Source organism: Pleurodeles waltl, chromosome 2_2 (genome assembly GCF_031143425.1).
Source record: "Pleurodeles waltl isolate 20211129_DDA chromosome 2_2, aPleWal1.hap1.20221129, whole genome shotgun sequence".
Lineage (NCBI taxonomy): Eukaryota > Metazoa > Chordata > Amphibia > Caudata > Salamandridae > Pleurodeles > Pleurodeles waltl.
In genome coordinates, this window is record NC_090439.1 from 729,026,598 (window position 1) to 729,098,686 (window position 72,089).

General features: G+C 44.1%; 1 protein-coding gene across 1 annotated transcript; it reads right to left on the reverse strand.

Moving 5' to 3' along the window:
* Nucleotides 1–27,329: 27,329 nt before the first annotated feature.
* PRDM14 (PR/SET domain 14) lies at nucleotides 27,330–54,011 on the reverse strand. Its single transcript, XM_069220307.1, has 8 exons — nucleotides 53,348–54,011; nucleotides 47,292–47,972; nucleotides 44,687–44,740; nucleotides 44,404–44,561; nucleotides 41,642–41,912; nucleotides 38,465–38,667; nucleotides 31,431–31,532; nucleotides 27,330–29,655 (listed from the first exon to the last, which is right to left on the reverse strand). The coding sequence occupies exons 2-8, from the start codon at nucleotides 47,878–47,880 to the stop codon at nucleotides 29,428–29,430; spliced, it is 1,605 nt and encodes a 534-aa protein (XP_069076408.1). The 5' UTR covers nucleotides 47,881–47,972; nucleotides 53,348–54,011; the 3' UTR covers nucleotides 27,330–29,427.
* Between the last annotated feature and the right edge of the window lie 18,078 nt (nucleotides 54,012–72,089).

Below are 72,089 nucleotides of genomic sequence, written 5' to 3' on the forward strand. Positions count from 1 at the left end.
AAGCTCCACAGCTAGACCCTAACAACTAGGAATTAGTATGAAATACTAACACCCCTATTTGTTTTTAAGAAGCCCTTGCTTTGGGGCCAACTCCTAAACCGCTGGGTTCCAATAGCTCAAGGCTCCGTGCAGTGCACTGTCCCTCCTCCTCCACCACCTGCCTGCTGCTCTCAGTTTAAGCAGAGCACAGCAAATGACCCCCTGCACTAGACAATCCCAAATAGGCACAATTTCCTCCAGAGAACAGGCCCTCCTCCTCACCTGCAGCGCCAGGGCCCCCACTGGAGCCGTCACTAAGCAAAACTCAGGTCAGGTGAGCTAGGCTCAAACCTGTGCGGCTCCGGGTAAGGTGTTCTGGGCTGCTGTTGCGTGTCTGGTACTGCCCAATGCATGGCGTGTGCCAAGTGTGCTCTCTGATGTCCCTCTTTTAAACCTGCAAAGAAACAAAAGAGAAACAAAAAAAACACAGGAGAAACAGAAAAACTACTCGCAGATCGGAGGAGCAGCACAAGTCCTGGTGTGGTTGGCGGGGAGGAGCGACAGACCCACTCACTGACAGCGGCTCCCTTTTAAGGGGGGGGGGGCATCCATCATCATCTGTGCGCGAGGCCGGAAGCACCTTCCGGCTCGCACAGAACACCTCCACGAATGGCTGAAGCCCTCGCTAAGGGGTCGGAGGTGCGTCGCTCCCAAAGCGAGGTGCTCCCGGCACAGCATCGTCAACATATGTGGGCTCCCCCCGCCCCCCAAGGGGGGGCCCATACGGGAACATTAGACCTGCTAAAGATATCTGGGAATTCATATTGTATACGATGCTACAGCCTGAAAACCTTATTGAGGGTCACATTCATAACAAAACATATCTTCTTCCATTATTATCCCAACTTAGATGTCCGGAAATAATGTGTTCAAAGTAGACCAAACCATGGGCGACAAAATTATGTAGTAACGAAAGGCAAATTGTATGACATAGAATGCAAATAAAGGTGTTATGTAATATGTTCCTTTGTATGATCACCCAGCCACTGTGCCATTTTAGCTCACAATTACGTAAAATGGATACCAACACTACAAAACAAATGGTTTCTCAAGAAAGAAAACTGTACACATCCAGCAAATTCTACTCAAAATATTATTCACTAGTAATTAATAATTTTGTTTTAAATGAAGGTACATGAATGCCATTTTTAACACTGCCCTTTCTACCTCACATTGTAAAATATACTTTGTAACACATACAGTGTTGCATTCAACAGAATACAAGTCCCCAAGCACACACAGCTTGTGAAAAAAGGTGTGCATTTATTTGGCACATTGCAGTTACATTTTAAAACCTCTCTTCATTTTCAGGTCTACCCTATATTTGGTCTATAGGGGATATAGAACCACCTCTTTCAATTAAATAGCCAGTTTGTATCTCCTCAGGAGCTTCTGTAAGTTTCAAGAGCAGCGCCTATAACTTAAACTTTATTTTATGTAAAAGAGTGAAACAAGGCATTTTCATCATAAAGAAGGAATCTTTTTTCCACCCTACGTATATTTCTTTATTTATATTTGTCTGTATCCTGCTGCAGACAAGAGCCCTTCCACCAGTACATCAATGAAGGATGTGTACACTTTTCGGATAGAATTGTGTCATATCAAGTTTTTTATGAAGTAGCAGGGGCTTTGATGCAATCTGAAAGCACCAGTTGTATTATTGTTAGATCAGTTTGAACTGAAAATAGTTTTGTTGACACATGCAGTGCACATGGATTGTGTGACAAGTGTGGCAAAATTGTATTTACATAGAAAATGCTGCCTCAGTGAAATTATGTACAAAGCACTTCCTTAAAATTTACAATGTCCTTGCTTATGACAAACATCCATACTTTACTGTGCAGTACACGGTTTCATAATTGCAGCGATGAAGGTCCTTGTGCTGGTAGGAAAGCTGGGCCATCCTGCTCCTGTTTCATTTTTCCTGACTTGTCCCATGAATTTTCCATCAGTGAGTTAGAGAATCAGCAAGTCAACTCAGGGTGATCCATGTTTAGCAATATTCCAAAAACAGAAGGCCCTGTTGGCAAGGGGATGTAACTAATGTGTACCCTCAACTAAACTGGAGCATTTATATTGCCCCTCATAAGCAGGGCTTCCAGTGGGATGAAAAAAGAGCTGGGTCTCTAAAAGGGGCGCATGGCCTATGTAAGTAAGGGCACGGCTTACACATGTCTACTAAATTTCTGTGATTCCTGTACTATGCCACCCAACTGTTCTTTTGGCTCCTCTGTGATTTCTGTTATAGCATCCAGATATATCACACAACAACTGACATACACCTAAGCCCATCCAGGACTATTGGCTTTGTCAATGTCTGTTAAGCGGGTCAAGATAAATGAGTAACAGTAATGATTTTGATGTAAATAATGCTGAGAATGTTTTAATTCTGAAATTGTGAGATTATGAATTATATATTACTAAGGTGGGGATAGTGGTCTTCAAAGTGTCTCAATCACTCCTGTTATGCTCACTCTATTTTAGACATGTACACCCTTCTTCTCCCCACATCTCGTCCATCTGTGTATTCTACACCTCATCTCTTTCCTATTCTGAACCCTTGTTTCAATCTCTCCTGAATGAACTCCTTGCATCTCTTTCAATTTGCCACCCCCCCCACCCAAAGACACAGCCTACCCACTCACCTGTAAGCACTGTATTTTTGTTTACTTTCACCTTGTCAGTATTTTGGCATGTGTACTTCCTTCACACACATTTGTATGGAATCACAATTGCAACTGACCATTGCTGTTTGCACTCTACAGAGAGGTCAAGAACTGGATGACCATGTACTCTGTACACCTTTATGACACACTGAGACAAATTGTGAGACAATCGTACTGCCTTTAACATCAATTCCAGAGCACTTGGTCGTGGCCTGATATATACATCTAGGGCAACTCAGTTCAAAATATGCACTATACAAGAGAAATATGCTACACAAAAAAGTACAGAGACGCAACATCCTGGAAATAGCTAACAAACACTGTTTGGGAAAGCAAGTTTAAGTAAAATGTGAAATATACATAGCAACTAAATTGATGACATGGATGGCCTTAATGTTTTTTATATTCCTTGTTCAGAAATCAATCAACTTTTTTGCAGTAAGGGTGAGGTTGTTGATATAGGGCCTGATAGGAACCCATTTCAATGTCTGTTTTCAATTACTACCAGGTCTGAGACTGACCTGGCCCACTTAAACCCTTCTGATAAGGTACTGAAAGACTGATGGTAGGTTGTAGTTGAGATTATATTGCAGGATAAGGGACTTCTTTCATTAGCACCTATGGGACTAAGATACTGATCCCTCTGTTCAAAATCTGTTCAGTCTGCAATAACCAGGACCATCATATTTCCCTGCATGTATTTGCTGAGTGCTGCAATTTTGCATGTAGGTCATGCCTGTGTACAGTTTCTATATAGGGCTGTATTCCTAACATGTATGTGATCTTGAATGAAGTACACACTGAATTATTGTGTGGATGGGCCTATTGCCCATGACAAAACACAAGTGGTGCAGCATTTTTCTCAGCACAAGTGGGGTAACACTGAGTGGTAGCAATTTTGTGGATCCCTGAGGATTCCAGAAATTTACACAGAAAGAAAAATGTTTGATTTCTCTGTAAAGTTTGAAGTTTTCAGGGCATCGTGGGGAAGAAAACCTTGTGAGATCCATGCAAGGCATGCCCCCCTAGAATTTCCTGGTTGTCTAGTTTTCAAAAATGTCTGTGGTTTATATTTTTGCATGGGTAATGCCTCAAAACTGCCCCAAGTACTGCAGCTACCTCTATTGCTTATCTTTCAACCTAACGCTTTAATGCCTTTTGTGTCATGGTCTCTTGGTCCACCCACAGAAGTGGGGGACAATTCTTATTGGGAAACATGTGGGTTCTCAGGGTGGAAGGAAATGTGTGGCTCCTCACAGATTTCAGAACTTTCCTAACAGAAATGTGTAGAAAATGTGTGTTTGTAGTCAAAGTTTGAGGTTTGCAAAGGCTTCTGGGTAAATTTACCTGGTGAGAGCCAAGCAGGCCATACACTCCTAGATCCCTGTGGTTATCTAGTTTTTTTTAAAGTGCAGGTTTTGGTTGTTTTCCTTACATGCCGGCTGAGCTAGGGCCAGAAATATATAGCAAATCACATTTCTAAAAAAGGGTCATTTTTCAGTGGATAAATGTAATGTGTCCACGTTGTGTTTTGGGCCGTTTTCTGTCACGGGCCCTAGGCCTTCCCACACAAGTGAGGTATCATTTTTAAGATGAAACTTGTGGGAATGCTAGGTGGTAAGAAATGTGTGGCTCTTTGCAGATTCCAAAACTCCCCACCACAGAAATATTAGTAAAATGTGTGTTTTAGTCAAAGTTTGAGGTTTGCAAGGGATTCAGGCAGGAAAACCTGGTGAGAGTCATCCAAACCACTGTGATGATATTAATTGTGTTTGACCAATGAGTTTGTGTTTCACCACTGCGCATATTAGTTGCTCAATGTTCACCAGTAGCACATTATATGTTTTGTACAGTTTAGCTGCCTATTGGCTTTGACATGGCGTTAGCCATTACATTTTGTATTCAGTTTAGCTGCCTATTGGCTTTGACATGGCATTAGCCATTACATTCTGTATTCAGTTTAGCTGCCTATTGGCTTTGACATGACATTAGACTTTACATCTGATATTTAGGTTAGCTGCCTATTGGCTTTAACGTGGGGTTAGACATTGCAGATGAGCTGTGTTTTTCCAAGCTGTGTTTTTCCACAAGATGGGCCGAGCTGTTTTCTTCACACCAGACCTTAGCTGATAAGAGCACGTAGATTTTGTGTTTACCTCGCAATCCAGTCTGAGAGCGAGTGAGCTCGGGAGAATTGGCCAATCTCCAGGGCTCTTCGGCTCTCACACCGAGTTTGCTTTTAAGGATGACTCTGGGCTACAGCAGGGGAGATGGAATCTGCTTTGACTTCAGACAGGAACTAGACGTCAGTTGCCTGTCTCCCGTTTGGGTAGAGAATCTCTTTCTTGCAGTTGACCGGAGTCATCAACTTGCAAACCCCAGAAAGATGAAGCTGGATATAGGCCCTACCGCCTTGCCCATACGGTGATGAATTTTGTCTTTTATGCTTTGCTTTGAAGTTATGCTATAATATAATCACCTATATTTGCTGTGTACATTGCAACTGAGAAGTACTTTGATATATTTTGCTTTCATTGCTGCAACTACTTTTGAACGTGTGCTTCCAATCTACTAATTTCGTCTCTTAGGAACCTCGTGGTGGGGAATGAATAGCAATAAATGTCTTCTTTAAACTCAGAAGTGCATTCCAGAGATGTTCTGTAAGCTTGGTTATGAGATAAGAGGGAAAGCAGAACAACCACCCCACCCTGGATTTCCCCGGGTGTCTAGTTTTAAAAAATGTGCAAGTTTGCTTGCTTTCCCTAGGTTCGGGCTGACCTTGGGTCAAAAACCTACAGCTACTCACTTTGCAAAAAAAGGGGTCAGTTTTCTGTGGGAAAATGTGGTACATTTTGGGCCCTTTCCTGTCACAGTTGCTCGGTCTACCCACACAAGTGAGGTACCATTTTTATCAGAAGACATGTGGGACTATAGAATAGTAGAACATTTGTTATTACAAATTGCAATTCACTGCATTTGTGCCTTCCAAATTTATGCCAGTGTGTAAGAAATGAGATATTTTGACAAATGCCATCTAATTCATATGCTAGAGTGGGTATCCACAATTCAGATATGTACAAATAACCACTGCTCTAAACTCCTTATCTTGTGCATATTTCAGAAATAGATAGGGTTCCTTGATACCCACTCTTCACTCTACCTATTTCACCATATGAATTGGCCTATACCTGATACACAATAAAAAAATCATTGTATGGTGCAGTTCAGTTGTTGGCTCTAGATTCCGGGGTTATTGGAGAACCTATGAACCTTATATATAGATGGGTCTAGTGGATATAAGGGTATATTGCTTTTGTGAATCAGCTATTGTGACAAAAAGTTACAAATGGAGATGTTGTCTCATATGGCCATTCTTGTAGGAGAAAGTCTTGAGGGATCAACACAGATGACCCTTTGCTGAGTTCAGAATTTTTGTCTTTTTTTCAGAAATCTATACGTTTCCTGCATCACGCATGCGTTTCACTCTGGTTTCCACGACAAACTGGAAGCGTGTTGAAAGCACAAAAATTAGCTACCTCTGAAAAATACCCAAACTGTGATTTAAAAAAAAACATTTTTGATTCAGCTCTACATGTTCCTGAAAGCAGGTAAAATGGTGACTTTAGCATAGGAAACCTTTCATTGATGCTGTTGTTCGAGATACAAAATACACTTTTTTGTGGCGCACCTTTTTCCTATTTTTCCAACAAAAATCAAAATGTAGCTATGTTTTGCCTTTTTTCACAGTCCCCTCTAGGAGAATCCACGAAACCGGGGTACTTTAAGAAAATCCCCAGGATGTTGGAAAAAGGAATGCAAATTTTATCATGAATTCCTTATGTGGACAAAAATTTATGAAGGTCTAAGAATGAACTACCCCAAATAGCCAAAAAAAAGGTCAGCACTAGAGGTGGGGGGGGGGGGTGAGAAATTAGAGGGTTAAGCACTGCCCAAATACAATCTTCCAGTTATTTTCTAATCTAATCAGTGGCTCCACTGGTTACACTGAATGACTTTGGTCCCCTTACAGGATCAGTAGCTTATAACCATTTTTACTGATTTTCCCCCTCAAGGTGCCCTATATGTATTTCATTTTACCAAACTCAGTGGGCCCATAATTTCAGGGATAATACATACACCAGTTCCAATACTTCTACAAGATCTGTTGTTTTAAATGACATTATTGAATTAAAATGTGCCTGCATTCCAAGGCTACCTTTGCCTCCCATATGGCACCTTGACTGCTCGGCCTACTTAGGCTTTGAGTGTCAAACGAACAAAGGAAGTAGTTGGGTTAGCCAAATGGAGTTCTGTAATCCCAGAGGCCCTGGGGCACCAGTGCTAAATGTCAATATCCATCATAGATACTTTCCAGAAACCATGGACTGACCTCAGACTCTGAAAAGGGGCTTCTCACTACTGCCTTATAAATACTGCCTTGTAAATACATATAAAAATTAATAAAACGAGACGGCCCTGTTCATATACAGAACTGAAAGGGTCATAATTGGACAAATTGCATCTTCAATGGAACACATCTTTTTTATACCCCTCTCACAGTTTTGTGTGACTCTAAAGCTGCACATATGTGTTTTCCAATTGCCCAACTAAATGTTGCGAATTGTTTTATCTCAAAACTGTAGAGCATGAAGCTCTCTCGTTTCGTGACTCTGTGATTAAGTAGCACATGGAGCCCAGGATTGTTCAGGGTGGATATTATCCAACTCTGAATTTATTATGGGACAAACGGAAACGAAAGTACTAGAATGAAGAAAAAAAACATAAGGTGGACTGGATAAACTTCTCGACTATGAAAACACGAGACGCATGTGATAGGCTGTGTTGGAAGACATGGGTACAAATGTTCGAAAGGCAGGTTTGAGCTCTAATTTCTTCAGGAGATGCGTTAATCTACCGAGTTATTGTGGTGGCTAATTGTCTAATTAAATAAACGTACTTCCTTAAAAAAAAGTAATCAGCTACATTGCTCTAAACGACCTTTGTATTTCTGTCTCTGTTTTCTGTTGTGATTGAAACCTGTTAATAACTTACTGCGCATACACAAAAATGATTTATCGTGGTTAAACAGTTACAGAACATTTAAAGCAAGCAGGTTGGTCTGAAGTGACCTAACAGCTGGGTAGAATCCCAGTAGGATAATAGGCACTCGCCGGTGGGTACCTCATGAATATTCCGTCTTAAATAAGTAAATAGCGCTCCTTCTGCCTGTAATGTAAGTGTTTTCCAAATTTACAGTAATCCTTCTGGGAGCGTGCCAGATGAAAGCTGTCAAGGATTCCCACCCACCCCCAATCCCATCCTGGTTTACGTCCCCAAACACACGAAATCCCATTGACAAGCAATCCAATCAGAGCCTGCCTGACCAGTGCACTTTCAGACCCGAAGAAAACACCAGCAGCATTTCAACAGAATGTTCATACACCCTGCAACAATGGCAACCCCCGCAAGAAAAGGAGGCCCCGCTCCCAAAACACACAGCCTGGGTTCGAATCCTCTGCCCCGTCCAGTGCGTACTCTGCAATGCAAATGAGATAAAACGGCAGATCACCCAGGCTCCCCCGGCGCACACTGCACGAGCCCCCAAGCACAAGACGAAGTGGGACACTGTGACGTCCCCTCCGGGTTCCGCCAGGCGCTGCTGCCTGTATTTTACTACATTCTTCAAACTGACTCTGTTTTGTCTGTCCTCAGCGTAGGCGACACCCTAGAAACTATCGCTGCCCCCTGTGCTTTCACCTTCCCTGGTTTTGCTAATGACGCCCAGGCCTTTATTCCCCGCGTCATTAACATCACAGTTTACGCTGGTTTATGGTATCTAGAGATCATTTGTTGACCTCATAGGTTTATTGTGGTAAGATTATCGTATCCCAATACCATTCAATTGTTCTATATCAGAACAAACTTGCAATCCTGTTTTAAATGATACAATAATGCTACTTAATCTGTGGGATATATATCAAGTTTTCATCGGGACAATACCTTCCTCGTCACATACCCTAATCCTCAAAGAAATCTAAAATGCAGCCACCGTAGTTTGTTGTTTTTAACTCATGATGCTTCTTCTTCCCTTCCTGTCCTTAAGTCGTGCATATTTGGCTACCATAGTAGGAGAACGCGCCTTTATGGCACATGCCCTTATCGTCTTTCAACAAAAATGTCGGCCTTGCTTCCAAACTGAGCCCTATTCTTTCTCTGTGGCTGGCTCTCTGGTGATGTCAGCCGCCACTTCCCTTTCCTTGTTGCTCTTTGTTCTTCTTTCAAGACCTATTGGTTTTGGCTGGCGTTTCCACTACTGCACTCCTTCATCGATCCTTCCCAGTGGCGTTTTTACTACTTTTAGTGACTAGGCTAATAATGTGTAAATGATCTCATGTGGCCTGGAAGAGCAAGAAATGTATAGAACATCCCAGTTTAGGTGCAAAAAAAATAATGCGCCACGGCAAAGTCTACACGTTCACTGAAGCACCATTCTATGTGCAGCACAGGAAGGTGTCATTACAAACGTGATGGATATTCTCACTTGGGGAAAACTGTTCTTCACACATAATTTAGGTCTGATGTGAGTAAAGACATATATATATATATGTAGCAGGGAACTGCGATTAAAAGCAGCTTCCTGCCTGGGGAAGTAACCCCAGCTCCCGCAAATCGTGGGGAGCCAGCTAGTACCATGGGGGCCTCAGGCTCCCCCCGCGGTCCTGTCACTCTCTCTCTCTTCCATCCCATAATGGGATGGAAGAGAGAGATTGTCATTGCAATGGTCTCTCCATGCAATGACTTTAAAGAGTAAGACTAGCAAGATGTTTGGGACGGATGTACGAATGACACTTATGCACCCACTCACAGACCCACTCAGACACTCACACACCCACTCACAGACCCACTGAAACACTTATGCACCCACTCACAGACCTGCTCAGACACTGACACACCCACTAAGACACTGATGCAAGCACTCACACGTAGACAGAGACTCACCCCCAGAGACATCTCTCACACCTATTTTCACACCCAGGGAGACAGGCTGCGGCCAACTCCCGCTGCCAAAGGGCAGGTTAGCAGTTAGAGGGGTTGGCCGCAGGGTCTGGCTGCAGGCCAGGCCTTAAGGGCATACCCTGCCACGCATGGGTGAAGGTCGTGCACAGCACAAGGTTGGGTGCTTATAGGGGGTTGGCCTCAGGGCCTGGCCACAGTTATCTCAAGTAACTATAATTTGCGCCATAGGTTAACTATAACTCGCGCCCTCGCCATGTACTGCAAATTACAGCACTCATGACATATTTGATAACATCACTGATAATATCAATGTAATATTTGCAGTAAATAATTTTATGAAAAAACTGTGCATGGCGAGGGCACAAGTTATAATTACCTTAGGGCACAAGTTATATTTACTTGAGATAACTCAAACTATAACAGGGGAACTTTTATGGTTTTGTACGTTTAAAATGGGAGCCTAACTGTAACGTGTTTTTTTAAGTGAATATAGATATGATATATATATGTAAAAATGTCCTTTAAAAAAAATTGTTTAACTAAAAAAACACTGAAATTCACCAGTTACAGTTAACTGTTGAGTAGCAATAACTTGAGCATTTGCCAAGCATAGTGATGGCATTAATGATTTCATTTTGGATATCATCATTGATGTTATCAATGATACTATAGAACATGTTGTGAGGGATGTAATGTGTGAGGTCATAAGCAGTGCATGGAAAGTGCACAAGTTATAGTTACTTCAGTTAACTATGACCGGTGATTTTCATTATTTCTTTGAGTTTAAAATAGTATTTTTTTTAACTGACATTTTTACCTAACTATAACGTCACTTTAATCTTTGTTTTGTTCAGGGAATTTCTTTTTGTAAAATGTAAATTAAGGCGTTACTGTGCCTAACTTATTATGCCACTTTATTTATTCAGTAAATTTTGAGGGCTTTTTAAAAACTCAAGTAAGATTTTATTATCATACCTACCTATTTGGACCCCCCATAGCACCCAATTACTCACAGGTGCCCAACCCCAGACGTATGGCCTTCTGTCACGCATGGTGACAGGTTAGGTGCAGGGCTTTGTCTGTGGCGAAGCCCTGAGCCCAGCATGCTACAGTCGGCCAACCCCTATTGCTAACAAACACCCCAAGGTCGCGCAACACCATTGAACACCAACCCAATTTAAATGACTTTTAATTTTTTTGGTCCCACAGTAATCGTGCAGTAATTTCACTGTCTTTCTGCATATTTTCACAGAAGGGTGTCACAGTGAGTACCTCGAGTACACAGAGATGCAATATATATATTTTTTTATAACTTTGAACCCCACAATGGGCAGGGAGCCAGGATACTCCTACCCTCCCACTTATATGTTGTTTTATTTTAATGTTCAAGGCATGGGAACCGAGTCTCTGAGTCCTAATATGGCAGCCACAACATTTCTCTTCATGTTGCAGCCAGCCAATCACTACACATTGTCTAGCTGGGCTGGTCCCAGTACTTCTGGGACCAGCCAATCAGAAGGCCTAATTTGTCTTTTTTCCCTCCGTACTCCCTTGGTACTACCTCAAGAGTACCATGAGTCCACAGCACTGCAAACAATGTTTTGCACTTTGACCCAGGTTGGTCACTCTAAGATCCCCTCAGTATGGCCACAGAGTCAGAGTACCCCTACACTACCCCATTATATGTTGTTTTATTTTCATTTTCATATGCAAGGCATGGGGACTAAATTCTCAGGCCCTAAAATGGTGGCAGCAGCATTTCTGTTAATTTTGTGGCCAGTCAATCACAGCGCTCAATCTCCTGCATCTGGTCCCAGTCCCATGGGAACAGGTAATCAGAATGATTCATTTGTATTTTTTTCTGACAGTAGTACCTCTTTCAGTACTGCCTCTGTAGTATCGCAGTGCTAAACCTCTATACATTTTAAAGTTTAATTTCTCTAAAACGGCTGAACCGATTTTCACTAAATCACAAAAAGCATGCTCTCAGGCTAAAGATGTAGCTTTATTCCAAATTTGATGTAATTTCATTCAGCCACTTAGACTGTAGTTCTGTTAAATTTTCCTGTGGGAAATTGCATGAGGAAATTAGGATTGGACCCCTCTTTTTTCTCTGCTCCTGCTTGATGGATCATCCCGAAACCTTTCATTAAGGAGCTGAGTTGACTTAATTGGGAATTTCAGCACAATTTGTGTTCTCTGTGCGAAACTATATTATGTACAATGGATGTTAAGTAATTTGTGTTTGTTGCTTGTAGGGAGATTGGTGGTTTTAAAATATGTTGGAATCCTAATCAAGTATCTGAGCAAGAAATATAAATGCATATTAACTGTCCTGAGGAAAGTGGTCTCAATAATTCCATCCAGCGAAACGTGTTCACAAGCAAAATAGGAGTGTTACTTTAGGAGTGTTACTTGCTACATTGGCATTTCGGAAGTCTTATTAATACATGCAGATCCAATCTCTGATGATGTGTGACATAAAATGGCAATAATTTATTAATTTATTTAGATTTTAAATTGTATAGGAGTTTTAGTTGTGGGTATTGTTACTGTTGTATTTTATGATGTTTGTATACATTTTGTTTTAATGTGCGTTCATAATTTTTATTACTTTCTATAACTATATTTAATAAATTTTATATTTTTGTATATTGGTTTGCTGTGTTCCAGCCAGGAGTCCACTTGGCTCCACCAGCCTGCCTCCGTGCGCCTGACCCCGCCGTCTGCCGCCACGAAAAGATTGAGGTCCTCCACCACCCGCAGGCACCCGCCTGTGCCTCATCCCTGGTGCCTAATGGTAGGCATATCAAGTTGTGCTCTGCTTTTTGTTATTTATAAATAATTTTTCGTTTTCTGCACTGTTTTAAGTTGCTCCTGTGCACTTTTTGAATTCCTTTTTGTTTTACCCATGTTGTTTGCACCGCCCGTTTCCCAGCCGGCTCTTGCCGGTCTCCCGATCCCTGTCGCTGCGTCTCCTGTGGCCCGCCCCCCTCATACCCCCATTGGCCCTTCCCTCCCGCCTCCCAGCTGCTCCTTCCTCCCACCTCCCCTTCTTAATGGCGGCCGCTGCGCGGAGCCCTGTGTGACCCCCTGACCTGGTTCTGGCCAGGAGTCCACTTGGCTCCACCAGGCTGCCTCCGTGCCCCTGACCCCGCCGTCTGCCACCAGGCAGTGTTCGAGGCCCTCCACCACCCGGAGGCACCCGCCTGTGCCTTATCCCTGGTGCCTAGTGGTAGGCATGTCAAGTTGTGCTCTGCTTTTTGTATTGCGTGTATTTCGTTATTTGTAAATAATTTTTCGTTTTCTGCACTGTTTTAAATTGCTTCTGTGCCCTTTTTGAATTCCTTTTAGTTTCACCCTCATTGTTTGCACTGCTCGTTTCCCAGCCAGTTCTTGCCGGTCTCCCGATCCCTGCTGCTGCGTCCCCTGCGGCCCTGCCCCCCTCGTGCCTCCATTGGCCCTTCCCTCCCACCTCCCAGCTGCTCCTCCCTCCTATCTCCCCTTCTTAATGGCGGCGCTGGCGCGTCAGAGGCAAGCCCATCTGCGCCCGTCCACGCCTGGACTGCGCCTAGCACCGGTCCCCCTGCCCCTCGCTGCTCCGACCCCCGAGGCAGCACTACTCCTCCACCAAACTCCACGCCCTCAACCCAGGACAGCACCCCGCCTGCGTCCATGCCAACCCGAAGCACACACATGGACCATTCACATGCCACTCATGCCGTTTTTCCTGCACTCACACAAACTCCAACAACACCAACACGCACCACAACAACAACAACCCCCGCAACCACCTTAACTGCATACTCCTTAACACCCGCTCCGTCCACAAGTATGCCATCGAGCTCTGGGACCTGATCATAACATACTCCCCTGACATCGCCTTCCTCACGGAAACATAGATGAACTCCTCCTCAGAACCCGACCTAGCCATAGCCATCCCTGAAGGCTACAAAATCTCCCGTAGAGACCGCATAAAAAAGCCACGAGAAGGTATCACCATCATACACAAAAACACCACCAAAATCTCCACCAACAACACCCTAGACAGCGCAGAATACCTACACTTTTTAATTCACATCAACGCCAACACCACCCTTAGAGGAACCCTCATTTTGCCACGCCATCATTGATACTATCAGCTCCCACGCCCTCACCTCCACAGACTACATACTCCTTGGTGACCTCAACTTTCACCTGGAAAGCACCCACGACCACAATTCCACAACCCTGCTAGACGACCTCACGAACCTCAGACTCAAGCAACTGGTCACCTCACCCACTCACTCAGCAGGACACACGCTTGATGCAATTTTCACCTCCAGCAACCATGTCACCTTTACCCACACCACTGAACTCCACTGGACTGGCCACCACTGCGTCCACTTCTCCTTCATGAAACACCTGAGCGCCAAACTCACACAAGCTCCACCCCATCACCAACGACCCCAACATTGAGCGCCAACCTCACACAATGGTTAACAACTTGCACAGACTCCTTCGCCCCATTGAAAAGAAACAACAACATCCGCACCATCAAGACCGCCCCCTGGTTCACCACACAACTCTAAGCCTCCAAACGTGAATGCCGCAAAATTGAGAAAGCATGGCGCCAAGAACCCTCAATGAGTAATTTCTACACCCTCAAAACAACTATACACAAACACCACCAACTCATCCCGACCACCAAACGGTCATTCTACAAAGAACGCATAGGCAATAACTCACACAACAGCAAGGAACTCTTTGCCATTGTCAAAGAGCTCACCAAACCCAAATCCAGCACCATCGACCCCCCTCACACCCAAAACCTTTGCAGCTCCCTATCCAACTACTTTCACCTCAAAATCATAGACATACACAACAGTTTCACAGCATCAGCACCCACTGCCACCACCACCGACACGACCAACAGCACAACGTCCCCCCACACCAACCAACTACACACCTGGTCCCCAAACAACGACGAAGAAACCAAAAAAACATGAACTCCATCCACTCAGGCTCCCCACAGACCCCTGCCCCCACCACATATTCAACAAGACCAGCCAAATCATCGCTCCCCAGCTCCACACCGTAATCAACAGCTCCTTCGATACCGCAACCTTACCAGACATCTGGAAGCACGCCAAAGTCAACGCGCTCATCAAAAAAACCAAAGCAAACCCGGAAGACCTCACAAACTACCGTCCCATCTCCCTTTTCCCCTTCCCCGCCAAGGTCGCTGAGAAGCTAGTGAACGCCCAACTGTCTCACTTCCTAGAGGAAAATAACACACTCAACGCCTCCCAGTCTGGATTCCGCAAGAACCACAGCACTGAAACCGCCCTCATAGCCTGCACAGACGACATCAGAACCAGACTGGACAAGGGCGAGTCTGTCGCTCTCATCCTTTTGGACCTCTCCGCAGCGTTCGACACTGTATGCCACCAGACCCTCCACGCACGCCTTTTTGACGCAGGAATCCGACATAAGGCCCTAGACTGGCTCACCTCCTTCCTCGCCGAAAGAACCCAAAGAGTTCACCTCCCTCCCTTCTGGTCTCCAGCCACCAAGATCATCTGCAGGGTACCCCAAGGATCCTCCCTCAGCCCCACCCTCTTCAACATAAACATGGCCCCCCTCACCAACATCCTCTGCCCCCACGGAATCACCATCATCTCTTACGCAGAAGACACCCAGCTCATCATCTCCCTCACCAGGAACCCTTCCACCGCCAAGACAAACCTGCATGCCAGACTCCTCGACATCGCCAAATGGATGACAGTAAGCCACCTCAAACTTAACTGCTATGAAACAGAAATTATCATCTTCGGCCACAACAAGACAGTATGGGACGACTCCTGGTGGCACACTGCCCTCGGACCACACCCAAAACCCACCACCCATGCACGAACCTTGGCATCGTTCTAGACTCATCTCTCTCCATGACCCAGCAAATCAACAACATATCGTCCTCCTGCTTCAACACCCTTCACATGCTACGGAAGACTTTCCAATGGATTCCCTTAGAAACAAGAAAAACGGTCCCCATGCCCTCATCAGCAGCAGACTGGACTACGACAATGCCCTCTACAATGGTACCACAGCCAAGCTTCAGAAAAAACTCCAGCGAATCCAGAACGCAGCCGCACGTCTCATCTTTAACCCCCCCCGAACACATCTCCATTCACCTCAGATCCCTACACTGGCTGCCCATCAGCAAAAGGATCATCTTCAAAGTCCTTATCCATGCTCACAAAACCCTCCACAACACTGGACCATCCTACCTTAATGAACGAGTAAACTTCCACACAACTACTCGACTTCTCCGCTCCCCTGACCTCGCCCTTGCCACAGTCCCCCGCATCCAACGCACCACCTCAGGCAGCAGATCCTTCTCCCAGGTCACCGCCAAGACCTGGAACTCCCTCCCCACCAACCTACACAAGACCCAGGACCTCCTAACTTTCAGAAAGCACTTCAAGACATGGCTTTTTGAGCAGTAAACGGCAACCCTCTCCACCATCAGCGCCTTGAGACCCTAACGGGTGAGTAGTGCGCTTAATACATTTTTTGATTGATTGATTGTAAATGTTTCTGCACAGTTCGCACTTTTAGGGATTTGTGGGGAATTGTTATTGTTTTGATGAGTTGGCTTAAACTTTTTTGTGGAAAGTTTCATGTAGTTTGAAAGTTTATTTTTATTGACACAGTTAATTAAAACCATTGCAATTCCAAAATACATAGTGACATAACACTTTGCCTTCTCATTTTGTTAATGGAGACCCGCAAAAACATAAAAGCTTAAAACTAAAACATGGAATGATAAAGAGTTGAGCATAACTAAAATGTTCTCCACTGGTTCCAAAACTTGGTCTTAAACTTAACTTTAGGACTTTCTTGCTCCCTCGCGAACACTATAATAGTAGATGAGTGAAGCTGAGCGAGCATCTTAAGTAGTACCTAGGGCTGTTTCCTGGCTGGAACAAAGCTTTCAGAGCTTTACTAATCAAAAAATGATGGCCCTTGCACACTCAGCTTCAACTTTGTTCACTAATTCTTTCTGGGCCTGTACCATGAATTTAGTCCCTAAACAAGAAAACAGGATTGAAAGTCCACTGAGACAGCTAATAATGGCCGGTCTACATCAGCGTAAGTTCAGTGTCTTAAAAATGTTTTTCAGATAAAAGGTCCTGTGGTTTTACAAAGCCGGGCACACACAAAAAATATGTTCTAATGACTCTTTACTGTACCCACACAGTCGACAGGAGTGTGTCAGGTCCTGCTGTTTCCATGAAGGGACCATATCCTTCGTTTCCATCAACCCAAAGCGGAAAAGCATGAACTGATGTTTCAGCGACTGGTTGAAGGTTGCTGCTAGATATTCCTGTGCCCATAAAGTTTTGTATAATGTTATTATAGTCCAGGCGTGTTGTCTACATGCCAGTTTTTGTTTGTCAGAATTTAAAGATTTCTTCTTAGTGACAGCGTTTGCCTTTTGAAAAAACTCCTTTTTGTCCGAGTTCAGGTCCCAGGCTTCTAGCAAACCTAGTGCTAAAATGCAGTTATTTAAGTGATGACCCCAGGTGCTTTTATCATTATGACGCTGTTGCTCCTCAATTTCCATCCCACATAGGTTGTTTAGTGTACCAGTCTCAGCTGCACGCATCCTCCAGCATAGTTTAATGAAGGCACATCTACTCTGAAATTCATAGTTTTTCAGCCCCAATTCTAAACGAACCTGAGCTGGAGATACTGGTCGTGCTATACGAAAAACTGTTTTGTAAGCCTTCGTCTGGACTCGATTGATAAAAACTGCCTCCTTCCCCAGCATGATTTTGGCGCCATAAGTGATGGTGGGCATTAGCCGTGCTGCCATGACAGAAAGCAGGTGAGTGTATGAGGGGCAGTTCAGTTTTTGTTTTAGAACTTTAAACCCATAGGTCAATAAGAGAGCTTTTGCTTGAGCGACAGCAAGCTGCGGCTTGAAAGACAAGAGACGGTCCATAGTGAATCCCAAGTACTTATATGTGGGTGCAACCTCCACCCGGGATCCATTTATGAACCATGAAGCAGATTTAAACTTCCTGTCAACTAGGCGGACAACCTTAGTTTTACTCAAATTCAATTCTAGGCCTTGTATTGTTATGTAAGAATAAAATGCATCAATGCTATGCTGTAGCCCAACAGATGTTTGGCTGAGTGGAACTATGTAATCTGCGTACTGTAGCCAAGCGATTCCTTTCTTGGCCAACACTGGCGGATGGCTATTTACGGGAGTTAGAGCCTCGGCTAGGTCTGCAAGATATAAGTTGAACAGCGTGGGAGCTAATACACACCCCTGTTTAAGTCCTTCTGCTGTTAATGTTCTGTTGGTGAGGTGGCTGCCCTCTCTGATTTTTACTTGCGCCCAAGTACCTGTGTACAAGTCCATCATTGCACCAAGAAGGCTGCATGGTAGGCCCCAACCTTTCAATTTTTCCCATAGGCGGGTTCTTGGTACGCAATCAAAAGCTGCCTTTAGATCAATAAAGCATGCAAGTAACCTTTTTTTCTTAAGCCTGGCTTTGTTTCCCAGCAGAGCCAGGGTTGCCAGGTTGGTGGAAGCACCCATACCAGCTCTGAAACCTGTCTGGCATTGTGGAATTAGTTGTCTGTCATGAATCCATTCTGCTAGTTGTTGCAGTAGACAGGATGTGTCGAGTTTTGCTTCCACATCTATCAATTCAATTAGCCTATAGTTTGAAGGATTTGCGGGGTTACCTGCTTTGTATATAGGGCAGATAATGCTGCCTTTCCATGCATCTGGAAGACCTGTTGAGCCTCGGAGATCGTTAAAAAGCAACGCCAAATATTGCACCCAGAATGAAGGGTCTCCTCTAAACAAGGCGTTCAGAATACCGTTCTGACCAGCTGCCCCTTCCATTTTTAGTTTCTTGATAAGGTTTATCAGCGTTTCTATGTCAATGGCCATTAATGTGTGCTTTCCTTCGTTTCCGTTTGGAGATGAGTCTGTTTGCATTGTTATTCTGAGGCCAAAATTAATCTTACTTAAGTCGTTGGCTATCTGTGTGGCCTCCTCCTTCACGTGGTGCTCTGGAAGTGAGAACATTGTCTGTACGTGGGCTTCCCATGTGGCTGCATCAATACCTGCATTCGTGTGTCGATTTTTTCCGTTAGTGAGTCCATTTATTAGTTCCCAGAACTTTTTGTTATTTTTCTGTTTGTTGGACATAAGGAGCTTGGTCCACAGATCCTCGTGATAACTCTGTTTTGCCATCCAGCAGTTTTTCTTATATTTGGCTCTTAGTTCAGAAAGCCTTGTGTCATCAGATTTCCTCCCCCAGTGTACGTCCTTTAGGACTTTTTTTAATTCTCTAGAGACTTTATTTTTCTGATTGCGCAATGTCCTGTTGAACCATGGCTTTTCTTCTGTGCGACTCATGTAGATTTGTCAAACGGTGACAAATATTACCAAATGGTCCTAACTACAACTACACAGTAGTGTGTGGTTTTTTTTCGGCCCCAAGGGTGGCCCGTGGGAGCCCACCCCTGGGACTGAAATTTAGGAAAATGGGGAGGAAGCAGCGGGCCCACCTCGTAGAGCCTCAAAAGGCACCGGGCAGCCCACCACTGATTACTTGAAGGGACAGAGGGCCCCACATCCCTCCCCCTCCCTATGTCACTAATGGCCCTGAGGACCCCATCCCCGGGCCCGGCTCATATGCTATATCCTAGGAAGCCCACCCCGGGGCTTAGCAGATTCCCTGCCCACAGCAGCGAAGTCAGGGAAGCCTGTTATTGCTGTCATCAGGCGGGAGCATCAGCTGAGACCGGACTTCAGATCTGTTTCCCTGCCCGCACTGAAGCAAGCAGGGAAACGGATCTAAATATTGCTCCCGCCTCGAGGAAGCAGCATTAGGAGCCACTCCCTGCAGGCTGGAGCAACGCCAGCTTCCGCTGTATGAGGGGCGCTGTCTGGAACTGTGGGGGTCTTGGGGATTCACCAAAGCAAACAAAGAAACCTTAAAGTAACATTATAGTTAGGAGAAAATGTAGCATTTTAAAAGCAAAAAAAATTGAAATTTGCGTGTTGTAGTTTACTGAGCTAACTATAATTTGCACCACTACCATGCCCTACTTATGACCTAACATATCACAAAGACTGTCTGGAGCTCAGGCTTTGAAACTTGTGTCTGGTTAATTGCCAAATGAGTTCAGCTATCCATAAAATGCTCTTTACCGGCAAAGGCTGAGTACAGGAGGACCTTGGTTCACCTAAGAGAACCTGTGTGAGAATGTTAATTTATGGTCTACATGATTCTGCACCATTTGGTACTTAATTATGTCTCTGAAAAACTGTACTGTCATAAACATTTTTTTTATGTAAAGTTAGACACTGTTACCATACATAGCTATAATGGCAACTCCACAGTGCTTTTTTAATGCAGAGTACGATCTTATTACCATATTACCTGTGGCCAGGCCCCAAGGCCAACCCAGCAAGCCCTACCATGCACGGTCTTCAGTCTGCAATCCTTATTTTCTTTTTTTATAAATTTTTTAGGTCCCACAGAAGTCCCATAGGACCATGCGGGGGCTGTGCTGGTGCCACGGGACTCCTGCCAGACTATGACAAACACTCCGCCCAATTTTGTTCCTGTCACCGGGATACTCTCGCACACACATTTGAATACCTGCACACATGCACCCACATACTCCCACACAGAAACACACCCTCACTCACCTACTCACTTGCATCATACATCCCCCTTCACACTAATATACATACATACACATACACCGCACTCAGGCACGCATTCACTCTCCCCCTCCAGCGCATACATACATTCACACAGCCCTTCCCCTTTTCCAGCACATACATACATTCAAACCCCCTCCCCCTGCACCACATACACAGACTCGCCGACTGTCCCTGTCCACTGACACACACGCACCCGCTCTCCCCGCTCACTCACACAAACACGCACCCCCTCCCCATCTACTTACATACACATGCATGTGCATACACACACTCACCCCTTCCATCACCCCTCAATCACACTCACGCACTCAATCGCTCACATCCGCACATGCACTCACCCCTCCCCAGCCACACTCACACCCCCTACCCCGGTCCACTTACACACACACCCCCACCCCAATCCACAAACACTCACACACCCCCTTACCCTTTCTACACTCACACATGCAGACATGCACCCACAAATACCCCCCTGCAATTATGACATTCACAGATGCACCCACCTCCATCCGCTGTCAGACGATCCACTTACCTCGTACGTTAAAGAGATCGTCCAGAAGGGGATGGGTCCCGGTGCGTCCAACACCGGCAGCGCCCCACCATCAGGACACTGTCACACCGTGGCAGTGCTGGTGGTGGAACCTCCTCTTCCCCACCGACCACCAGCACAACTGGTGTCGGAATTTCACCCGATTTTGCACAGAATTCCAAAATCAGTCTTACGAAAAGCCCGCCAAAGTTGTAATGAGAGCCATAGTCCCCAAAACCTGCATGGTGCCTGCAACATTTTCCTTCATGTTGCAGCTGTCAATCTTAGTGCTTGGTCCCACACGCCTGACCAATCAAAATTCTTTTTTTGTCATTTGTTTTTTGCTGAAGTCCCACACCAACCGAAATCTATACATTTCTCACCTTAATTTTTCTAAAATGGCTGAACAGAATTACACAAAATCACAAAAGCACTTTTTCTGAGTAAAGATCATGTTTTCTGCCAAATTTGGTGTAATTCTGGTCAGTGTTTTAATTTATTTTTGTCTCATTTTCCCTATATGAAAGATGATGGGAGGAATGATTGCAATTTTTCTAACCACTGACAATTGCTCAGGGTAGCCTCCCCACCCCTCTGTCTTTTTCTCACCATTCCACCTCAGTTAGGACCAGCCATATGCAAATCAGCCTTGACCCTGCTCCTCAGGGGAACAGTTCAGCCTATACTCCCCAGCCTGGACCTCATTGAACCGTAACACATTCAACAAAGGAGTGGTTTTCTCCTTGATGAGGGCTCACCAGCCGCTATAGCTTGGTTCCAGTGGCACACTGAACACAGGACCCTCATCTTGGCTTACTCTTGCCACCTCAATTTGGACCTAGCCATGTGCAAATCAGTCTTGACCGTGTTCCTCTTGGGGTCCTGTGCTCACTGTGTGTATTTTAGAAAGCTAGTGATATTTTTAATGAAAAGTTTCTGTACACTAAGCACTTGGGTGCGATTATACACCCAAACTGAAGGAAGTAGGCATGCATCAAAGACCTGGGATAAAAGTGAGCTGATCAGGAGTTCAGCAAATAGGGCCTCTTTACAACCCTGGCGGTCAAAGACCACCAGGGCTGTTTTGGAGATTGTACCGCCAATAGGCTGGCGGTACAATCTTGCGGATTACGACTGCGGTGGAAGCGCCGCGGTTGCACCGCTGGGATTGGCGGTTTACCGCCATGGTTGTACCGGCGGTTTTAATCCGCCAGGGCAGGGCTGCTTGCAGCGCTTCCCAAGGGATTACGAGTCCCCTTCCCGCCAGCCTGTCCATGGCGGTAGAGACCACCATGAAAAAGCTGGCGGGAAGGGGAGTCGCGGGCCCCTGGGGGCCCCACCCTGCTTTTCACTGTCTGCACAGCAGACAGTGAAAAGCGCGACGGGTGCAGCTGCACCCATCGCACGGCTGCATCACTGCCAGCTCCATTAGGCGCCGGCTCCCATGTTGCTGCCCAGCGGGGATGTCAAAATGGGGCCGGCGGGAGTGTGGCCGCATTGGCGGCCGCACGCCGGTTAAACCTTGGCGGGTGGCGGTGGCAGCCCGCCAAGGTTGTAATGAGGCCCATAATATTTAGCAGAGTGTTCTTAACATCAAGAGCACCTATATTGCGAACTGCCTTACAACCCATGGATATTATTTACAATATGATTTTGCATGTGATCAGTTATTTGTGGTGCATTAATATCCATCAGGAAGTTTTACTTGCAATCTCTTGATGCTCTTTAAATTCATGAAAGGATCTTTGAATGAATCCGCATGGAACACTGCAGTTGTAAATACACATAACTGCCCAGGGTCCTAGGAGTACCGGGTTTGCCCCCGTGATGTCTTGTCATTCGCTTCACCACTGTCAGTGTGTTGGGGGAAAACACACTGTACTTGCACCTACTGGTACCTGCGCTTCACATGTATGCACTCTTACCAGCGCTAGCACCAGTATCTGGTAACAAATTACCCCTGCCTTCATCTGCAGCCATTCCTACCACCATTGGTACCGGTAACCGTACTAAATGACACCCCCACGTCATCTGTGTCTACTTCTACCAAGTTTTGACCTTTTGCCTATAATTCTCAGTAGGTTGTACTGGAGTTTCAGGCCAGAGGAAAGAGAATTCAAAAATTTTGAGTCTCAAAATATGAGAGCCTGAAGTAAATCCATAAGAAAAATACCAATTCAAAAAGTAGAACACTTGTTTATTTGTTCAAGTCCTGAATAATGAAAGACCCCAGCCGCTCCTGCTCAGCTCCTTCTTTAACTGCCTCCAATCACCACATTCCAGGCAGTACCATTCTACGAGCAGGGAGAGCAGGAAGATACCATTTCACATAACATAAATAAACGAAGCGTAAAGGGGCAAGATATAATTACCTGAACCTTGAATTACAATTTGCATACATAAATGTTTCCCCAACAAACAGAATACCACAGAGCCCTTCTGCCTCAAAGAGTCGTACTGAATTTATGGATGAATAATAAATTGAGATCTGCAGCGATGCAGATGGAGTTATTTAAATACTGTGCCCAAAAGAAAGGTTTGAGGAGATGCAAAAATGAAAAATATTATTATTCTTTGAGTAGAGATTCAAAATTAATCCTCTCACTGTCTGGGAGCCAAAATAGCTCCCCTAATACTATTGGGTATGTGCTTATAACTTTTGGACAAAAGGTGTTCTACTAGAGCCATTTTCAAAAGGCTGAATGTTTTTTTTCTCTTGAGGTACTCGAACGGCCTAAATAGATTTAGATCCGGTAGTCAGTATGAGCTTGAACAATAGCATTCAGAGCTACAAATTTATGCTAAAAACAGAAGAAATCTACAAAGAACTCTCAGTTGAAGAAACACGCTTTCACAACCTAGAGATGAATCAGTGGTTATTCGGGATCAAAGACATCTGGAAATCCATATTGTCTGATGCAAGCAGCAATTGTGTGTCAATAAGAAGGAACTCTACATTTGAAGTAGAACATCTAGATATCTACATAACATAATAGATAACTCTTCTATGCACTTATTTCTCGTGTTAAAAATCTTTCTGTTGCCATTCTGTCACACCAAGTACAAGCAAGAATTCTGTGATGAGTTAGCTTTGTTATCAGAACTTTTATCATGCAATAAGAGACACCTACATTATCCTTTGTTGATTTATGCTGGTCCTCTTTGTATGGCATGTAGAAAAGAGGTGTCAGAATCAGTGCTTAATTGGTGTAAAAAATAAAAATAAAATAAGTGCCTATAGCCTGCATCAGGAGTCCACTGTAGCTATCACCAACTATTGACCCTACCACCACTACCAATTACAGTATCAACAAAACTACTAACCATCAGGCTCCTAAACGTTTAATATTTCAGACTATTCCAGCCCTCAAAGCTATGAGAATGACTTGGGAAGCAGGTATTAGTTGTTTTAAATGAACATTGAATTAATAAACAACTGTTGTTGAGCTTGTTAGACAGCAAACCCTATTAATAAAAATGTGTCACTAAAACATAATGTGAAATAACGTGTATTAAAAGGCCTAACTGAAAAATGTGTGTTAAAAAAATAAACATGCAGCTGATATGGTGGACACCATGAACAGCGTGCATCATATGGAATAGTAATGTCTAATGAAAATGTATTTTGTTTTATCATAACTGAATGTACTGATAAGATGATTATTAATATGTACTAAAAGATTGATGGTTTAATTTTCCAGAAACACGGGCCCTGATTTATACTTTTATTGCGCCGCATTAGCGTCATTTTTTGACGCAAAAGCGGCGTATAAATCAGGGCCACAGTGTTTAAATGTTGTGCTAACTTTGCAAAATAATGTTTCTTCAAACATCCTGTGTGACTTGCACAGTGGAAAATTCTATCTTACTCATGTTGCATATTTTGTTCTTGCTCAAGCTAATAGTTGAATCATTTAACAATGAGTTTAAATTTTTGGCAGGAAGCACATGTCATGTTTCCACGTTGCTTATATTAAATTTTTGTACGGAAGCTGTTGACCAGAGACAAGAGAGGTGTGACAGCGTAAATTAATCCTGGGTGCAGACTAAACCACTATAACACAAGAAGAGAATATTGGGAGTGTATCAACCCCACTCAAACTCCCTTATCCAAGGAACTATAGCACAAGGAGTGTGGGGGATATCAAGGACAGGGCTCTTGTGGTCTGTTTAGGCTAAGAGTAAGACGCCGGTTAGGCGATCTCCTTCATGGACATGGGAAACTAAAGTGGCAGTTAAGTGTATGAGGGAGTTCTCTTTACGGGATAGGTGGTCTCACACACATTATATTGTCATGCTTCATCATATGACCACCTAGCCCCACCCAGATAAAGTGACACTACCTGGGCGGACTCGACCTCGTTTTTAAATGAACTCTGAGGGAGTGCTGAAATGTTATCTTCCTGGATAAGTCAAGGGATCCAGTTGAAAAGTGAAATAGATATTAAAATTACCTCACAAATCACCTATTAGATATAATGCTTTAATGGAGGTGTTTGTTGGTAAGATTAAAAGAACAATAGGTACAAATTTGAATATAATGATTTAAAATGTCTAATAAAAAATTAGGACTACCATGTTTCTTCCCTCTCTAAGAGCCGGAACGGTCTGGGGCATTCTTCAGGGTCAAGGATCCCTAATGTATAAGGGGCTTGATAGGTATGCTAGACAGTGAGCAGATACTTTAAAATGCACACAGGGCCTACCTGTTTAGACTGTTGAGGCGGGGCCCTAACCGTTTGCAGATTGAATACTGTAACAACCTTTATCTCAGTCCTTCCGAAAACAACATTGTCAGAAGGTTCTTAGCTAGGAAAGCAGATGCTCTGATGAAGTTTGATCAGGTCTCAGACTATGGAAAAAACACAATTTGTTAACTGTAACACAGACAATAAGTTTAAAGACCCTGCACGTTATGCATAGCAGTGATCTTTTCTGGCTCTGAGAAAGATTCTCAGGATAGACTCCTGTAAGGTTGTCCTTTTAAATGCGCATCTGTTGCTGCGTGTCCTAAATGTCAGCCTCTCAGATGCCTAGGCTTTTCATTACGGAATTCCTCGCCCATCTGTCTGCAAAGGATACAGGATTATCTTTCCATAGGAAAGCACTTAAGACTTGTCTGTTTTTTAACCAGATTTTCAGCCTTACTGCTTTTCTGCACTTGTGCTTAGGTCCTGCTGATGGCATTTGAATTTTTAGAACCAAGCCATTGTCTGAAGAGAATATGCACTCGATATAATATTAAAATGTATATTAGTTCAGTTAGAATCCAACATAGGGCCACAAAACCACCTTCACCACATTAGGCAGGGCTGGACTCCCAGGTTAAACATCTCTGCCCTTGCGGTAGTCATTTTTCAACTGAAACAGCTATCACGAACCTGCTTCAGAAGAAAACTAATCAAGAGCGGCAAATCCACCATGTTGTTTCTGTATGCCCTGTCTGTCGTCACTCATGTTACTCCCAAATTGGAGGGGTTAGAGGGTGTCATTTCAATGAATAGCATAACTAATGCACTTTGTGCCATGAAAGTTTTCTCCCAGCACGTGAGGAACAGTGAAAGGTTTTTCCGTCTCAGACCGCTCGGACAGAAAGGATGGAATTCTCCCTGGTGCAGTGTATTAAAAAAACGAGCCTCTGGTGGCAGAAATGTGGCAGCTCTGCCATCAGAACTACCAACTACCACTGCATAATAAATGAGGCAGAGAAGCATAGTGGTGAGCAATCAAGACATTTGTCAAATTTTTACAAACATTTTGTTACCACCGTACTGTAAATAAGGCGCTTACAGCACCTTTTAAAGATAGTGGCCTGGATGCTGGATCTCCATTTACATCTACCGTGGAGGTACCGCCTAAATGGTCATACCAACCTTCATTGCTACATTTTGCATCTGAAGCAGTTTTTCCATACATGGTGGGAGCAGCATCTGGTGAAAAATGTTTGGTGACAGTAATTATAATATGCCATGCCAGCATGTCAGGCTCAAGCGCATTGAGGGTCTCCTAGATGACTGTGCCAGTGGTGGCCTTCCCCAGTTCTCCAAGTGAAGTCAGGGGAGTACAAGGGGCAGGGGTGTTCAAAAAACCTTGAATGGCCTAAAATTATGCAATTTTATCACAGAACTTCCAAAGGTCAGGTCAGTGGGCTTCTAATCTAAGCAAGCCGTATGCCCAGTTCATAACTCAACATGACAATTTCTGAGCCACTCGAGCTAGGGCTTCATCACCTACAGAGGGGAATCTCAATAATATGAAAACTGGCCCGCCAACCCACTATGGTGGTTCCCACATCAAAATATAAAGATGAAAGACTCCACTTCCACTGAGATAGAATTTTATTAAAGGATCACTGAAATTTCACTCTAGTTCAGTACTGAGTTCCCAAAAGCACACATTAATAGATGCATGCTCATGGATTCAAATAAACACCAAAGTACAGCACACATGACCACTTCCTCCAAGTATTCACAAACATTTGGAAAAGTCATGCCTCTCAGCTTAGCTTTAAATATTCAATAATAGTTGTTATATCTGTATTCTAAAAGTACTATTGATAAAACAGATGTCCATAAGTGAACGCTGTGGTATAGTCATTTTATACATATCTGTTTCAGGTGCTTGGAGTCTGGTGGAAGTTTGAGACTGTTCAACTTATTTTTCATCCACCACAGAAAAGCAGTAGGGACAGCCAGTCAGTTAAGAATAGTATCATCATCATCCCCAAACCGATTGTGGAAAGAACCCGCCCCTTGCATCAATCCTTAACTCAGCGTCTCGCCCAGCATCAGTCAGGCTACTGCAGAGATCTTGGGCTTTCAATTTTCCAACTTTGAATGTGATATTCAATGCATCAGCAGAAGCCAACAGATATTACCCACAGTACTCTTCTTTTTTACTTTTCAGTTTCACTCCTTCCTCTCAAATACTGATCTGAGAAAATATGCAATGTCGTTGAACTAAATGGCAAGCAGTAGGTCCAGCAACTAAATCAACTGTTAACTCTTCAAGTATATTTTTGATATTCCTCCATGATGCAGCTCATAAGATCCATCAAATTTCACTGGTCATGAAATATATGAGACTAGATTTGGTTTATGTTCAAGCTAGGCGCAGGTGCAAAAATGATATTTCTTGTTTGAAACGGTGTCCCTTTGTCACTGAACGTGCAACATTGACAATAAAAAACTAATCGCTGTAGAAAAAAAAAAACTGTTCAAAACATCACTTTTGTGCAACAATACATATAAACATTAGTGCAAATTAGACAGGACGGACAACAAAATCTTGCAATTGAAAATACAATAAAACAGAAAAGTCAATACAGCTGTAATTTCCCACAATTCTGACATCATCTGCAAATGTGCGGTCAACAAATTGCATCCCCAAATGCTGCAACTCAGTCATAATTGTGTTGATCGCCGTGTTTTTATTTTCAGACTAATACATTGTTTGGGACTAGCAGGTAAGATCGACTTTGTTGTCTCTTGTCAATAGGTTGAATTAACGTATAAAAGCTGGCTGCCAGCAGTTAGCCGGTCCCTCCCCCCTAAATAAAATAATAAAGTGCACGTGCTTCTTGTGAGGATGAGGAGAGCTGTGACTGATCTGTTCAACTCATCCCACAAAAAAAGAGTGCAAGTCAACTGAATCTACTGTAAGCATGTCAATCCACGCCTTAGATTGCTTCATCTACCTTAGATAGCCATCCGTTAATTAGTTTAAATAAATTAGTCGGTTCGGAGTTGGAATGCCAGCAAACCACACTCCCCCTTAACTGTAAATGCAGCACCTTTCAAGAGGCTCAAAAGTCAAATCTCTTCCCCATGAACGTGGAGAAGGGACTTCCTCCAGCCCACAACCCTTGGTTCCAGTCCATGACAAATAGGGTTGAGTCACTAATGATATGACTGGATGATAAAACCTCTCACTCCCGTGTTGCAAATTTCTGTTTGATTAAATTGAGACATATAAATGCAAGGTTTTCTAATGCTTGCTCGCAGACATAAATAAAAAGGACTTTTGACGTGTACACCACCTCTAACATTATGGGTGCACAGTGCAAAGACACAAACCACAACAAAAGAGTATGCGCTTTTTAAGCTAGACATATTTGTTCAATGATATTTACAATTAAAATAAATATTTGACTTGCCTAAAAAAAAAAAAAGCACTGACATATATTTTTATAAAATATTAAAACATATGGTTAACACGGATATATATTTTCCGACAGAGAACATCAGTTCCACTGATTTAGTATGTTTTGAACGGTATAGTACATAGTCTTGAAAAATCCTGAATATGTATTATTTACAGCATTTAAATATTTTTGACAACATACATCACTGTGAGCACAAGTTTGATAAATATACCACTGGAAAAAATTGCATTCTTAAGTCCATGTGCTGGCAACTATTCACAATAGGCTAGAGGCCTGCGTGGAATCGCATGTGATATCTTAGCTCCTCCAGGGCCAGAAAGGGCTTCCCGCACACAGTGCAAGCACACCCTTTGTCCTTGTTGTGCGTGCGCCTGACATGGCTGTCATGAGCTGCATGGGAGGCAAAGGCTTTGCCACAGTGTTTGCACTTAAATGGCTTCTCCCCGGAATGTTGGCGGATGTGTGTGCGCAGGATGCTTGATGCGGTGAAGGCCTGTAGCAAAAACAGAAATATAATAGGGTGGTTAAACAATGGAAAACGTGTCTATGTGAACAATAAGGCCCATATTTATACTTTTGTAGCGCCGCATTTGCATAATTTTTTGACGCAATACACTTGTATTTTGTACGTTTGCGCTGCTTTTGGGTCAAAAAGCGGTGCATATGCAGTGCTAAAAAAGAATAAATATGGGCCCTAATTTGTATTTTGAAAGTTTGCGCCAATTCCACGTCAAAAAATTACGCAAATGCAGCACTAAAAGTATAAATATGGGCCTAAGTTTGGAGAACAGCTCCAGCAGGAACTTCTATGTATTCTATCCAAAACAGGTTATTTGGATTCAGTCATTAATAGTGTCTTCTGTGCAGAAGGCCACTTGCATGTTATGGCTAGTGCTCCAGATACAAAATGTATCTTATGCATGTTTGTGGCACTCTGTAACATTTGGCCAGGAATCAAAGGTTAATTCTTGAGATGTAGCGCTTCCCATGAACATTATTTCAGATTCAACATCCCTAAATCCTCTGCCCATCAAGGTCAAAAGATAAAGTAACTCAAGAAGGATGAAATGACATAACATACAATAGCAGGCTGCTGATCATCTGGGGCACTATTTTCATAGTCTACATCTTTTTAAAAAAACATGTGTTGAACCATACCCAAGAGGTACCATCAATAATACATATGGGCTTGCTTCACCATTTCCATGAGTTTTGCATCATCTTTCAATGATAATCATGATAACAACTGAAAATTGCAGATATTTTGTAAAAGCAGCCCTCTGCACGGGAGGGAGTGACATTAGGCCAAGGATGAAAGTGGATTCCTACTACTCCTCTGCTCTCATGACTTTGACCAGCAGGGCTAGGAGGTTGGTAGGCATGAGGGAAGCTGTTCCTTCATATTCCACATAAGAATCACTTTCTAGCACCGTGGGGGTACGAATATAGGAAGAGTGGTCCAAGAGTGGTTTCATCATGTTATGGTTGGGATCAAAGGAGGTCCCCCACACCCCTTTTAAAGACAAGCTACCTTAACACCGGAAGATGGTTGTGCTTTATGGGCTCAGAGGCCAGACTGCAGCCTCTTATTTTAACAAGGGTGTGCGCAAGCTTTCAAAGCACTATGGTGCATCTTTTGCAGTCTTCCACAATATATAATGCTTTAGGTGTGTACTTGCATATTAAACCACAATTTTATATTCTGAATTAATCATGAATGGTCAGTAAATGTAATTAACACTTTAATGACACTAAAATAGTTATCTTATTTTGCAGCCTAGATGTATGTGCCTACATAAGACATTGTGAATGTGCATGTGACAAAATGTATCTTCTGGTACTCATGAGGCCAACAGACATGAGGACAGTTAAGTAGAAAGAAACCCTGTTTCTCGCGACTGTCCCTACAGCTGACCTTTTAGTAGATACAACCAAGGTCAGGAGTTCTTTGTGAAATACATTTGGTCATGTACACTCACATTGGTGTAAAACACCTTTGTGGTAATAAAACATTAAAAATTGTGCACAATTATAACAGTTGTTTCTACCCCGATCTAAAATATTTCAGATTTTTAAATTGAACCTATAAATTTAGAGTTATTTATAGTCACTCGCACTATGTACACATAAAAGACCAGCCCAGATACTTTCTCCCAGTAGTCAAACAAACAAAAAAACGCAGATGAGCACTCTTTTAGGTGCTGTGGCGAGTGAAGGGCAATACACAAAAAAGAGATCCACTAATCCACTGCCTTCCATGAAGATTACCTTGTTGCAATAGACGCATTTGTAAGGCCGTTCACCAGAATGCACTCTCATGTGCTTGTTCAGACTGGAGGACTGCGAGAAACTCTTTTCACAGATAGAACACTACAAAATAAGCATGGAGATCAGACTTATTACAATTGACATATATTCAGAAAAAACATAAATTTACTACAGTAAAGGTAGGCATGATATTTTGTTGGTCACAATTAAAAAATGTTCTGATGTTAGAGTTGAAGAAAGTGCCTACATGTATGTTGTAGGTGGAACTGATGCAGTCTGCACTTAAAGGGTGCTGCACCAGGGAGCACACGAGGGCTCTTCCCATGACTTCATGAACATTCACTGATAGCCTTCTCGTTCCAAAGGAAACCCATTAGACTCATGTTGGTCCACCCTTAGATCAACTCAGTTATTCACTGTTCTAAATGGATATCAACAATACCTATATTGCTTGTGAAACCTCCATTTTGAAGCATTCACTCTTGACCTGTATCATTTCGTGTTATCTTCAGGATACCCTCTAAGAACTCTCCAGCCATTCTGATTCATTAAGCACCATTGTTCATCACCTCATAACTGAATTCAGTGCTTTGAACCAACTCTACACCTTCACTACTTTGAAGCTTAGTTGTCTGCTATGGACCACTCACACCATCTCGAAAGTAAACATTAGCAAAACTGATACTCTCTGTAACCTGAGGAGAAGCAGTACCTCAGATACACTTGAAATGGACCTACATTCTGACACCCGTCTGCACTTAGGTTTGCCATATCCTCCTACTTTCAATCACATACCTCGTGGCCTCAAAACCACTGTCCCAAACACTCTCCGTGCTCTTATCCATGACTCATGGACTATCATTTGAAGTTGCCTTATTGCTGAGGACTTCACAAATGTATTCTGTATCAAAACCAGACCATCAAACTACCCATCTGTGTTCTATTCACACTTCATTCCACTCAGTACACCTCCTCCCCACTTGCTCCCTCTCCACCCTGTGCTCAAATTCACTAAGGAAAGCAGCCCCCATTGTAAACTTTTCCCTTTTGCCATCTGAATGATGTGTCCAATAAATTAATAAAACCCTCTAACCCAGGTACCCTATGTCTTTATTTTCATTTTTCCCAAGCCTTCAAAATTACGAGGACCATCCCCATAATCATAAAATACACTCTGATCAAACACCACTCAATGCCTTTGTTTTGCATCTCAAATACATTTGAATGTGTGGTCCTCAGATGACTCGTCCATTACATCCCCAAAAAGGATCTCTACTGCTACCTTAATATGGCTTTCTAGATTAACTCTGCTAAATCTAATGTTTTGTGCAAATGCTTACAATCAACAGTAACATACTACTTGAACACGAGGGGAGACAAACCCAGGTAACACAGTAATACATCTCCTTTCAACTCAATTCACCTGCCCTATGTCATCTTAAGAGTTAGATAATGAGCTCATCTATATCCTACAACTGGAACACCATCGCCTAGATTTTCATGCCACTGCCACCAGCCTCAGCTCCTTCATATAAACTCCGCAGTAACAATGTGTTCAATACTTTAGCTTGACAGGTGACAGGAACCCACCACAGATCCCACCACACACAGCAAGGTCTATCAGGAAAACCTCTGCGGAGTTTTGCTCTTGTGGTTAATGATTGTTTCGCAGATTGTCTCACTCCTAGACCTCTCGATCAATGGTTAAATTCTAGAATGTTGTAATCTTATTTTGAAGAGTTCTTGTAGAGCATGTGCTTACCACAGACATTCTATGTTGAAGCGAAGTCATTTCTTGTACAAATTAGACAAACTGATCAGTGCAATTGTTATAGAAGTGTGGAAAACTCAAGTTCTTAATGCTTTTCAACTACAGAGGTGGCCTGATTGCCTGAGAATGTACAATGCTGGGACTATCAAAGGTTTTGATGCCTGAGATGAAGAGGCAGGAAAAGTATTTCTGAGCATCTATAACAGTAAACAAGAAGCAGACCTTATTTAGCCACCAGTAATTGTGTGTCAGGAAAAGAAGGTCATCGGAGTGAAAAGGCACATTGTACAGTGAAAGGGCTTTGATTGGACTTTAGATGCCACTAGTCATAGGACTAGTAACCAATGAAAGATATGCAAAGTGAGTGTAACGTCAATGTTGCTGATTTGGGCTGTTTGTGATTTCAAAGGAAAGTATTTAATAAAATACTGTTTCTAAGTACCAATTTTACACAAACTTGCAATGGAAATTTTCAGATGTATGATATTTGCTATTTAACGGAAAAGAATTTCGAGTCACTAATCTTAAAATAAGTCCTCTGTGTTAGTTTTTCTGAAAACTCTGCATAGATATGTTTTTCCTCTTGCATTCCCATGTCCTGTATCTAGATAACGACTCACTTTTTTAAACAGTTGTTTTAGATGAGTTGGGAGGTTTGTACCTCAAATCCCACTTGCCAACATCTTTCCTTCCATGTTTCTTCTTTTATCGTCATTATTCTCCTTCCTCTTCCCATTATGTATTTTCTGGGTAGTGCCCACGTTTCCTTCCTTCGCCCTTTGTTTACAATTTATTTCCCCTTCTCCCACGTGCTCCCCCTTCTTTCCTCTTGTTTGTAGTGGGTCCCTTCTTAATTTCATTCCTCTTAATCCTTTTACTACCCTGTTTCACTTTACCTTTGTTCCCTTACCTCTGTTTTTTCTGTTTTAGTATTAATATTGTTAGCATGATGTACAAAAGATTTCTGTAGTAGCAAACAAAATCCAAGGTTTGCGACCCCAAAAATGTTTTGAGATGTCTGAAGTCCCTTTTGCAATTCATTCTTAATGACAATTACTAGGGGACCTGAAAGTGGCGTTCCCTCCTAACCGCAAGTGTTAATGTCATTTATCATTGGTTTGTGACCACAAGTATAGCCAGAAACCACTGATGAGATACCAGAACCAGAGTTGCGTGGGACTGCTTTCCATTTCTAAGTCATGTTAGGTAGCCTTTTGGTGAGCAGGCAGGTCAGGGGGAGTCCTGCACGTTCTCTCCAATGTGGCTCCAATGTGTCCCCTAAATTAGATCATGTCACTTTAAGAGAGAGTGGCTATTGTCTGCTTTAAAAAATATTTTCCATTACGGTATGCAAACACAGGAACGGAGGGCACTTATCCCTTGCAGTCACCATTCCTTGTTTCGTAGCCAGTTGCAGGGTGTTGCAAATAGTAGTCTGTCTAATTAAGATTTGTTAGGCAGAATATTTTGCAACATCCTGTGAATGGGCCATTTGTGATCTCTTAGTACAGTGGTTCCCAACCTTTTGGGTTCTGTGGACCCCCACTTCATCATTATTTGAATCTGGGGACCCCCTCTTAATCCTTATTGGAATCTGGAGACCCCCACTGAGTCATTACTGAAAGCTGGGGACCTAATCTGTTAATATTGTTTAGTTTTCTAAGCAGTCACGGAACCCCTGAGGAGGCTTTGTGGACCTCCAGTGGAAAACAGGTAAATATATTTATCAGGCCTTACGTTCTCTACTACCTATCATTTGCTATGGGGTCCAGAATTTTTCTTTTAAAAAGTATATATAAAGCATTTCCATCTCCTTGTAGGTAAGGAATAAACATTAGCCACCCCATATAATTGATTGTTTCTTTGATTTTATTATTCATTTTATCCACGACAGAGAACCTGAAGCGTTTCTAAGGAATGGATATAAAATTAGGTTTATCTTTGAATTTACAGACTAATTGATATGCATTACCACAACACTTTATACTAAAACTTTGACAGACTGATTAGCAAAAATGGGAAATTTGCGTCAGTAGGATAACTTCTAAGCTTGAAGTACATTTCTGACATGCCACATACTGACAATGAATCCATGTAGTACTCTTGAAAACCTGCTGCTCTAGCTGTGAGTGAATTCACATATATAAAAAATGTGTGCATACAGAATGTTCAGCAGGTGGAAATCTGCCACTATTGACCAATGGTACTGGGGGTGGGGGCAATCAGTGCTTTAAATGGGCTGGCACTGTCTGATACTGAGTACTGGCACTTTTTTTTATCTTGCGAGGGAGAGTACCTGCACTTCTCAAGAAAAACGTGATACTTTTAATTGGAGAGTGCTGGCACTTCTCAGAAACAAGCAGCTACTCCGATACAGAGTACCTGCACTTCTGGTTTTCCATTTCAGGCACTGGGCGTAATAGTTAGTGAGGGAACCAACCATTCCTGTGGCAGTTAAGGAGTCATGTTTCGACCACAAAACAGGTTGCTAACGAGGGGCACCACTGCTCTAAGCGCGGGGGCAGGGGTGCCATGATCCCTAGTAAAGGGGCTGGTGACATCCACTGCTGCAATTGGCCATAGCCCTAAAGGTACTCCGTTATATGGCCTTTGGGATGTGTGGGGGTTGGTGGCTGTGTCAGGGGACCAAGGTATGGCCCAGTGTCGAGGTTTATCTCCCTGATTGGGTGCCAGGGGGTTTTCCTTTATTGGGTTGCTCTGGCATGATTCTTTTGGAGGGGCCAGCTGCTTTTCTGGCCCATGCTCCTTAACATTGAGTGTGCAGAGAGTTAGCCTTATAAATGACAATCTGTTGAGGGACCCAAAATTACCCGGTCCGAAATCAATTGAATTATGTGATGCCCCTAGGAACGGAGGTATGGTCAATCAGGGCTCTTAATGGAATGTGAAAATATGTTGGTAGGAGATTGTTCTACTGAGTCAAAAGATGGTATATTTTTTTTTCTTTATTAGGAAAATCATTTAACATGAAGATAACTGCTAAATTTTGATGTTTTGTTTATTAAGTGTAATAAATACGGCCAGAGAATGTGGACATTCTCTAATGCATGAATGGTGGCTCTTACTGCTTTATTGGGTGGATTACCGCTTTGCTTTGTTTGGGGAGGGGGGGCAATTTTAGTCTTCTTTCCCAACCCACAGGTCCCTCACCTGTGGACTTACTCGTGCTCTTGGCCGAAGGAAATTTGCAAGCTTCTTTAAGATAGCAAATTCCTGCAAGAAGTTTATGAATATCCCCAAAAATACACGTTTTCTGGTGTTCAGCTGCTATCACTGGTAGGACTAAGCATAAATATCTACAAACTTACCCCTAAATCTAAATGTTTAGATGTCAAAATTCCACAAATCTGGCAAAATTTCCACATGATTAAATCGTATTCCCAAGATTTACACTCCAACAATCCTATTTCTGTGAATCAGGGTAGAGTTTGTGCTTCTCTCAAATAAGAATGCTGTACACTTGAGTTGTACTTATATGTGCAAAAAGATTTAAAAAGAGCCAGTGTCGAATTCTGGATCTAACAGAGATGCATAATAATTAGACACCAAACACAAATAGTATACCCCTGAGTATTGTTCTGTGAAGTACATCATTGTTTTCAGAAAATAAGTAAAAACGTGTAATTAATGCTAACAGTTCCTAACTGAAAAACGCTTTAAACAAGACAGTTGTGAAATTATTATTGTTATGTTTTAATCTTAACCCAAACATATTAAAATTGTACCCTTTGTGATTCTAAAGCAACTACATTGGCACAAGAAAAACGGATTCATTTGAAGGTTGTTTGGCAGGAGGCTTGCAGTCATCATAACTACCCCAGTGGCCACAAACCACATGCTGAATATGTTGTGGGACATATTTTTTAAACAAAAAGAAAGACTGAGGAGTTCATTCTCTCATCTCTCCCAGCTCACTACACCAGATATTTTTCTTTATGTGATTTTATCTCTCACTTTTGTAGACTCTGCACCAAAGGACAATGTAACCTTCCTTCAAATGCTGTATTCATTTGAAAAAGCGAGTTTATGAGTAAGATACCTGCTACTTCTGTATATAGAATCGATTCATATAATGAGCAACTATTTCTATGTGAAGACTACATGGTAAACATTTGTATCAATATAGATTTAAACTCATTCATTCGGTAGGAGACTCTTCGGAAAGCAAGAAGTCAGAAACAAATATGGAAGAATAATCTCCAGACTTACAAAAACACTTGACTGAGTACCATCGGGAGAAAACAACAAAAAAAGCTGAAAAAGTGCAAACATTTTTGGACAAACCAAACTCAGTTCCTGAACTTCAACCTGGTCAAGATCTGCAAAATGGAAGGGGTGAAATGTTCAAGATTTACAACCCATAAGATGCTCGGAGGGAAACTAAGGGCAACTGCCAATGAAAAGCAGCAGAGCAACGAATAGATGGGGGTAAGTAGATTCTAAATATTATTGAAAAAAATAAGAATGCTGGCATAAACTTTTTTTGCTTAGCAAAAAAACGAATGAGAATAGAAGACTGTAAAATAATGTTCTTTTTATTTTATGTCTGTATTGTTAGACATGAGTTAACCATGGTCAGCAGCTGTCTCTACCCTATGACTACCACAGAATAAGTACTGGTATCCCATTTGTGCCTATTTACAAGAATGGGTTCAGCTGTTCACCTTTACAAATGTGCACCTTATTATGTGATGCCATAAACACTTTGAGACGCCTTACAAACCCTGTGGTCTGTTACGCACCTCAGAATTAAACATAACATAGCAATAGCTCGTGTTTTGCTCAATTCTTAGTTGTCATAACTTTGAATGTTGTAGTCTCCCCACAGAAAAATTCTGTCCGTTTTTATCGGGGCCAAATTGTGCAAGGAAAACATGTGGGATCGGCAATCGTGAATTGGGTGCAAACTTCTATATGCACCTGCTGAACACATTATGAGCCCCTTAGGTTTCATATGCGTGAATTATTGAACAGAAGTAATGTTTTACATGTTTAAAGTAGCGCTGTCAAAGTAATATTTTAAAGGAATATATATATATATATATATATATATATATATATAGGTCGTTTGGTGCAGATTCCGAAAATTAAAGGATATATGAGCTCAAAAACCATGCCTGGTGTCTAAACACCCAAGAAGAATGGAGGTGCCCCCCTTGACAGTTACCAATCACAGTGCCTCCCCCACATCCAGTCAAAAGCTGGAAATAAAGACACGTTTCAGGGCGGTGAGGAGGCTCACCTTGTGAGGCCGGTGCTTCTCGTGCACGTGCAGGATGTGGATCCGCAGCCGGTCCCGCTTCTCGAAGGACCTGTTGCAGAGGGTGCACGGGAACTTCCGGTCCCCCTGGTCGACGCAGCGCGTGTACTTGAGGTGCTTGTCCCGGTAGTACTTGTAGGCGAACACCTTCCCGCACCTCTCGCAGGTGAAGCCCCCTCCGGTCTCTAAAGAAACACAAACGCACAGTCAGCCGGGTCCGGGGAGGGTGCGCATGTGAACAACATCAGGTAATAAAACACCCCGAAAATGGTGCAAAGAAGTAACGAATTCTAGGGAAGGTACACGCTGAACACGCAGTAAAATTATTTAGAATGAAGTATAGAACATGGCCAATCGAGAAATGAGCGAACGGAAAGGCAGATTCTGTGGAAATATGCACCGTAGAAGAGTCTGCTCGTAGAGAATTATATTAAAAAGAAAAAAAACTCGATAGACGTGGAATGTCGTCTAAATAGGACTAACAAGCCGTAAAAAACGGTCTGTAAAATTTCAAACCACCCAAACTCTAAGCCAAAAAACACTCAACAAATCCTAGTTATAAAACGTATATCCTTAGTGAGTCATCTTTTCATAAATTGGGAAAAAAATATTTATCAATCAGAAATTAAAATATTATTAGTCGTATTAACGAATTTTGGCATCGCCGTGCTATAAGCTAGCTGACATAAAGAGCTGTTAATGATACCGCTTAAATACGGCAGTAGCACGGTATTTGGGACTACATAAAAGCACAAGCTTTTATGATATCAGTGCTTGTCCTGTAAATTTTCTGAAAACCCTGGAAATTAAAGGTTTGCGTATCGCGCATGACATTTTTATCCAGCAATAAAACACTTAAATTATTGTTCATATGGGTTGTAGATTTATGATAAACACACACCTAAACATGTCAAACTTGTTTCTATGAATAAAACAAGTATACTTCAAAAAGAAGCATAAGTGTATGTGGCTCTGAAACGATGATTTTGTAAAGGGATGGTCCTGAAATGTTAATGTTTTGTAGATTGTTTAAAACAGAAGCCTACTTCCAGAGCGAAAAACTAGGACACATTTGAATTTGAAGAGACATGAGAAATTAGTTACTCGGGATTTTGTTAGGATATTAAAGGAAATTGGATTTTGACGGGCAGGTTTCGATGTTACTTTTTTATTAGATAGTTTATTCAAATGTTACTCCAGAACACATACGTATAGAGTATATAATATATTTGTGTTAGACTCGATGCAATAAATAGTTTTATTGCCCAATTTAAGTCTTAAATAAATAATGTTAATTCGAGTTACAGCATCGTAGGGAACAGAGGCGCTTAATGCCATTTAACAATCGATACGGAAGCATTTACATTTCCTACAAAAAACCTTCAATAATTCTAAATCTGTCCTTCGAAGGTAAGCTGACAAGGGCTTGAGAAATGTACACAATTTATTGCCCCCTCTGGCTTGCCATCAAGTAATATTACAGAGACGAAAATATGTATTATTTCGGAAAATGTACACAATTTATTCTTCTCTCTGGTTTGCAGTCAAGTAGTATTGCATAGACGAAATTATCTATTATTTCAGGAAATTAAGAACTGCATCACAAGTTGTGTGTGAACTACCAACAAATAAATAATTACTAAAGCCACCCCGGTGGTAGGAATATATTTAAATATGTATAAACAAGGGATTGGGTTTAACATTACATACAAATTCATCGATATTTAGCTGCAGTCAACGAGCGATTGAAATTTATCGAATAAATAACCAAAAAAAAGGCACGTCTACTAAAACTCTTTAAAAAAAAAAGCGCAGAGAACGAGAACATTAAAAATCAAATCAGACAAGTGTTACTGGGTTATGAATCCTTGTCTTCACTTTAGCGCTTAGTACGAAGGCGGCGAACCTTCTCCGTCTTGCCTCTTTGTGTTATTTATCGCATCTGGCCTTTGCGTGCTCCTGCGTTTTCCACCGGGTATCTTATTAAGGTTAGCGGTGGGCAGAATCTTTCCTTCCTGTAAAGTCTTCATAGTATTGTAATTAGCGTCTTAATTTGTGTTTGGGCATAAAACATCTGCTGGGACAGTAGGGCGGAAATAACAGATTATCAGGGGTGGTGCTCAGCGCCTCTCTCGGGTCTGTGGCACCCTGGCCTAGCCACAGCGCACGATTAGTGGGGCTCTGCAGGCGCTTTGCTTTGGAGGCCCTGAACACAGACCGGGGCAGTACTTCTGGGCGGTGCCCTAGGGGCGTAATGCAAGCTTCTACCTAGGGTGCGGGGGCAACATTTGGGGGGAGGGGAGTTGTCTTTCAGGGGGTTTCCAGTCAGTTGAAGACCAATTAATATCTGTAAAATATGAAGCACTCAACCCCCCCCCTTGTAATTTGTAGGGGCCCCTATCATTTGCCACTGCGGTGCCCCCACCCCGTTCCTAACATGCGTCCTGTTGCCACATCCATAACACAACGGGGAAGGTGTACACAGGCAGGGTCAGTGGCCTCGCGCTAACTACACGCCCGGGCGTTTCCCACCACCGCCCACTGTGCGGACCTACCTAACAATTTTAGCAACGTGTCCCACCCACGACAGTCGACGGGGGAGGCTTTGTAGAGGCCCAGTGCTGCCACGGTGCCCTCTGACAGCATCAGAACGATACCACACTGCGCTGGTCTAGCACCCCCAGGTGGAGCCGAGAGCTCCCTTGCCCCCGCCACCCCTGTCTTTAACACACCGGGCGGCGTCCCCTCCCCACATCACCACCGTCACTAGCGCGGGCATTGCTTCCTTCACACCCACCGGTCGGGGCCCCCTAACTAGGGTGACCTGGCTTCCCGGATTGGCCGTGACAGCCCCGTTTTTTCCTGTTGTTCTGCCAGATTTAAGTAAATTTCGCTTGTGTCAGACGGGCCAAGTGAAAACAGTGGGTGACAACTTTCATGTGTTCCAAGGCAAAACTAGTTAGCAGCTGTTGCAAGAAAGCAACTTAATAAGCAGGTACCTCGTTCTCTGTGTCATCATGTGAATGGGCGCTGTTATTCTGTGCCCCTTGGATGAAGTAAAATTGTGGCCCTTCGATTTGTTTTAAAAATCATGTCATCCGACCCCAGACTCCCCCGTCCCTAACTCCCCCTGGGCTGCGGTCGCCGCGCAAGCCTCACCTTCCTCCTGCTCCCGCGGGCCGCGGCCCTCCGCCATGCCCTTCAGGCTGACCGGGATGCCCATGAACTGCAGGTAACAGTCCCCGTACCAGACGAGCAGCTCCTGCCGGGGGCGCACCTCCTTGCAGCTCTCGTAGTAGATGCGCCCGTCGCTCTGCACCGCCGTCAGGTTCTGCTCCTCGGGGAAGCGGGCGCACTTCACCAGCGCCATCCAGTTCCCGGCCGCCCCCCGGCCGTCCACAAAGTGCCGCAGCCCTCCGTCCTCGAAGATCTGCGGAGAGGGAGAAGGGGACAAGAAGTCAGCCGGGAGAAGGCAAACACCCCGGGTGCACAGACAGGAGAGGTGCACCTAATAGTAGGAGCCTCAGCATCCGAGTGCCACCCCTGAACATCACCTCTGGAAACCAAAGGAAGCGTGTTCGACGAGCAAAAGTCACATACAGCAGGTAAATGGCCAGGCAAAGTCCCACAAACCATGTACACGGTTTGGAAAATCAGTGTGTCCCACCAGTGCGAAAAATCACTTCTGCAGAGGAAAGAAAGTCTTCAAGCCAATGCTATATATACCAGGTCACTCACCTATATACAGCAGGGACAGGCCTACAGCCCGGCAAATCCATGCAACCCCACATACTCAAGCTGGAATATCGGTGCCTCCGAGCACTGTGAGAATCACTTCCACAGAGCGAGAAAGTGACGTCAACTAGCAAAATCACGTGACCATGACCCAGGCAAACACACAGGCCACCCACAAATCTTACAGGATACTCGAAATAAATAAATGCAGACAGGGAGCATCAATCTGTTCTGCTGCTGTAGAAATCATTTCTATAGAAAAGGAATTTCGTTTAACAAGTAGAATCCAGAGAAAGCCGAAAATAAGACATAAAGTGTTCACAAGTAAATGTCCAAACTTATACGAGCAGGAAGCATGGTGCAGCCAAGAACGAACTATGTAAAACATACCTAAAACAAACATTCATGGAATGCAAGGATGTAGTCTGGTTACAGATAGGTATTATATAAAATATCAACCTAAATCCAACTACTTGGCTTCCACTTAACTTTGTGCCTTGGTGACAATTCCAGTTCCTAATATTGTCTTAAAGATCCATTAGCTGCCATATGGATTGCTACACTGACCTGTAGGAAACTCCAGTTGCACCAGAGAACTGATTCTTCATACCTAAAGAGAGCTGTTATTTAAAATCATATTTGTATTGTGTAGCTAACAGCTTCTTGTATCGCTAAACATTTGTATTGGTCAGAGATTACAACTCTATGTTCTGGGCTATTGCAATTATGTGGCAGGGGAACAACAAATTATGTGGCAGGGGTGACTAAATTGTGAGACAACAAAATTTAAATTATGTGGCATAACGCAGCACAGTATGTGTTATTAACTCATTATTTTGCCATTTTTACACACGTTAACACTTTCTTGGCTAAGGTTTTACCTTATTAGTACCATTTTGACACCCATATATATAAATGAGCAAAAGAAAATTGACCATTCGGTCGTTGCAAAGGGACTTCCACTGCACAGCAACACCTTACAGTTCTAGTAACCTTTGATCAGTTTAAGCCAGAAACATTTTTCTTCTTTCTGAAATTTTCAGATTATGCAGCAGATGATGGCTTATGTGGCAAATCCATGATTATGTATAATAGCCGACTAATAATGTATACATACATTTAAAAAAATGCAAAATCACGCATTTTGAAAGGCTGATAATGTGAAGGCATTTGACATTAATTGAAGGTTAAAATGTAGTTGGTAAATCTCAATAAGGGAGAAGCACACAAATAGATATGATATAAAATTAATTGATGCTGCCAGTCAGAATAGCAAGCGTTACAGTGCTATGTCACTACAGCCCTGATGAAGTCCAGTGGAAGGGATGAAACATGTTGACTGGGCTGGCAATTTGGGTACTATTGCTAGATGGAAAAATGAAGAATTCACAGATTATTTAATTTTACTTGCTAAATGGTCTTCTTGAATTAAATGATTACCAAATGGAAATCACTGTGCTGTCTTCACAGCAAGAACAAACTAAATTGGAGTGTTGGACGTAGCTTGAAGTGAAAGTTGACAAAATACATATTTGAGTTCTTCGCCGTAAAGAAATTTCGGAATTTGTGTTATATAGGGGATTGTTAGGTAGCTGGATCTCAGGGAGTAAGCACCTAAAGTCGTTGAAAATGTGGACCTATGCAGTGAAACATGATCATTACTTCCAAATGTGTTGTTTAAAAAGTTGTTATCATTATCTTGATTTGTAGGAGCAGTATAAGTAAAACAAACAAAATATATGAGGAATGATTGGTGGCCTCAATTGAAGCCCTGGTATGCACAAAAAAAAGAGCTGCATGAGACAAGAAGATAACGTTTTTGTTAGAGTTTACCATATCACTCCACCCTTTAGAAATAAAAGTTTATTTTGAAAAGCTCCAAACTTTCCATTACAATTAAAATGTTGATGTTAGTATTTTTATGGTTGTGAAATAAATAGAGTATTTCATAATGTTTGTACTAGTTTGATGTGTTTTTGTATTTGTGTGTACTGTTTAGGGTTCAGGTCATAGCAACAGTTTAGGCTGGGTCTGCAGTTTCAGGAGTGGTAAAGTGAAGGTCCACAGGCGTCAAAAGGTTTAGAACTTCTAGTCTGCCTACATGCAATATCACAAACACATTTTCATTAAAAATAATCAGTGGTTACATTAAGAGCTCCACTGCAACAGAATGCTCGTTGCCTTACCTCCCACATTAAGGAATTATCATCGTACGTCTTAATCTCACTGGTGTTCACCACCTTGCCCTGAAAGGGTCCAAATTTCACACCTTTAGGGATGACACCGGTTGAAAAAACGCCCGTCTGTGGAACACCTCCATACACCGTTTGCTGAATGCACAAACCTGCAGAATGAAAACATAATGCACGTCAGGCTACCTGACCTGTGCACTGTATGACAGAAAGTCGTACAACCTTCCTTATTAGTGGGAGACGTGCTCACAGCAGCCACACAGTAAACATTACATACCTTCAGGTAACTTCAGGGTCTCCCTGTCCAGCAAATGAGCCACAGAATCGGGCCCTGTAAAAAAGACCGCAATATATTCAGTGTGTGCTCTCTACACAAAGATTAACAGTTAGTAAACATACATATTAAGTATATCCTTTAAATTCACACGTTGCCTTGTATGCAGAGTTCCTCAATTCCCAGGCATACGTCGATAGTACTCATTGGGTAGGCATAAATATATTTAAATTATAACTGCATTGTATTGTTTTCTAGGTTTGTTACTGGTTTCTGGGGCAGATAAACCTATCTTTGTGCCTTTTGCTTAACATTAGGCATGCCCATCTACAGAGGAGTCTCTATCGGGGAGGTTTAACACTGGCTAGATTTCAGAATGTGACAAAATGGCAGGCATTACTCATTGTTTCTTCACCGGTAGGTGACCACAATAATGCCACTGGTAGTTGTAGGAACTCAAGGCCCAAGCCAGGGGCTTTTTTTCCCCTCAACTGAAATAGCAAGAATTGACCTGAACAACCACATTTTGCATTGAAGAAAAAAACGTTCTCTGGCTGTATTTATTACCTAACAGACGTGCATTAAGAACATAATTTCAATTACCACAACAGATTGTACATATTGTTTTTTACATTTAAGATGGAAAGAGTTGGAGGACTGCTATACATTGGAATCACCTAACCATCATTGTTAGAGTCATGTTTGGTTACTGCGCTGGCTTTTACAGCACTAGCTAATTAACCTGGGAGCCTGAGTGCAAGCCACTGGCTCCTGCATATCATCTTCACAAGGCAAACTCCCCTACCCCCTCACAAGGAGAGGAACCGAGGCCTGTAAGGCAGCTGTGCCCTTACACATCCGTGCCAGAGCAACTCAGCGGGATACGCCTGGCTTCCTTAGGGAGATGGGCCTGGGCAAATGGGCAGCGTCTTAATCCCCTGGTGCAAGCGCCAACCCCCAACAATCCCAGGGCAGTGCAACAGATTACCCGGCGAGCCAAGGACACTCACTGTAGTGCACACGTGTGGCCCTGCCTTACAGACTGTAGTACCTCTGTCTCAACGTGATCAAATGTTCAAAGCCAGGTGTATACAGAATTCACCTGCCTTCTTGTTTGAGATGCCAAGGTGTCTACTAGCTTTATGGCCAAAGTTGACTCTGTCTCTAAATCAAATACAGCAAATCATGAGAACATGCTTGACAGACACAGAATTGTAGAAACAAATCGACCATGCAAAATAACAATTCACATTTGCCTCCATCAAATCAATTAAGGGATGGGTTCAAGGATATGGTGTGTCCTGGGACAGTAGAGTTTGTCGACGGCCAGAAGGGGCACAGCAAATCAGGGAGCGATGTAGGTCTTTGAAAAAAAAACTCAGGCTTAAATGCCCCTTCCTGTGCCTCTGGTGGCCACCCAGGGGACCCGCTGATACCTGCCTGCCAAAAGCTGCCAAGCACAGCCTCCGAGTGTCCCAGGAAAGCCAGCAACATTTCAAAGTGCACACCGGGGATGCCAGGGGTGCGCCCTTCCCCCTCATTCCAGGTGTCGACTCCACCTGTGGCTTGAGCTCACCATTATGGCCATCGCTCTTCTGATCAAAAGGGCTAGATCTGGACTAGAAAACTGTGAGGCATGTTAGAGTATTATAGACGAATGTGCTAGTAGTGCAGAGTGGACACCCGGTCCTTGGCAGTGCCAGGAAGTCTTTATAAAGGACCCACGCTGATAAAAGAGCATTACCTTAAAGCCAGCCTGCACATTTTCCATTCTGCCACAGTAGTAGGGCATACAGAGAGCAAACTAAATATTGTAGATTTCCTTTATACACGCATCTTACTTTTAAGAACTGAGAAAATGTTACAGATAATCACAATGTGTAGGATAAAGTCCATACATAAAATGTGTTAATTTTTCTGTGTACTCAGCCCTATGTGTAAATACTCAGAAAATATAAACTACTTGTAGAAACTAGAGTGTGTAGGTAGAAGGGAAATTAATTCAACTTGATCATATTGGAGAGATTACTGTAACTGTTAAGCCTCCTCAAAATGCATTCATTAAACTCATGCCCAGTGAATAAAAACCCCTCGCAGTGGAGAAAGTTTACTAACTTAATGTAAATAGTGAAGATTATAAATGATTTGCACATTCCAGGGTATGTTCACATGACTTGTAGTTACAAGCAGTGGTATACATGGTACGGGTATTACATACCAGATGGTACACAATATATCTGCCCACACTACTAGAGTAGGGCAAAACAGAGTAAAACGTGTCACTGATTGCATGCACTATGGAGGAAAATAATCAAAATACATGGAGAAATATACAGTGTGTGTACTTATTAGAGAGACTGCACACAGTTTGCTTATACCCAGGTAAGTACAGATTATAGAAAGGAAGCACTACTTTACGCTCTGTGGGGAGTGTAGCCTAGGGGACAAAGCTGATGCATAGTGACCTGGCGAATACACTACATGTACATACCAAGGCCGCAAACGCTAGCACCGTTTCTTACCCAGGGTGGGTCAACCAGTCAATCACTTGTCCCTCATGCACTGACATTGAAGGCTACAAATGGGGGCGGTGGTCATGGTTCATTACCTTGCATGCTAGGTGGCACCTGGAGTCCAGAGATGGCATGGTTGGCAGCCTGGCTGCTGTCGGTGCTGGGCACGTACCCGTACAGCACGGTGTGGAGGTCCTCCTCTGTGAAGTGGTACCTGCGGACAGGTGGACCCTCGGGGCTGGGGAGGGTCAGGGTGGATCTGCACTTCCGGGGGGAGCTGAAGAGCTTGCTCTGTGCCGGGCCGCTGGAGTGGGGCTCCAGGGAGAAAGGCTGCTGGCCCAGGTGCTCAGGGCTGGAGAAGGTGGCGGGAGTCTGTGCCTTGCTGTAAAGATTAAAGTTCCCCCCTGGGAAGAGGCCATAGAGCGGCTCTGTCGATGTCTGGTTCATGAAGGGGGACATGGCGTTTAAGTTGAATGCCCCGATGGGTGGAGACCTGGTGACCAACCTGCCCAGAGATTTCAAGGGGTGGAATATGTCCAGGGAGCCCCCAAAGGCCTCCAAGTACTGTCCATGGGAGAAGAGGGGAGGGTAGCAGCCGGAGAGCCTGGCAGGACTTGTAGTCAAGGGATCCAAAGGGAAGGCCTTGGCTTTAGAGATGGGATCACCTGCCACCGACACAGCCATCTGCAGCCAGGAGCCCAAGACTGCAGGAAAGGGAACTTGCCACAAGTTGGCCCAGCAGCGTCGGCCTCGCAATTTCAGTTCCACACAAGAACCTGGGAGAGGAACACAAAGGAATTTTGTTAGAAAATACATTCACAATTCATTTAAAAAGTGCGAAGTGAATGGACAGGTCAGATACATATACTGCTTGAATCTCTTGTCCAACCTATTACAAATTATTCTCAGTCGGGAACATAAAGTACCTTGCATGCTGGGTGGCAGGTGCAATCCAGCATGCAAGGAACTGAAGTCAACTGAGATAAATAACATAACGGCACAGCTTTAGGTAATGGTTTTCTGTGAATAATTGGGTCTTTCTCTTGGAAAGTCGGGAGGAAAATCAAACCTAAGACTGGTGTAAAACACTGTGAGACCCTGAGTTTATAACGCCCTCTCCTCCCTAACTCTGGAAAGAGGAAGCCCTCCGCGTAGGCCCTGAAACTACACCCCTCGCACAAACACACTCCGTGTCAGGAATAATGCACCATCTCCCGGTGGCTTTAGGCCTTCCTGCGGCCAGGCTCTCGCCGCATGGAGGGCTCCTCTGATCTCACACCGTTTGGCTGGCTGGTGAAACGCCCAGAACTGGCCCATCCCTTTCCCCTGTCCCCCGCCCGACAAGTATACAGTCTAGGTGGGCGCTTCGAGGCGCTCAGAGCGTTAAGAATGGCTTCATGAAGGAAAGAACAGCCAGGGTCAGCGACTGCCCTTTCAAATCTTGCACGTTTGCAGCTTTGAAAACACAAGGCGCTAAGTCACGGAACTAAACACCTTATAAAACCACGCAATACATTGACTCCAAAGACGTTTAATTCTGTTCGAAACCAGTGTTTAATGCGTGGAAATAAATAAGTGCCCCGTGTTTCGTCTGAAGATACTGGCTTGTGCCGAGTCTGCTAAAGACCGAGGGTGCATAGTCGTGATTCCACCTCATGCCCTTTACTTCCGAGACCCTAGACTTCCGGTCTCTATCTATCCTTGTGGGGCCGTCTCAATGCTCCTGCTCTCTGTGTCTCCGTCGTCCTCTTTCCCCTCCCTTCCCTGCCTTTCTCTCTCTTGCTCTGGGGCAAAATCTGACGATGAAAAATAAGTCCCATTTCCAAAAAACGTATACCTGTGCCCACCACCGGCAGAAATTAAGCACCAGGGACACACGTTCGTTATAGCTCTACACAACCGCGGTCGCAGGTACAGTTCATGAAAGAAAAAAAAAATAGGAGTGGCTGTTTGAGACCTGTGGATGCGAAAGACTTATTTCTAGCCCTTGCGTTCCTTGTTTCATGGTGATCTATGGTGGGGGCAGCCCTGGTGCACTGCACTCGGGGATCCCCTGTCGCTGTCCCCCCCGAGTATTCGATATGTTTTACCATCAAAGTATCTTAAAGTAATAACAAAAATGTAATTTTGCATTTACCCCACGATCAAAAGCGTGTTCAGGGGTTAGCCAAGTGAATAGACCACCTCACAAAAAGACGAATAGTAACGCGCTATAAAAAACGGACCTCTGAAGTGTACAAAACCCGTTTCGGTCTAAAATGTTTCAGTGCTCCTAAAACCATGCTCACGGCACGCCCGGCACCTCCGCAGTATTTCGAAACATTAATCGTACCCGGCACCTATGTGGGTTTTATTTTTTATATATTTATCGCTATTAATATTTGGTGCTTTTTCTAGTTCTGTTTGTAAAACGGTTTAGTTCACGAACAGGGGTGGTGGGCGTTTGAAGAGTTCGTAAACCAAAACTAAAAAAAAGGAAAAATGTAAAGTCCCTCATTAAATGGCCACTTAGTTGGGAAATGAAAGGGAGCTGGCCTCTGTGAGGAACGGGCCCGTGTCCACGGCGGAGTGTCGAGTTCCGCTTCGAAGGTTCGAGAACGCGTTCCGAACTTTTCCCTTAGTTTCGGTCTGAATTCGGACGCCAGGCCCAGGTCTCCGCCGTCACAACAAACCATTTGGCTTCCTGTTAACGAGGGCAGCCACTGGCCCCTCTACCCCGCTTGAAAATGTGGTATTTCTGTCATTTATCAGAAAAACTACAACGAATCGCGGGGACTTTACACACAGCCAAACGACAACAAATAAACGACTTCCGTGTTTACACTTTGAAAAGAATTTTATGTTTTGACGAAGAGCACTAGCAAACACTATGGAGCCGCGAAGTCTTCGAAATTACTCAAAAGTATTAAAAACGTCTAATCAGCCCCTTTTCCCCAAAAGGCTGTGCAGCTCACGCAAGCACAGAACCAACAAACCGAGGAGAACTAGAAATACTGATATGACGAGAACCCCATAGTTAAGACGATAAAAACCGTATCTGATGAATACAAATATATGCACTGACTCGTCCAGGGGACACATCTGCACCCCACGCCTGCAGGGGGCCCCACCTAACGGCCGGAAGCCCGCGAAGATTTCAGCACGGACATATGAGATGAGTTGTCGATTGAATGAAATCCGGAGCCACCCGGGCCCACCTTCAAGGACAGCCGAGGAGGCGGAGTGCGCTGCAGATTTCACATCATATGTGGGGCTTCTCGTTTGTATTTACATCAAATATATTACACACTGCCCCAGCCCCAACAAGGTCAAACAAGACCACAATCTCCCTGTTTGATTGTCATTTGCCGTCTGGCACTAACATTAAGATGGTTCGGTATTGCGACAGAAGAGTGCGTGTCCTTTGTTAAGTGACCACTGCTTTTCAAGTAGCGCCTGTTTCCGGGGGGGGGGGGTCTGTTAGATACAATTTCTCCTGAAAACGCGTCACAGTCGGAACCGCGGACCCAGTCGCAGGTCAGATAAAAACATCACTAAACTCAGCCGGCTTTAAAATATGCGACCGCAAATATATCTATCTATTTCTAAACTCCTAAGGACAAATGAAATTTTACTTTACAGACGCTGTCATATGGGGAGCAGCTAGTACAGATGTCTGGCAATCATCCATCTGAAATGCATGTACTTCCCAGATGATTCTGTGATTGATTTTTTTTAGCACTATTTCCTTCCACTAACCATTTCGATCAGGTGCGTCGCGAATCAAGACTACAAGTCCCAGAATACCCTGACTATAAAATAAAAGTCTAGAGCTGTGTATGCTACGCCCCCTACACGTGTACCGGTCGGAGAAGGATGTGGCGGTACAGTTCCATATAGATGGCAATCTTTCAAGTGAATGGCTCCACACAACAGAAAGAAGAAAATAACAGTCAGTCCCTGTGTATAAACACACGAATTGGGGCGGGCGGGGGTGGTTAGCTTTGCATAGCTGCTGAGTTATCCATGTCCATGCGTGAATTGTTAGGTCAGTCCCGGTTTCATCTTAGAATTCGGGGACTTGTGGTCTGGTTAAGGATGTATGAACCCACCACTACAAGTCCCAGAATTCCGAGGAAAAACCCTGCCTGGACTACCCAGTGACGCAAGGACTTGGGCCACCTGGCAGCACTGGCTTCGAAGTCTTGTTAAAAGTAGAGTGGCCTCCCTTTAAATCAGCTTCCGTGCCTACCTCGTGGCTCGCCTGCGGGCACCTGGTGCAGCAGGGAGAAGGCGTGTAAGGAACAGAGTACGGGCAGGTTACCAGGCAGGCGCGCCCCACAGAACCCACCCCTGCCCAAACCTTGACGGCCACCTCGTGTGAGGCAGGTCTGAGGATAAACGGACTGCGGGTGCCCTGCCGGGCTTCAGCGGGTTAGACCCCGGGAGAGAGACGGAAATCCTGTGGAGCGGGGAAGGGAGTGAGGCCGAGCCCTGCCAAGGACCACCTAAGTGTGCTCCACACGGATCAACAGGTGACGCGGGGCGTGGGTACCAATGGTGCAGTAGGTGCTGTTGCATCGGGACCCGCGTGCACCGCTTTAATGCTGCATTTCAATAGCCAGGCCGGGGATGGGTCTAGTACCTGGAGCTATGGCAGCCTCGCTGCCCCACATGTGGAGGGTCCAGGCACTGCTGGGCAGGTGGCGATTCTCTGGCCCATGGACGAGCTCTTTCTACTCTGTGCAGGCAGACACGTTTAAGGCATGGGCAAAGTGGGCTCTGGCCCAAGGCCCCAGCCTTTCTGCCCCCCTCCCCCGCATAAAGCTAACTCTGTTCTGCACATAGCCTTTCCCTGATTACCTCCAATAACTCTTAAAATAAGTAGTGTTTTCCTTTAAATTATATTGAATGAGTGTAATGTGTGGGGGTTTATTACAGCCATTTGCAGACACAGGTTGCGTTTGTTTCATGCAACAACCATCAAATGTTTGTTTCAGGTGAAAGCAGGGTCTCCATATGAGAAATGGGGGGTATTACTGAGATTCTTTGCAGTATTAGTGAGATGCTGTAGTGTTACAATAATGAAAACACATATCACTGTCCATGAGCATTAGATGGAAACACATTCAGAATGTGGGCCTGGCCAAAGAGGGCACGAGAGCTGAATTTGGACCTGTTCCGAACGGGGGCCCCTAAAATCCTTAAGATGCCTCTGAGTTCAGCACCAGCGAGGGGCTGGAGTGCGCGCCCCTCAGCATCCTTTACGCCGGCACTAACTCCAATGGCACTGGTGCAGCATCCCCAGAGCAGTGGGGTAACATAGGCCCCCACGGTGCCAGCACCTCCTCCCCCTCACCACAGTAGCCTGGCCTGAGTCTGGAGGGGAGCCCTCTGTGTACCTTGCAGCCCCCCCTACCTGTTTCGTTTCGGCAACGCCACAGAGTGGGCCAGGTCAAAGCCACATTCTCAGTTTTATCTCTCGCACCTGAAACCCGTGGCTGCGGGTTCCAAAGTTCAAAGCGTGGCCGGACTCGGTGAAATGCCCACGCCGGAAGTGTCATATTGGAGGGGGGGGGGGTGCGCATGACGGAATGTGTGCGTGCAAATGTTTGTATACGGTAGATGTTATGGGACGCAGATGTTTCTGAGCCTGTTTAAGCGCAGGAACTGCTGCAGCAGTTTGGGGGGGGGTGCGGGCCCCCTCTGCCAGACACACTCGGGCGTCCCCGGCAGCCCAGGGTGCGGAGGAGGCAATGAAAGGTCCTGGCTGTGCAGCAATGCCTGGGATCAATGGCGAACGATAACCGAGACAAAACAGGGGTCGTGACACCTCTCTGCACGAACATGGGGTCAGAGGCAGAGGTCAGCCTTGATGAACACATCATTCCCCAGATTCAGGAAACATTGAGTGCGAGGCGACACCTTTCACTCAGCGCACACAGTGAAACATGACATGACCCGGGACTCCAGGGGCAGAAGCGCCCGGCGACTGTTTACAGCTTTCAAACATAAACACTGGCACACGTGCCCCATGCAACAAACCAGATCCACCGCATCTTCAACACATTTGCAAATATTAAAATCTAGCGCATTGAAGCACACAGTGCGGGCCAAAGTTATTGCTCTGGTGAATAGGCATGCGTTCTTCTTTGTAGGGTGCTTTTCTTACCTGCTTATCTCAGTGCGCTGGAGAAGTTGGATAAAAAGACGCTTTGCAAACTTGCATGCCTGTGTGTCCCGTGTGCCGGTGTCTGTACACGTGTGACCTGGGCTCCCCTTCTCTGGGTGGTCGCCAGGGTGGAGTGTCTCTCGGGGTGGCGGCCTCCTTCTACGTGGAGCGGTGGTCTCCCGTGAGTGTGGTGGCTTTCCCCGCGTAACCCTCAGTCCTCGGTCTCCTCAGTCCGGATCCGATCTTCCGGCGCTGTCCTTCACGCGAGGTCGCCCAAAGCTGTCTGGGGGGGAGTGCCTGTCTCTCAGCGGGTGGGGGTCCCTTCCTGGCTCCTTGTGGTTGAGGGTCCCTGCCCTTCTCTTAGCGGGTGAGGGTCCCTGTCTGTCTCCTGCTGGATGAGGCGACCTACCTGCCCCCCTGTGTGTGAGGGTCTCTGCCTATCTACCTGTAAGTGAGGGTCTCTGCCTGTCTCTCGGGGGATGAGGGTGCCTGCCTGCCCCCTGTAGGTGAGGGACTCTATCTGTCTCTGTGTGGTGGTGGGGGGGGGGGGGGTAGTCACTGCATGTCCTTCTGTGGGTGTAGTAGCTCCTACCAGTCTCAAAGGATGAGGGTCACCGCCTGTCTCCGGGTGAGGGTCCCCGCCTGTCTCCGGGTGAGGGTCCCTGCCTCTGCTGTCTGTGCTTAGGACACTGAGAGGCAGATGGTGCTGCTGAGAGGCAGGCAGGGTGGGCGGGCTCCCCTCCCCTCCTGCTCCCTCCTCCCTGGCAGCCATTGGCCGGAGAGCAGCTCATCCCTGTGTAGGACCCCCCTGCCCGGTGCCTACCAGCTGGAGGTGAGGAGCCTCCCCCAGGGGTTTACACAGTCACTTTCACTGAGCACACCCCGCAGCAGCCAGCTTCAGTCCGATCCCCGCTGTGTGACCGTGCCTGCCCTACCATCAGGGGGCCCTAAGAATGCGAGCTTCCTTGTTACCCACGAGCAGGCGCGCAGGACAGAAGTCGCAGCCCAGTGCAGCTCACTGAGGCAGCTTCTCGCCGCTGGGTTGGCGCTGCAGGTCGCAGGTTCGACTCTTAATCGCGCTCTTCATTCGAGTCAACGAACGATACTGTTATTGTGCAACAAGCGGTGCCTTGAGGAAGCCCACCGCTCCGCGTTAAAGCGCCAGGTTACTGCACAACAGTGGTTTTCAAACTATTTAATGCCTTAAATAACACTTACGGTTTACCAAAATCCAAGGGTAGCAGAAGTGGAATCATGCACCCTTTGACCTTCACTTTCACATGCACACATGTTCACACCCTGTCACATAAAACACTGTCACCTGCAAACACACACAACATACATTTAAAGCATTGTTTTACTTACCTCATCTGTCAGGGAAAGTACTATTCCAGCTAATTGTACTCCATTTCTATTACAATAATAATGAAACATATAATTCTTTTCACTATTCCTGTAATAGACACTAGATAGAAGGCAAGGAGAATGGCGCCCGAACAGACACCCACAAGGACCAGCTATGGATGAGCTGCCCTGTAATACAGACACTGATCTGTGTCAGGGGTCGCAAGGGGCAAGCAGGCGGCGCAGTTGAGACCCCTAAATGCCGCCCCTGGGTGCTTGCTGGGGATGGGAGCCCGGGCTCGACCACGTGTCCCTTCAGTTGGGTGCAGAGGCCCCGGTACCACTGCACCTGCTGCACAAACGGAAGCCACGCTTATTTAGGTGCGTGCTGACCCTCCAGGGTGGGGGGCTTCCGAGAACCCGAAATTGACGGTTTCGATGCCGGATATCGGCTTGTTTCGTACCGGCGTTGATCTATATTTGGAAAACACCCCTGTATGGGATCAAAGAACTACTTATGTTTTTTTTTTTTTTTAGCAACTAAATATTAATCTTCAATTTACTCAATTCGCCTGGCCCGTGAATCTTTCGTTGTTTTAAAATACACTTTAAAGGCTTTGATATCCTGGAGGTCGGTTTTACGCGGGCTCCTGTTCGAATTCGTATCCAAAATATGAAAAAGTCTAACTAATAAATCAGATTTAGATATGCCGGAAAATATGCACTGCAACCTGATGACGCAGCCATTAAAATGATCAAGGCAAATAACATTGACAACTTTCTTAAATATTGTGTATTTGACTACGTCTTTAAGGTAGCAGGAATTACCATTATTGTTTAGATTAGATAATTTGACATTACCACAAAGAGATTCTGGTGCTATGGAAAGAAAACATGCACACATTCAACAAATCATACTCCAGACTGTATTGTCCAGCAACCCGTAGTTGTCTCTCACACCGGACAGAGACAAGACCTGGAACACGGTAATCACAGATGTATTCAGCCCCCGCAGAGATACATAGATTGTGTGAAACACGCACAACGTTGTAAAAGGATGTCCTGTACGCACACACTTGTTGTGATAAAAAGGGGGGACTCATTTATTCCCCTTGTCCGAATGACGTTGTAAAAGCTGTCTTCAGTTTGAGGGGTGGCCTGCACCCTGAAATACCGCTTTTAATCAGGGATTGCACCTTAAAACGTGCTGTTCCATGTTTGCGAGTCTGCTGAAGTCTGATTGCTTTTTAAAAAAAAAAATGCTATTTGCTGACAGAGATGTAAAAATGAATGTGTGAGTAGTGATTCTGAATAATTTCTCGCTGCTTTAATTGCATTTACGTACTGAGGGTTTTCTGTTCTATTGCAGACAAAATCCGCCCTCGCAGTCCATTGATGGGATTGTTTTACACTATCAGGGCAAAAGCGTCACTTCTTCTAAAGCCCGACTGCAAGTTAATAGTTGGAAGGTGACCAGTCGAGTGGGCACCGAAATCCGCATGTTATTCCCCAGAACTCAAAATAGGTGCTAATTATTTATTATTTATTTTTTGTAGTGTCCGGGTGAGGTAGCACTGTGTCCGCAGGGATTAATCCATTTGAACTACAAACATACTTTTTGTTAAAATTTGCAAATTGCGCAGCAGATGGTGGAATACGTAGTCAGTATGGTAAATCCACAGTTCAATCACACAATTACCCTTCTTCCGGTGGCCGTGTGTATAGTTCAGAGACTTCTAGCCATGAGCGTTTTCGGGCCATGATGAGGGTGATCTGCAGTATTCCAGCCAGTGGTGCAAGGCATGCTGGAACTTGCAGTCCCACTATTCCCATTATAAACCTGGCCCTGCTAGATCCAACATGGCAGAAAGCCACATTCATGCCCTGGGAGCTGGGTAGAGGAGAACAGCATGTTGTTTTTCTGTCTCCAAAGGCAGCACTCTCACTACTGACCGGCTTAGCTCCTCCTGCGATAAATAACACTCATTCAGAGTTATTCTTTTTTGTCGATTCTGGGGAACAGCATCTAGATGCCGGTGCTTACCGGACACTGCAGCACTTACAATTGCGACCGCAGCGGAAACCGGTATTTTCTGAGAGATCACAATATTCGGGGCACTCACAACCTGGCCCACAGCGTCTCACCACACCCCTGCCCAATCTATTGCACCAGGAACCACTGTATAGCGCAACCCAATGTAGCGTGGGAGTGACAACATTTTTATTGAAAATACAAGGAGGGCAGTTTGATGAACTTTTTTGGCCATTGGTCTAAGGGACATATTCTACACATTTTTTTTTACCGATTTCTTAAAATTAACCCAAGGATTGTATCCCATTCCTGAGGAATGCGTCGTCATGTCTGCAGTTTCCCATTCTCCGCGGTTTGGCCTCTCCGCTCAGCACACCCGTTCTCCGAGAGAGCTCCTTCTTATCCGAAGATGTAGACTTTCGAAAAGCAGGCGAGGGGGTAAGCGCGGCCTTTACATAATTGATCTCCAGTGTAGCGCAAGCTCCACACAGGAGGGTTTCGTAGCGCTGACTGGCGGAGGCGTGCGCGCACACATCGCAGCCGTTCGGTGGCGGCGTTACCTCCCATTCACTGCACCGGAGTGCTGGAGTGACGTCCGCTCTCTCGGTACCTGGGGAGTGTTAATGTTGATGTGGGGTAATGTTTCTTTGCGTCTGGCACCCCGGAGCGCTGCCCTTTTTAGCACTGATAGAATAAAATGTTACCTTGGTGCATTTCACAAACTACTGTTCCCCGGTGGATGTGCGTAGTGTGCTTAAGTGCTCGTGGACTTCAAAAAGCAGCCCCGCCCCACCTCCCCCGGTCAGCTTTTAATGGTACCCTCCATCCACGCACGCCCACCGCCGAGGGCAATAAAACTCCTGGCGTTTACAATTAGCGGCGGTGGCAGGGAGCGGAGGCTGAGCACGGGGCCGCAGGGCCATAGACGCGGAGCACGGGGTGAAGGGGTGGGTGCAGTGAGCACGGGGGCGCAACACCCTTAGACACCGAGCTGATGGGGCTCGGACCACCGGATGCTGCGCGCAAGAGGAGAGAGCTGAGGGTGCCACCCCTCGACGCGGAGCACAGGGGAGCAGATAATGGGAGAAGGGGGGTAGAACCTCAGAAACCAGAGCACCACAGAGTGCAGAACAAGGGGTGCACGGCCCAGACAACACTGAGAATTAGAGCCCCCAATACTCATACATGAGAGCGACAAACAGTGGCCTCTGAGCGTGGGAACAGTGCCTTGGTCACAGTGAACACAAAGTGGGCAGGGCCCGGTCACTGACCACCAGGAACACAGACTCTCCAATACAGGGCACCAGACATGAGCTCAGGATCAGGCATGTCGAAAAAGGTTGGAGCACTCTAGTAACAAATGGAACCAGGGCCCGTCATAGGTCCTGTTTCTAAGCTTATTATGTTTTTTAAGGTCCTGCAATCAAAGGACAACAGGTATAGATTCTGGCGCCATCTAGCGGTATTAATCATGTTAGCTGATTTACTCTCATCTTGGATAATATGGAATTGAAGTGCAGATTTACGGAAAGTGGGGAGTCACCGAGAACAGCACCACTTTCCCTGTGCCCCTTAGCGCCCCCTACCACCACCGTGTGTGCACCGTATTTAAAATACGATGCTCCATGGTGCATGGTAGGCTGCAATAGCTCATTCTATGTGACGCTGTTACAAGTAGGTCATGGGAGGTAAACAGCAGGTTCTTCTGTAAACTCTTTTATTTATAAGTTTCAGGTTCCTCATAAAGCGGCCCAACCACTTGACAGAAGACTTTACAGCCGGTCCTGACAGATGGTGGTGCCTCTCAACATCTCCCGTTCAAACTTCACCCTCAATCATTCTAGAACCTATCTTTTCTAGAATACAACACACCCCTCCCCTTACAACAACCATAAAACAACACAGTAAAATGTACAGAATAACTTGTGAGAAAACAAAGGGGAAAATAAAAAACTAAAGTGCCACACAAAAAAGAAAATGTTTGAAATACGTAGGTTACACATAGTCTTTAAGATAGGCAGGACTCTGCGTTTTCCTAGAGGACTTCCTCAGCAAAGTTTTATCTTCCAACTCTCTGTCTCCAGGATTGCCTTCAACCTTGGTCGAGTCTTCGTGATCATTTGATTTTCCTGTACCACTCCGCCCTTATATAGAACAACTCTATTAAGATTCCACACTCATGATCACAGGTTATGACAGCATTGGTAAATATCTTATTGACTCTCAATGGTTTGGATAACCTACTCCCACCAATAGACAGACCAGGGTGTTTTATCACAACCAAATCCCCAACTTTCACTTTGGTCACCTTGACTGCATGATTACGATCAAAATGGACTTTGCTTTTCCTCACTTTGGATAGTTCTCTCTCTTTTCTATAGATATTTTTATTAAGGTGAACCCCATTATCCAAAAATTTGTTCACCCAACCTGGTTCTAGAACAGTGTTAGGACACCTTCCGCGAAACAAAACAAATTGAGATACCCCAGTTGTCGTATGTGGCGTCAGTCTATATATTCCAACTCTCTTAATGACCTCATCTTTCCAGTTCTTGTTGTAATTCTTGGCTAGTGCTATGGTCTCCTTCACAGTCCTATTGAACCTCTAAACCATACCATTGGCTTCTGGATAGTACAAAGCACATTTTTTGTGATTGATCCCACACAGCTGAAGAAAGTCCTCCATCTCCCTGGAAACAAGTTGAACTCCATTATCTGTAAGAAGAGTTTCAGGTAAACCCTCCCTTAGAAATAGATCTTTGAGAAAACTTATCACACATTGAGTCTCAATACCTTTAGAGAAATTAATTTCTGGCCAACGAGAAAACATGTCAATTACAACAATGATATACATTTCCTGACCACATCCATGTACAGGACCAAGTATATCCAAGGCAACATCCCAACACGGCTTTTTAGGCCGATTTCTCAACACCAGGGGTTGGACTCTCAGTTTAATACTTTTCTTACTCTCTGAACATTGTACACATTCCCTCACCAGATGTTCAACTTGGATATCCATACCAGGCCACCAGTAACTAGATCTCAATCTCTCTTTCGTCTTAGAGATCCCAGAGTGTCCCTCATGAGCTAAATCCAGTAGCTCTTTTCTTAGTTTGGTTGGAGGTACTAGTCTTGTACCCCGTAACAGTAACCCATCTCTGGTCGCTAACTGGTCTTTTATAAGCCAAAACTCCTTACACTTGTCTCCACCTTGGTGTTTGTGTTTCCATCCAGATATAATGAGATTAATTTCACCCTGTAGTGTAGAATCACCATCCAATTCATGGTGCCATTTCTCCTCCAAAATCACAGCTTGATTGATCTCACAAACAAAATCTATTCCTTCCTCACATACTCCATCATCAAAAGAAACTGAGGTGTTTTCAGAAACTAATCTGGCTAAGGTGTCTGCTATCACATTCTCAACACCAGGAATGTATTTCACTTCAAAATTGAATTCTTGGAGATCAACCACCCACCTGGAGATTCTAGAGAAAATGGAATCCAAACCTCACACAAAGGTTTATGATCCGTTCTAACAATAAACGTGGATCCCCACAACAAATTTCTCAATTTCTTGATGGCCCAATGTACAGCTAACGCTTCTATTTCTATCACTGAATACTTGTTTTCAGCACCTTCGAGACTCCTCGACAAAAACATTATGGTATTCTGGGGCCCACAACCACCCTGTTGTAATACAGCTCCAAACCCTTTAAGGCTGGATAATGGAATTCTTTTTTGGATCAAAATTTCTGAGACAGGGAGCCAAAGATAATTTCTCCTTGATCAAATTAAGTTCCTTTTCACACACCTCACTCCATACGAAATCAACTCCTTTTCTTAAAAGGCCTCTCATATTATTGGTGATCTCTGCAAAATTCTTAACAAATTTATGGTAATATTCAACCATTCCCATAAACCTCATGAGCTCTTCTTTTGTGGAAGGGGACACCATCACCTGAATTGTGTTAACAAGATCAGCTTTGGGGACAACACCCTCACCTGTTAATGTGTGGCCTAAGTAGTCAATAGTCTTGGTACCAAATTTGCACTTCTCCAATTTGACTGTTAAATTGTGATCACTTACTCTCCTTAACACTTGTCTGACTCTAACATCATGTTCGGCATGATCTCTCCCATAAACAAGAACATCATCCTGGTATACAAAAGCCCCTTCTAAACCTCTCAGGATCCTCTCTATAACCCTCTGGAATACAGACGCCACCGAGATTAAACCAAACGGAAGTCTGGTATACCTAAATGTGCCAAATGGTGTTATGAAGGCTGTGAGATCCATAGAAGCTTCAGTAAGTTGGATTTGATGATAATCTGAAGCCAGATCGATAGTGCTAAATACCCTAGCATCTCCTATCATCATTAGTAATTGGCCAATATTAGTCAATGGGTACCTATCTACAACCATACATTTGTTCAACTGTCTGAGGTCAACACATAACCTGAGTGAACCATTGGATTTCCTAGCTGTAACTACCGGGGCCAACCAAACAGTGCTTTCAACCTCCTCAATAACGCCTTGTGACTTTAGCTTATTCAGTTCATTTAGCATCTCTTCTCTGACATTAATCGGAACATCTCTAACTTTACTACAGAAAGGAACAGAATCTGGAACAAGTTTATTGTCATGCCGATAATCTTTTAAGTAACCCAACTCATTTCTGAAAACACCCGGAAACCCTTGAGACAAGGCTTGTTGCAAATTGAAATCAGAGTCCCGATGTGACACAGACTCAGCATGGGAGATGTCTTTCACTATAATAGGATCAACACTATTGGGATCCAACATGACTCCAAGGTCCTTTTGATGCCACCAGCTAATGATACTGTCACCCTTTTTAGACACGTAAATCTTACCAGACGTAAAACAGCCTTTGTATTCAATTAGACCTATGAAGTATCCATATAGTTGAATTACTTCACTCCCATAAGCACATGGTTTGATGTCAGGTTTAACAAGAGTGACATTACCTTTCAGACAACGAAAGAAAAAATCACTGGAGACAATGGTGATCTTAGCCCCAGAATCAAACAAAACTTGTGTCTGCATTCCTTCCACTAAAATAAAATCAAGAGGGCCTCCATTCCTCCCCACCTGAAGAACAATTTGTCCACAATCAAAATCTTTAGAGTCCAGGACTTCATCGACATCAGTGTGAACATCATAGACACTTGATTTTGCTTTTCGTAACCTGCAGACATAAGCGAAAATGTCCTTGCTTCTTACAAACTGTACATACTGCTCTGAGAGCTGGACATTTCTTATCATTAGCAAAGTGTCCCTGTTTATCACATCGAAAACAACTTTTCTCTCTCACAGAAGGGAAAGATTCCAACACTTTCTTTTTAGTATAGAAGCTTTTCTTATTATTTTCTGCTGCAGTACGAACCACCCCAGAGGATTCTACACTAGGGGAAACCTTTTTAATCACATCCACACATTTTAAAGTGTGTTCAATTCTTTTTGCAACCATCAGAACATCATCCAGAGAGGGTTCATCTCTAAGCCACAATTCCTCCCGAACCTTCTTGATGTTACAACCCAACATGAGCTGGTCCCTTATTCTCTCATCAGTGAGCAAAGCAAATTTGCACAAAGAAGGTAGACGCCTGAGATCTGTCACATAGTCCTCCACTGATTTACCCTCCCTTTGCAGTCTTTTCCCAAAATAATAACTTTCCAAGATGGTGCTCTCTTTAGGAAGATAGTGGATATCTAGTTTACGTATACAAATTTCAAATTCATTAATATCTATTGCTTCACTGTCAGGAATGTCTGGAAGATGATCAAATACTTCTTGGCCTTCCGATCCCAAACAGTGAAGTAATAAAGCAGTACGGCGTTCAGCACTTAGTGATGTACCGCATACTTTGGCATACCGCTCAAATACTTTCTTCCATTTTGCCCATTTGATGGGATGTTCCCTTGGAGAAGATAGAAAAAACAGAGGCGCTGTTACATTTTGCATTTTCAGAACCAAGAAGGAGCCCTCTGCACACCAGACTATATTACTTAGTAACCAATGCGGGAAAACATGTACTTAAAATGATACAAGAAACAGTGTATATTAAAATTGTGCAATTATGCTGTGCACATCAGCGAAAGAAGAATCCAAAGATTGTGCACGTTCTTCAGTAGAGTGTATATTAAAATATTAAAATTGCGCAATTATGCTGTGCACATCAGCGAAAGAAGAATCCAAAGATTGTGCACGTTCTTGAGTAGAGCTGTGTGCATCAGCGTAGTATTGTCTGAAATGTACATACAAAAATCAGGAAGCTGTGTATATCAGCGTTGAAAAAAAATGAAAGAAAAAGAAAACATTTTTCTAGATGTACGTTCCTCAGCAACAACCACGGGGCGTTTTCTCCAGAAGCATAGAAGCAAACGGCAGGCGTCACAAGGTAAGAAGACTCCGTTGCTATGTAAACACAGCAACCAGTGTAGACGGCAAGCGTATTGAGGAAGTGAGGTGTGAGGTCTCCGTTGGCTCTCCGTGCGTGAACTCCGTTGCTATGTAAATATAGCAAGAAGCACAGAGCGCCCTGACGCGTTCCCTCGTGCTGGTACACCGTGCGTGAACTCCGTTGCTATGTAATTATATCAACAGCCCAGAGCTCGCTGATGCGTGCGTAAAGGATTCCCTTGCGCTAGTACACCGTGCCTGATCTCCGTTGCTATGTAAATATACAACAGCACGGACCGCGCTGACGCGTGCGCAGTACGAACACCCTCGCGCACCACTTTAAAAACTACTGGGTAGTGCGCATATGCTCAGGGAAGTGTGGAAAAAGACAAAAAAAATGTAAAACCTCACCACCGGAATAAATTGGAACGGTAGGTCAGAAGCAGGTGCCTCGCCTCACCGCCGGATCAACTGAATGCCACGCTGCCGTCGAGTTGAGTGTGTTGAGCCGGAAAAACCATCCCATCCTCATCGCCAGTGTTACAAGTAGGTCATGGGAGGTAAACAGCAGGTTCTTATGTAAACTCTTTTATTTATAAGTTTCAGGTTCCTCATAAAGTGGCCGACCACTTGATAGAAGACTTTACAGCCCTTCCTGACAGACGCAGTGCCTCTCAACGTCTCCCGTTCAAATTCCTACCTCAATCATTCTAGAACCTATCTGTTCTAGAATACAACAGACGCTATTGATGTACTTTGCTTGGGTAGCGCCAAAATGTTGTATGTTCTCCTGCAGAGTACATAAGGGCCCATTCTAAATAATGGAAACCCCCTTTTAACGCCTGCTCTGAACATGATCAAATCTGCCCTTAAATGCCGCTCGCCTGAGGGCCAGGACAGGTTCAACAAAGAATGTATGAAACTAAAAAACTATTTGCCATTAGCTCTAAAGAATCAACACAGGTATGAAATTAGCGAACAGCTATTTCTGGATCACAGGAAGCTGTACAAAGGACTACTTAAGTATCATTTGCACAGTTGTATAGTTCTCCTGGATACACTTTGCTTACGAAGCTCAAAGAAATTTTGGGAAATAATCAGATGGGGCTGTGGACGTCCCCCAGAGAGCATGGAACTGAATATTATCACACAACTCTGGATAGATCACTTTACTGCCCTGTACCAGAGACATGGTCCCATCTCGCTGCACGAGGTAAACAATCTATCAATCCAACCTCAGGAGGCGATTGGCTGCAATCTCAATCCAATTGAGGTACTTCAGCCAAAAGATCACTGCTGGAAACTAGATTTAAAGCCAACAGCAATTGAGCAGATGGTTCCAAAACAGCACCTTCTAGATCACACACTAGCTGATACAACTTACACAACTTCTGGCATGTCTTTAGCTCTTGAGCAACCGCACAAATTCAGTTTAAAAGAAGTTGCCCAAGCAATCATGGCTCAAAAACTTTACAAGGCTGCTGGCCCATATCGAACCTCTTCAGACGTGTACCACAAACCACCTACGTTTATAGCTGTCAATCCAGATTCGATCCTATAATAATATCTGGTATGTAAAAGACATCTCTTCATCATGGATAGAATCAATAATTATAGCACTACGCTAAAAAGGCTCCAGGGACCTTGTTTTCAATTTCCAGCAAATTCCACTGCTTGATGGCACAGGCAAAATATTTGGAAAACTGCTGCTATGGCGCTTGGACTAGTGGCTTGAAGAAAAAGATTTAATATCACTATATCAAGCCGTTTTCCAGAGGGGACAGAGCACAGTAGATTAAATGCTCAGATTAAATCTAATCTGTTGAAAATATGCCTGTTAAAAAAAGTCACCCCTATATTTGGTATTCATCGATCTTCGAACAGCATTTGACAGCACCATACTATGGCAAACCTCTAAAAGAAATGGGAGTCCCAGAAAGAATTCTGAAGCTATTAATTCAATTGCACTCTGATAACACCACTACGCTCAGTTATAGCACTAGAAGCAAATTTACAAAGACGATTCCTATTCAGCGAGGCATCAAACAAGTTTGCATATTAGCACTAACCGTTTTTAACTGCTATATTAATGATGTTGTAAATGCTTTGAAGGATCTCAATCTTGATGTGCCTAAGTTAAGGAAATAATTTATACCCATACCGCTATTCGCCATCAATGCAGTCTTGTTGGCCAGAACAGAGATATTGATGCACCATTTGCTGAAAGGGTTGAGGCCCTTTTGCAGTGCCAGAAGATTGACCATCAATACTGGGAAAACAAAATATATAGTCCTTAATCAAAAACAGAAATTGCAAGCCACATTGAAGGTTTATAATAAACCTGTGGACCAAGTCCGTACGTACTACTATCCAAGCACCTGTGTCAATGCCAAACTTTCATGGACCTCGCAGGTATCCAAATGCAACATCATACGGGCCCATCAAACTGGAAAGGTGCTGAGCTATGCAAAATTCTGTGGCAATAACCCACTAAGGTCAGCAATCTTGGCCTATAAAACGAAAGCCAGCGCCACAAGCACATATGGAGCTGAGATTTGGGGACACAAGAAGACCTCAGCATTACAAATTACTGAAAATAACTTTGTCCAATGGTTACTCTGCCTGGGGTGTGGGACACCAATGGATGGTGTGAGGATAGATTTAGACATTGCAAAAAATGGAGGACTACATCACATTGGCACCATTAAATTATTGGTTTTGTATCTGGTCCAAGGCGGACCTTGTGTCATATAGATCGACATCACATGGGCACCATCACATTATTGGTTTTGTATCTGGTCCAAGGCGGACCTCATGTCATGTAAGATCCATACTAACAGATATCACAAAGTTCCAAGACTATCACAAATTAGTTTGGTTTGCCCATTTGTCAAAGGGAGGGGGGAAAGAGAGGCGGACACTTGAGAGGGACTCGGAGACCCAGTTCCATGGGCACCAGGAGGTACCACCACCTGGCTGCAGAGAAGAGCCTGAACACACCTCTCCCTACACTTCTAAAGTGCGTCACAGGCTCCCTCTGTGTGGGGGGCAAGAGAGGAGGATGCTTGAGAGGGACTCGGAGTCCCAGTTCCAATCACTCCAGGAGGTGCAACCACCTGACTGCTGGAAGCAGCCTTAACACACCTCACACTGTGCTCCTAAAGTGTGTAGAAGGCTCCCTCTGCAGGGGACACGCTCCGGCAGCGGCCGGGCCAAGACAGGGCCTGGCTTTGCCTCTCATTGACCAGAAGAGGTCAGGCCAGGAAACCCTTCTTGTTTTGATTATTGTCCAGTTTTTACCATCACTGTTTTACTCAGGATTTATTCCTAAACCAAGGTACCTTTGCAGGCTTTCTACAATGTTTGGCTTTGTTTTGCTTTCTTATTTATTAGCCATTACTTGGTTTACAAGACAGTGTCAATTTGTGCAATGGGGGATGCAGAAAGAGGGTGTAAGTGTAGCTAGCCCTGCTCACACTAATATAGACAGCTTTATAGTACAGGTTGTGGATGTAATATCCAAAGAGATTGCCCTGACCGAACAAAGGCTCTTTTTGTCTTCAGGGGGCCTGACTGGTCAGTTCCCTCTATCTGCTACTCATTAGGATGTGTGCTCTGCTGAGAGCCAGCCATGGGACAGCTCTGGGAGCCGTGGCCTTTTGGGTCCATTGTTTAAAAATAGTACTGCTCCCGACCACATTGAATCAAAAGAGTCGGAGTTAGATAAGGGAAAGGAGGTGTGCATCCTAGGGGCAGACTCTGATGTGCCCCCAATCCCCTTGTGCTCAAACACGTAAGAGGCAAAAAAAAATCCAGGTAAAAGGAGGTGCGGTTGTCCAAAAACTGTTCACTCAGGGAAATCTAAATATCGGCTATTGGCGCTCCCACCCCTGGGTTTCCTGTGACAGTATAAGTGCACAGTTCGGCACCCTATTGGCCCACTGTTTGAGCGATTGTCTACTGAAGATGTAGGGTTATCTTTTATATGCAAAATGGTGGGTGGGTGGCCAAATAACCCCCTTCAATGTTCCAAATGCTCCTAATGGCGTGCTCAAAGAAGACCAATTACACCCCATGGTCAAGAGCCACTCGATCCCAACCAGTGTCTGTCGGCAATTAAAGAAGAGCAATGCTTCCCAGTTCCTTCTTCATCTCAGGACTTGGTTGAGACGATAAAAGATAAAGAAATCAGGGTCGGGGCTGAAGCTACCCCAAGGGCAGCTGAGCTGAAAACCTGCCGTTCTACCCTCCCTGTGATTAATTTGCCCGCTGTCTCTTGTCTGTGGTCATTCTTTGCAATGTTCCAGTTCTACAGGAGGGGACCCATGAAGACACTTAAGAACAAGATGATACATTGGCTTCGCAAACACGATGGACCTTAATATAATTTCCATGATTAAGTTATTTTTGTGTGTAGAGTGGATGGGATAGGTGCATTGCCTTGTCAATTGAAATGGGACTGCATTGTCATACATTTTCACAGACCAGTTGTGGCATGAGACATCCTATTTAAAGTTGAATCCCACTTCTCTTACATGAGTCAAATAAGGATCTTTCCCCTAGGATTCTTTTATAGGCACACTGTGCCCCATTTAAGGGGGGGAGCTCTGCAGCCCACACTCAAACCAAAGTCTTTGGCTCATCCTGTGTAAGGGAATAGATATGCCCCAATTTCAAACTTGCCTGGCACTGATTGACTTACCATTTGTGATAAAGCCTGTTGAATACCCTGTAAAAACATTATAACGGGGGATGGGGTGGCCAAGGATGTAGCTATTCCTCTATATCCTGGATGGGCCCATAATACCCACAGTCAGCCTGTGCACAGGTGTGCTGAACGAGATTGTTTCGCCATGCCGGTGGATGTGAATTTGGAAGAGACCACTGGTTTGATTCCAGATATACATTCCCAAGATTCTGGCACGAATCAGGCCGTGTCTGTGCCACCTGTCCTTAAAATTATTGGTAAACCAAAGTTACATTTTTTAAGATGGAATGTTGAAGGTATCCAAGATAAACTACATAAAGATGACTGGGTGGGCTTTATTGAGGGGTTTGAAATTGTTTTTCTTCAGGAGACATGGTCCTATGAGGGCATTTATCTTGATGGTTATGTGTACTTTAATCTTCCTGTCTCTCCCTCTGACTCAGGATGTGCTAATGGGGGTTTGGTGCCATGGTTTAATTTAAGCCCCAGCTATAAAATCATCTCAATAGGATTGGGCAAGATATTCATGCAAGCTTTTGATTTTAGATGGGTTCCAAATCATGTCGTGCAAATGATTAATTTCTATAACAATGAGTTCTCATCTAAGGACAATAGTATTCTAGGAAGGTTGTTCTTGTTAATCGAGAACCTGGTTGTCAAACATGCTTACACACTTAGCTCTTTTAATCTGATTTTAGCTGGCGATTTAAATGCCAAGTTAGGTTCCAATCATTCCATAAGCATTGTAACCGGTGGACCCGACCTAGACTTGGATGGCATTGGCAATAGTAACCTTATGGTTTCCAGGGAGTGTCTTTTGTATCCCAGGTTGCTGGCCTATGACTTGTATTGTGCCACTCCATCTCCGGCCTCTGGTTCTATCCCTACTTTTACAGTTAAAGAAGGTGTGTCTGTTATAGATTACATATTTGCAACTAGGAATTTGTGCCATTTGCTCTCCGATGGGAGGCTAATTCCTACTCTACACAGTGACCATAACCCCCTTTCACTCTCTATTAATTCCAAGGATAAGGGCACTAGTTCCAAAAGTTATCATTTGCTGTTAACTGTTAAGGACGGTGGTCTGCAATTAGTCTGGTGCTCTGCTGATATGGGCAATCTGCTGTTAGGATTGGAAAGAGAGTGCACTGTGAGTATCTCAGGTGCTGTTCGGAGGTTCTGGAGCCATCTGATGTTCTCGCCAACTTTGAATCCCTCACGGTTCATGGTAAAGGCTCATTGTCCAAACCCCATTGAGCTACCAGGGGTAAAGGGAAGTTCTGGTTTGATAGGGCCAGTAGAGTTGCTAGTGACAAACTGCAATCAGCTTTGAAGTCCAGCCCGAGAGATCAGGGGCTCATTAGAGCCTGTAGGAAAGATTACAAACTTGCCTTAAACAGAAGGAAGGTTGAGATGTAGGGTGAAAAATGGGAACATACGGCAGAAGCTTGACAGATGAAGGATACTCAAGGGTTTTGGAAGTCAGTTAGGACTGTTCCAGCCCTGGGTTGGCGGGTCCCCCGGCAGAGTAACCACTCACATTAGCTCTGATTCCTGGTTAGAGCATTTTAGTAGTATATATTTATCTGGTTCTAAGTAGGATGCTGATGGGTTGTTGGGTGCTACCCTGCGTTTGGACATTATTTTTTCTGAGGGGGAGGTTCTTACTGCTATTTACAATAGTCCGGTCAACAAGAGTCAGTGTCTGATTGGAGTTCCTCTGGACCTATTTAAAGCTAACCCTGAATTTTGGTCACCCTTACTCACCAATGTATTCAACTCTGCATATAAGGTTGGTATCCCTGAGTCTTGGTGGGAAAATGTAATCATTTCCATATTTAAGAAGGGCAGGTAAGATGACCCTGCGTGTTATTGTCCCATTTTACTTCTCGACTCAGTGGCAAAACTAATTGGGCAAATTGTTTTGGACTCCTTTCTGGCCTGGGCTTCGAGTAATAACATTATCTCCCCTGCACAGTATGGGCTTAGTAAATGCTTAGGAACCGTAGCACACTGTCTCAGTCTTCATCTGTTAGTTGTGAAATAAAAGGTGCCCAAGGGTGCCTCCATCCAGCTGGCGTTTATGGATCTGTCAAGCGCCTTTGATTGCGTAAATACCTTCAAATTGTGGGCCACATTAACATCTGCTGGGGTGGAGGCTGACCATGTCACCTTTCTTCGCCTTCTTCATAGGGACCTGAAATTTGCAGTAAGATTTGGTAATAACAATGAGTGTACCCCGAACATCTCTGTTGGGTGAGGTGTGTGCCAAAGGTACTTGCACGCACCAATAATTTTATTTTCTATAAATTCATAAGCTTGATTCGGTTCTAGATATGGTGGGGGCTGATGTTCCAATTGTAGGCAGCAAGCCAATGCTGGCACTCCTCTATGCCGATGACGCCGTGCTATTCGCAAATGGTCTAAAGTTGTTATTTATTCCCTTTGTTAGCTTCATGGAGGAGCTGGATTTTAAGACCAATCTGTCAAAGACACACAAAATGATATGTGTCCACAAGAGTATGAAAACGCACCCTATTTGTGTTAATAGCAAATATATTGCTAGGGTGAGTCCCTATCCATACCCGGGGGTTATGTTTGACGAAGCCTGCTCCTGGCCTCCGTGCCTTACGACTAGGATTAATTTGTTTGTTCGTGCAGTAGGATCTATTTTCTCCCTAACCACCACTCCTGGGGGAAAGGACATCAGTCCGATCCTAGAAATCTACAGGAGAAAGTGCCTCCCCTCTTTGATGTATAGTTCTGGGGTTTCGGGCTACAGAGACATCACTAGGGCCCAGGTGGAGGAAAATAGAGTTTGTTGACGCTTGTTGGGTGTCCCACCATCCACTTCCTATTATGTAGCCCATCAGGAACGTGGCCTTGATTATGTAGAGGATCTAATCAACCTTGCTCTAAAATTGTTACGGTGTTCTATTTGGCTCAAGGAAGAGGCATTTGTTAATCGTACTGTTATTATGGACTGCCTCTCGTGTTATCATGGGCTTAAAATTCCGTGGATGAGGTACATATGTGTGACCACTCAGGCCCTAGGATGCCCCCGTATTTTTGATAACCCCAGTAGCATCACTAGGAGGGATAAAAGATGGTTGAAGGATCGTTCTTGCTTCTAGGACAGACCAACGGGAGAGGGTGGAGCTTATAAAACCATCTATCAAGGATTTTTCCCTTGGTCAAATCATGGAAACTGTAGCCCTTTATTTGGTTCTTGTGCAGAATTCCTGGGAACAGGCATTGCTTACCCGGTCTCGAACTGGCTCGATTTGGTGGCAGGTATGCTTCCGCTTGGGGCAATTTGCACCTGCTGACATTCTATGTTTTTTTTGTTGCAAATTGTATGCCCCTTTTACTAAACAGTATTTAATATCTTTATTACACGCCCAAAGGATCAGGAGAGGTAGAGTTGCCCTGATTTTCATTCAACAGCTCGAGGGGCCTTTGGTGTGCAGCATTGAGCAATCCTTTTTAAAAATAGCTTTTTGAATGTGGAATCAATGATATTTTAATGAATCTTTTTTAGCTGGCCTACATGTATTTGAGCTGCAGTGGACCTACCCTTCTTGGCTGTGGGATGAATTCCGGATGAATTGTTAATATTAACTGCAGTTGTTTTTAAATTTGTTACCGTTTTGATTATATATTTTAATTGTTTTTATTGTGCATGTATTTTGATTCATGTGTCTTTTATGATCCATATTTATGTGATCAAATAAAGTAATCAATCAATCAATCAAACGTCCTAGCTAATACCAGCCTAAAAGGTTTCTCTCCCCACCCCGAAACAATTATGAAGGACAGTGTTGATGTGGCCACAAAAGCATATTGGGAGCATAGAAAATCAAGCACTGTTTAACCAACCGGGTTAAAACGCTATTTGTTACTAAACCAGGAGTGGGCTCTTGCTGCTTCCATTGATGATACCTACCTAGTAGAAAAAAAAGGTCTCTCTACCTAAAATTTCAACTGAGAATATTGTCGCTGACGTCAGTTTTCAAAAGGAGGGCGTCAAATTCTCCTGAGGAGTCGGATTACTGTCCGTGCTCTCTGAGTGGCCGAGAAACATTCAACTTCCTTTTGTTATGCCACCGTATGCTCTGTCTTCGCAAGCATTATCTAGGCCCACTTTTCATAAAATGCAAGGTTAGAAAGTGCAACGAGGCTGCGTCTCTGTGTATGAGATCAGACGACAGAGACATTGTGTTGGTTGTT

What these genes read in the sequence shown, in the direction of transcription:
- PRDM14 (XM_069220307.1), bottom strand. Translation starts at nt 47,880, where the DNA reads ATGGCTGTGTCGGTGGCAGGTGATCCCATCTCTAAAGCCAAGGCCTTC. An exon ending in GACCCTGAAGTTACCTGAAG is followed by an intron (nt 44,562 to 44,686) that starts GTATGTAATGTT and finishes TTCATTCTGCAG; the next exon opens with GTTTGTGCATTCAGCAAACG. An exon ending in ATAATTCCTTAATGTGGGAG is followed by an intron (nt 41,913 to 44,403) that starts GTAAGGCAACGA and finishes CCCTCTCCGCAG; the next exon opens with ATCTTCGAGGACGGAGGGCT.